Consider the following 71,160-nt stretch of genomic DNA (forward strand, 5'->3'; position numbering starts at 1 on the left):
CTTGTGCAAGGTTGCACAGATCGGCTGAGGTATCTGCCTTCAGCATGCAAAAAGGATGCTGAAGAACTTTCTTGTTCTCTGTACAATGCAGACTGGGGTGAAAATGCTCCTTGTCTTAGTGGCTTTGGCCAAGAACACAAATGGATCTGGCATGTTGAAGGTATTGTGGCCTGGAGCATCCCTGGGATGTTTGGAAGGAGCCTGGGCAGTGGTACACCAGGCCAAGACCTGGCCAGGAGCATCAGCAGGAATTTGGCTGTGAACTGGAGACCAACCACATGAGGGGAGGACAAGCAGCAAGAGCCAGCATGCAGTGATGTGGAAACAAAGAGGGAAAGAGGGAAAAAAAACTCGAACATGTGCATACGGTAGGAACTTTAGCTTGTGCCCTGTTACTGCTGTGGCCCCAAAATCTCCAGTTGCATGTGACACACACAATGCTTCCAGACATCGCATACTTACCAAACCAACATAAGACTTCTCTGTGTGTTTTCAGCGTCATCAAATACTTTTCAGGTTCAAACCTACCCCATCTGGTATTTTTTAGCAGCATTGGTCAACTCTCTGACTTTAAAATATTAGATGTGTATGCCAAGCTTTGCTTCCTACAAAGGCATCAAGATGTGGACTTGAGGGTTGTGTTTGGGTCTTTCACCACAACTTGCAAGCTTCCATCATTAAAATGGTCTTATCTAAAAAAGTGATTTTCAGTTTTAAAGCATGTAGGTTCTGCTGTCTTAGGGGTTAGATAGGTTTGTCCCATAGTCGTTCAGAATCCCAGGTGCCAACTAAAACGGCTCCATCAGGAAATTTCTGTCCAGCATTGTATTGCTGAAAGAGCATTTGCTGCAACGATGTATGGAGATAATGTTAATCTACCTGTCTTGTAGGAGAATCAGAAGAGTCCTAAAAATAAGTAACTCAATATGATAGGAGCACAGATGTAGAAATTAATAAATAGCATTTTCTGTCATGGCACTAAATCTGTTTTCTGTGTTGCAAGACCATGTCATAGGCAAAAGAGAGCAGGTGGGGAAGGGTGGAGGAGAGTGCAGCAAGGACTGACCTCAGCTGGCCTTGGTCCTCCTCTGCTTTTTGGCCCCGCTGGCTCATGGTGGGGGCTCTTGGGGCTGGGGGAGTTCAGGGGGAGCACAGCAAACACTTCCTCCCAGGGGAGAAGTGGCCACTGCGCTCAGTTGAATGCAGTAACTTCGGTTGTCCCCTGGGCAGACTTGGAGCTGTTTATTTTATCTTCAGGAGCTCCATGGTTTCATAACCTGAGCACCTTTTTCTTTGGTTTCTCAGCTCTGCAGCTGGGATCAGCCAGGACACCTTCGCAGGATTGGAGTACCTGAGGGCTGGGAGGAAGAACAATCCTTCAGCTCCTCAGTTTTCCTCCTGCTGTACTCAAGTGTGATCTCCTCATCCTGCTGCCAAGGAGGTTTCGTGGCTTCATGCAGACCCTCTCCTCCCACACAAACAGCCAGGGAAGTGCTAATCCTGGGTATTTTCCATCTCTGTGGGAATTATGAAGGGAGGTAATGTAATAAAAGTGGAAATTGTGTTTTTAAAGCTTTTGGAGGCAGCACATTGAGAGAAAATAAACATTTCATGACAAAGTCATTTTAAATAAGAACAGATCATATTTATGATGAAAGAAAACTAGATTGGTGGGGTGAGGAGGTGGGGGGCACAGCCTTTTCTCTCTGTGTCCTATTTTGAAGGTATTAAACAATTTGATATTCAGAAAGATTGAAGAAGTCTTGCGGCAGACAATGGGGCAAAGCTAGTTGTGAGGTGGGTGGAGATTGCCTCAAAGTGGGTCCTCAGCTTCCTTACTGATGTTTCACTATCAAACGGGGTGCATATAGTAACTGGAGGCCCCAAGAGGTTTCTCCTGGGTCTGGTAGCACTGAGAGATATTGAAGCAAGATGAAGAAATAGAAAGGCTTAACTCCATGCATTATAAACCAATGCTAGAGGCTGAATAGGGATAGACAATATGGATAAGGAAAATCAGAGAAATGGTCTGAAAAACGGGTCAATCTTTTTAAGGAGAAATGCAAGGTCCTACAGAAGGGCTGGGTTGGCCAGCAAGGTCACAGCTTTGAAGAAAAGACCCCGAGTGTGAGGCAGTTACATAGGATGGCTCCCACGGCACAGCCCCAGTACCTGAACTGTCATCACTGTAGAGGAGGGGACGTCCTGAGCTGGATTGGTGGGACAGCACTGTAGTAGTATGTGAGATACAAGTTATAGTGCAGAACACAGTGAAATCTGCCCCTGGCAGAAAGAAGAGAGGTCCCTAACCCATCACCATGATCCAAGAAAAGATCCTGGACTGATCCTGATCAATGACTGATTGGGTCAGACAAAACTTTGTGTTGGAGCTCCCACTTCCCTCAGAGCAGTCCTGCAGCCCTTCAATGCTACTTGTGCCTAAGGAAAATCTTCTTTAGGGTTTCTTGGTTAGGAAGTTGGACCTCTTCTGCACTGTCTAAGGGCATGCCAGCACTTGCAATAGCAGACTGCTGGGCCAGCAGATGAGCCAGTACGTGTGGGACACACACAGCGATCACAGGTGTTAGAAAATTGAAGGCAATATCTGATTCCCTTTGCCAGGATGAGAGGAAACTGTTAAAGATGCGCAGATCTGAATTCAGTTGCAGGAGGAAGTGGGTAAGTGGTCTGCGTGGTGCTTCTGGTTGCAAAAGGGGTTCGCAAGCAGCGGCTGCTTCTCTTTATCCCCTTTAATTTTGTGGATGCTGCTAGCGTGAGCAGGGACGGAGGACCCAGGGAGAGGTGATAGCTCATCATACCTGGCTTAACTGAGCTGTGGCTTCGCCTTCTGCCAGCCGTAAAACACCCTGGCCTCGATCTCCTTCCTCTGATGCCTCTTCTAGCAGAACAGGCCCATTATGGATGTGTCATTGCGGATAAGGGAAACTCCACGAGGCTGCTCGAAAGGAGAGCTTGTGTGACATATGAGGCCATCAACACATTCAGGACATGGAATTGTCTTCCATCAGTCTTGGGTTATGTACTATATCTGAGCACACTGCTCCTGCTCGGCTTGCAGGGACTAATCCCAGGTAACGCATAACACGTCTGCGTGCCGCGCGGTTGGGGAGGCATTAGCCTGTTGCTTGGCAAAATGAGCTGCAATAATTTTGTGCTTTAGCTTCATATCCTTGCTGTTTTGGGATGGCTCCTTGATGTAGACAAGCCCTTGTTTTTAACCTGGATACAGCCCTTTCCTGCATGACTGCGCAGATTTCTCTGGCTGGTAGGCAGAGAAGGAAGGTCAGAAATAGGGCTGGATGAACTCTTTGCCACTTAATAGCTCTCTCAGATTGTCCTAGGGTGCATATTTCAATGTTTTATTATATACATATATATATAATGCTCTGTTAGTAGGCAAATACTTGCATTATTGATCTGCTTCAGGCCCTTTATATATAGGCTCTGTGTGTATGGGTTCATGCTGCTGTAGTTTTCAGATCATGGGAAAATTTTGCATTTACAGTCATTTCATTAGCTGTTGGAGCGATGTTTGTAATATGACAAATCTCCTGCTGCCTGTGTTGGTTTAGCTAATTGTTCCGCTGTTGTAGGATAATTCAGAGGTCCTGGTCTCTAACACAGCAGAAATAGGGTGATTTTTTTCCCCTTGGGAGAAGGGAAGGCAGCTGCCTTTTCCTTGTACTAGAGGTCTGGTTGCTCTGGGCACCAAGGGGAGTCACTGGGAAGCTTCATGTTGGAGCAGCTTACCTTGAACATAGGAAAGTTAGAAAGTAGGGAAGGAGGTTTGGGACTCCATAGCTGCCCTCCATCAGGAGAGGTCCCTGAACCACAGTCCTGGACTGATGTCAGGACTCAAAAGGGAATGTCATGGGGATCCTTCATTTCCCCTAAACCTCAGCTCTGGGGGCTCACAGCTGGCTCATGGTGGCCCCAGCTCCAAATGACAGCAGAGAACTGGAGAAATGTGCACCCAGCTGCCTCCCATGTCTGTGCTGCCCACGGGGAGCTGTGCCTGTAGAAGAAAAGCCACCGACCTGGAAGAGCAGAGCAGGTCCCTGCTGCACATTTCTCTGTGGGGGATGCTGCTCTCCAACCTTCCCACATCACATCGACATGAATGGCAGCTGAAGGGAGATCTCAAGGGTTATGTTTAGGAAGGTTTGGAAGGATAGGAAATTGTTTTCCTGCTGTTCGGTCTCAACAGTCACCTCCACTTTGTGTCTCTAATCTACCTTGTTCTCCTCTGGAAGCAAGGAAACAAACGAACACCATGACAGCAGCTCTCTGTTAAAGTCCAGACAAGCAGGACTCACTTGTATAGGTTTATTTATTTATTTATTTTAACTTTATCAATGTTATTTTTGTCTTTAAATGCTCTTAGACATTTTTGGGTGCAAGGATTGCATTTGATTCAAAGCTTTCTGTAGCTCTCCCCAGGTAAAGGGTCCCAATGCATGGGGATGAAACCTTCTGAGTATGAATGTTGCTTATCCAGTGCTGCTTTCTGGGAGGTTCAGAGCTGGTCTTTACAGGGAAGAGGTTCCCCTAAGTGATGTATTAAGTGCTAAAGGCACAAACACTTGGCATGTTTTATTGCTTAAATAAAGCTTTGCCTGGCTGTGTGGAAGGAAAGCTAAATCTTCAGGTCCAGGGAATCCATTTTTCTTCTCCCTTCAAAAAGGATGGATTAATCTTCAGTATGGTCTTTAAAGAAGTCCCTCAAGAAGGGTTTTCTTTCCTTCTGCCATGTAGTGCTTGTACTAAGCAATCTCTTTGGTGCCTGAGGACCTAGTGCTTTGCACAGAGCTGGCTGAACAGGCATCCTGTCCCAAAGCAGATGTACACTCCCAAGCTTTGTAGCCCTTTTTTGCTTCACACTTGCATTCCTGGACACAAAACACAGCACGACATGCACTGCTGCTCTGAGATCCTGAGTTAGTGTCTCGGTGGCTAAGCCCAGTAAATCACACAACACTCAATGAATCTGGCTCAAAAGCACAAATGCGGGGGCTCTGAACCGCTGCATAAGATTGAAAGTGTGAAAAGTCTTTAAATTACCCACAGCATGGTAGTGACGTTGGAGCTTGGGCTCCAACCACTGGTTGCTGGCTGGATATGCTACACACTGCACGCACTTAATAACGCTGAGCAGCCCTCGTGTGCATTTGAATGACTTATTGCAGTGGTTTCCCAGGGTCCTTTCTGATCACAGAACTTCTGCATGCTCTTTTGTTTTTTTTGGAAACAGCTGCCTCACAGGTTTGATAACTTGCGTGTGCTCATTTGTTATTTGAAAGCAACTGCCAGCTACTTTTGATGAATAATTTTCCACCTACTGCTTGGTAGCCTGCTGCTTTTCTGTGCATAGCTGGTAATTTGGTCTTCTGGGTACGTTACTGAGCATGTGGGTCTTGTGCTCCTGAAAGGAGGTGCAAAATGGATTAAAGAGGAGAAGAACAAAGGACGAAAAACAAACCCATGTTTTCCCTGAACTTCTGCACTGCGGAGACTGTACAGTTGACTCCCCTTTGGAAAATGTGAAAACTAACTCCTGAATCGTGTGGGTTTGGACATCCCAATTTTGGGATGCATAAGTATGGGACAAAACTGGGGTGAAATAGGATCACAATGATTGCATTTGCCCTGGAACCTTCTGGAGCTGGGGAACGTGGGCTTGCAAGGTGTGTGACAGTGGGGTGCACTGCTGTGGGACGTGCTTGCCACGTGGGCAAGGTGTGGAGACTAGCGCCAGCCTCAGCATGCTGGCTTGCTCTTCAAATTTGCCTAAGTAATTAGTGTGTCACTTGAGCCATTTTAATAATAAGCATGAGTTTCCTGCAGCCGGTGGCTCGTGGGATGCTCGGCAGCAGCCCACTTGGCGCCACTGACAGAAATTCACCTTCATCACATCTCCAAACCCGTGTTCTCAGTGCTGAGCAACCTTTATTAAACAAATCGACCAGTTCAAGTACATAATTTAAAAGTTCTGTTCAAACATGATATTTTGATCCGATCACAGCTTCCCTGTAAAATTAAGGATTTAATGCTCCCATTCCAGCTAAATGGACTTTACGGCTTTCGGGCTGAAAAGACTGCATGGTGGATTAGAAAGCCATTGTGAAAAGTGTCATTGAAAACCTGTAATTTTCCTGTCTCTCCCTCTTACATCAACGATCCATTTTCATGCCAAATTTCAGGAGACAAATGCATTAGTTCAGCTGGGCTGGTAGTGCTTTGCTGTTGGTATGCATCTGCAGTCCTTGGGGGCAGCAGAGGAGCTTTGAGGTGGAAATGCACATTTGGGAATGTGTGAACAGGACAGTCATTGCCCCACATGTGATGGCGCTTTTAAATATTGGCAGTTTAGAGCTATTGTCAGAAGAAATATATATTTTTTCTTTTTTTCTTTCTTTCTTTCCTTTCTTTCTTTTTTTTTTTTTTTTGGTGCTATCATGTCTAATTGTGTATTACCCAAGGGTTTACATCTTACATAATCTATATGAAAGTTTAACTGACACTAAACATCCATCTTGTGCAGATGTAACAATCCACATGCTTTTGGCAGATCTTCCACTAGCTATAAAAAAAAAATAAAAAAATCTAATAATCCATTAACTAGCCAACCTGAAAGCCAGCCTGTGAGAATATTATTGAGTTCTTTCTTTATTACTAAATTTAATACGATGAATACTCATCTCGCATAATAAGATTTAAGTTTTTTCTCTGCTCCTGCCGAACCTCACCGTAAGACAACCATAAGCTCAGGGCAGCTTTTGTGTGGTCACTCACTTGGCATGCTCGCTAAGAGATATATCAAGCTATAGACACTTAAACTCAGATTAAAGACAGTGCTCTGACTCATGGTGCAGTGATTAAGGCTCCGTACAGTGTCCCTTTATAGCCCTGTTAAAATCACTGTGGCCTTATTCTGATTTGATTTTCCTCTTTTTATTCGGGAGCCCTGCTGAATGCCCTGCAAGAGGGGAGGTGCTGTCCTCTCCAGCATGATGTCTCTTTCGGCTGCGTGGTCTTACCTGTGTACCTGAGAGAAGGTTTGTGAAAGATTGGGAGTGCCCTTAAGTTAGCAAAGGCTGGGATTTTCCATAGGATATGTTCTAACAGTGGTTTATGGGGCTTGATAGCTGATAGACATCAGCTTTTGATACTGTTAAAGTTGGACAAAAGTGTTTTAGTGAAGCTGATAAAAATATTCAGGCTGAAAATGAAAACCTGAGACAGAATGTTAATCCCCCATCCCCAGTTTCTTCCCTTTCTGTGTTCTCAAGTGACTGTTATCTAATTCATGAGCAAAGGAAAAGTCAGCCCCCCCGGGAGTCAGTGCAGCCAGGAGTTGGTGCTGGTGTTCCTCCAGACTCTGCTTCACGCTGAGTGTGTTCACAACTGCACTGTGTCAGCTTCCCGTGAATAAACCGGGAATATTTATGCCACAAGGATTAAGAAGATGACACTGATAAATAGTGCTGAGGATGAAAAATGCTTGCAATTGCTAAATAATCACACCTCTCTGCATGTTGGCAGTAACCTCTGCTGAACTTACAGCAAAGAGGAGTTACACCCTTCGGGAAGCTGCTCAGGTATCTTTGAAGACTGCCCACCTCTGGGTGCAGGTCATTTCATTTTATATTGCTTTTCCAAGAGCAAAACCAACCCATGATCACCCAGGTCTTGCAGCACACAGCCACTATCCTCAGTGGATGTTTTCCTCCTGTAAGCTGTCATGACCACTCATAGCTGGTGAGGAACAGGCTTTTTGGGAAATGCGATAGGATCCTAGGGCATTTCTCAGGTATGTTGCGTGACTGTTGGAGAAGCATCTTTTTCTCATTGCTTGAATTCATCTTGAAATTCAGGCTCCAGAGTGACTTTGTGAATAGGTTAGTGAAAAATCTATATGTTAGAATAATGCTGAGTGTAATGAATGACTTCTTAAGAGCTAGGAAATAAAGCTATAGCTAGCTAAATAAAGCTCTGTGGCTCTGGACTGTTGCCTTACTCTACATGGGCTTTTAAAATAAACCATAAATTCCCCGAGTTTTACTATTGAGATATGTTACTATTCAAGTAGGAAAACTGAAATATATATTGCGTTGGAAGAAAGTAAATGCCTGAGTCCGCTTTACAGTTGAAGCAAGACTGACTGTGTCAGCAGGCTAAATTTCTGAAAAGTGGGGAAATATTAATTTGCTATTTAACTCAGTATCAGATGCATTATGAACAGCTTCTGTGGCTGTTGCCATAACTTCTCTTCCTCAAAGAGTGACAGGCAGGCTTTATATATAGCCAAGCCCCTTCTCAAACTTTTATTCAGCCAGTGCTGTAAAGTAACTTCATCCCCAAGCATCTCTTGGTTTTGCAGTACCTGGATTTAAAACAGGAGGATCCATTTACAGGGACTGTGTTACAGGGACTATGGTTTGGCTTTGAAGCCAAGATGATACTTACACGAGGTGAAGGATTATCTTCCTGTAACATTAATTTTTGAAAACTTCCCTGGCTGCTCCGAAACACTGGTCAATGCTGGAAGGGCTCCAGTGAGGCTGGGGGAAACTCAAGGGTTGCTGTGAGGGGTCCACCTTGGTTGTGCAGGCTAGGATCAGCCCCGTGACTCTGCTCCTGAGGAAAAGAGGTACGAGGCAAGGGTTAGGGTCAGAATATTTCATCCCTCCCACCCCCTTTTAGTGAAACTATACGTTTTTTTTTTTTTTTTTTTTGAAAATTTTGCACTTCTTTCCCAAAGTCTCTTTCTTAATTCCTAGGTTCACAGAGCTGACTTAGGGAGGGAAATGCGAAGGGAATTCAGATCTGATGCTTGGGTCTGGTTGGGATGACAGGGCTTTTTTTCTCTAGGATATACCAGAAAGGAAGGTGCTGATGATGGTGAGAGCTGAACTCACCCACTCTGGGGTGTGGGAGAGGGCACAGTCCCTGCGGACCTTGTGCATCAGCCAGTTTTAGTCTTTGGCTCCGATTCAGTCAGGGTCACTGTGACTATGGGACAGACAGCCATTTATTTCCTGGGGTTTTGGACTGGTTAATAGGTATGTTTAATCTCCTTATAACGTTCACATTTTATACTCTGCTATATGACTTTGTTTTCAGCTGAGGCATTGAGGGTAGATAGCTGTGGGGACCTACAGCTAACAGGGCTTCAGCATTTATAAGGTAGCCCCTTGATGGCCATAGTTCAGCAAACATGACCTTTTTTTGGTGGAAATTTGGACCAATCACTGCATTTTTGTTGGACTGAATTGCCCCTGTTTGGATAAGTGCACTAAATTTTGTCTATATTCAAATATTTTTCATATGTTTATGGGGTGCGTGTGCATGAATGGCACTGCAGCTTCAAGTGCTCATGTTTCCTTGCTGGGTACAAGGGCTTCCCGGTGCCATTGTGAAGGGAAATAATGTGGCAAAGTGTAAACAGCTTCATCAGCAGGGTTGTGAACTGGTGGCATTGTATTGCAGCTTCACATCTAACGAAGTTGCTCCTTCTTTTAGACAGGAGGGACGTGGCACACTCCAGTAGGCGGAGGCTGAAGATTATTGATAGATAAGGATAAAACGAACCTGATCATTGATAGATATAGATAAAATGAACCTGGCTTTAGGAGGCAACTGTTAAAAAGTAAGAGTAATTAATCAAACACCTCACTTTATAGGGGAAGTGATACAAGAATCATCGCCTGGAGCCTTAAAAATCAAATCGGGATGCACGCTGGCTCCCTGAAAGGTGCAGCTTGGCACAGCTGTAGGTCGAGGGACCTGGTGGTGGCTTCCCCAGGGCAGAAACCTCCCTGGTGGAGGACCTCGGGGAGCTGTCTGCGAGATGTCTGCCCCAGGCAAGGTGCTGGGGGGCTCTTGCCAGGTCCTGAGAGTCCATGAAAACTTACCAAGTGAACAAATTCCTGCTGGTTTCTAACTTTCCCTCTGCAAACAGTGTTTTCAAAACCACATGTTAGTTTAAGGACTACAAAAGGAGTTGAGCTCCCTCATTGTCTCCCCCTGACCCCAAACCCCAAGAACTGTTCAGAAAGCCTAAGCCACATGAAAGTGGGACAGCGAGAAACTCCAGAAGTCAGCCAACAGTTCTGAATAGTTCCTATGTTTGCTTGACCTGATTTTTTCCTTATCCTTATAAAAACATTTAATTAAACATATTTTGAGGCCCCCAGCTGCACCGCTTCTGTTGTTTAATTGCCTCAGATAACCCCCCCTTTTGTGTGTGCTGCTAACAAGCGATTTGCTCTGTGGCACTCGCAGCTCCGGCAGATGACTGCATTGGCTGGTAATATTTGCCTCTCCCTTTTTTGTTAATTGTTCCTCTCAAATGACTGTCACTGCTTGTATGGAGAACAGCCCAGACATATATGCACAGCGCCCGGGATCAGAGTTCCCAGCTGAACTATCGCTGTGCATTAAGAGCTGTGTAAACAGCTTTCTGGGTTTTACACCAAGGTAAATATTAATCTTTTTGCATGAACCGATGATGGAAAAATCCAGAGTAAATAGCAATATTAATACACCTTAACAGTTTGGAGCAGTTTGGAGTCCTTCCCCTCTGCTGTGGGGTTTTGTGTCGAGGAGGCTGGGGCATCGGCTGGGCATCCCTGCAGCGCGGTGCCACTGCTGGGAAGGGAAAGGCTGCTGGGCTTGGGATTTCTGCAAACATTTCATCCTTTTGTGATTTCTGCCAATCTTCTTTTAATGTGATTTGGGGCTGGAAGCAGTGGGATAGCAGTGGGCACAGGGCAGCCTGTGCTGGGCTCTGTGCAGGCATGCAGGGAGGAGGGTGCAGGGTCACCCTGTGTGTCCTCCAGGAAAGTTATCCCATCCCAGCCACTGGCCAGAGCCTGGCACAGCTCTTTATATGAAAATGAAGCATGTACTGCCTCATGGCAGGGCTGTGTTCATAACTCAAGTCGTGCTCCTCCATGTGGGACTGGGAAGTGAGAGAAGTTGGACGCGTGTCCTCTCATTACCCAGACTGGGAACTGCGAATTGGCTTTATTTGCTGTAGGCAAAGTGGTGAAAAGCTCATGAGAAGGCTCCCAGGTGAAGCTGGGAGCTGGGAGAAGTGTTTTCCAGCTGTTTTGCCACAGGTCTGCCTCCCTGCATCAAGCAGGTCCATGGTATGCCCAAGGACATTGTGGCACCACCTTAGCTCTCAGCTCCGGCTGGCAGCCAGCAATCCCCCTCCCAAATCATGGCTTCATTCAAGCTGAGTTAAAAAAATGCTAGGTGCGTGACAGAGAATTATGGGTTGCTTGGTGCCGTTTTGGTGAAATTCTTTATGCCATCAGTGTAAAAATGTCTCTGAGCTCCCACGATGTGCTGGTTTCCTCCCCCACCACGTCCCTCCATTTAGTGTTGGTGCGGAGCCGCGGCTGTTGGGGATTCATTTCTGGGTCAACCCTTTCTAACCTCCCCGTGCATTAACTGTGTTGTAGCTTCGTTTAAACTGCACAGTGTTCTCCTCCTAATTGAGCTTTACAAATTAATAAGTGGATGGCCAGTCGCACATCGTCCGGCACTGATTTGCTCCCGCTGCTCCTGGGGGGGGGGCGCAGGGTGACGGTGACTCCCTGTCTCAAGAGGATGGGGTGATGGGTGCTGTCCTGTGCCATGAGACCCCAAAGTGGCTTTGGCACCCTACATCTGAACGGCTCGCACACCACACAGCAGCAGTGAAAGCCCCCCGGCTCCACCACTTTTTAACAAGCTCCCTCCACAAACCACGGGCCGTTACTGGGAAGCATTTGAGGTGCTGATGTGTTTGCAATTGTGTCCCTTGTTTTAAATATGGACTTAACTGAGTTCCTCTTTATTCCCTGTGTTTTCCCAGCAACAACACATTTCTTTTTTAAAAAGGAAGTTAAAGCATTTACAAAGTCTGCTGGGAAGTCAATGCTGCTCCTGTTTGGTGGCAATGCAAAGCTCAGGATTGCTCCTTTATTTTTCAAGTGGAAAAAAGTCCCTTACAGAAGTACTCAGGATAAATTGTCTTTTCCTTAGGTATGGATGGAGAGGCTGGTCCTGCACCTCCCTTACCTGCAGTGCAAAGTGACTGATTTTAAATAGTATTTCCTTGATACAAGTGTATTTTTTCCTTTAAAAGCACAGCAATTCAAGGCTGTGGTCTAGGTTTGAAATGGAGACTGAGGTTTGGCAAAGAGGCTAAAATATTGCTTCCTAGAACATGGCAATACCGCCAGTGCTTGCAGAGCCCTGTTCCAGGAGCTATGAGAGAGATGGGAGACAGAAATGAAAGTTAATAACGGCTGAAGAGCACTAATTTACACCCCAGCTGAGACTGGGAGTCCTGGAGGAAGGAGATGAGGGCTTGGCGGAAAGTTTCTGTCTGGATCAGCAGCTTTCCTTCCGAGTCAGTGCCGATCAGCCTGCTAGGATGCTTAAAAGGATGTCCTATGATTATACGACTGGAAACATTTTAATTAAGTGATGCAGCCTGGATTGCTAAGTGAATTTAAAGTGTATGTAAATAATTGCCCAAGCCTCGTGCACGATGGGCAGAAAGGAGCTACAAAGAACTTGAGATCTCTGCTTGCTTTTCAGGTTTCAAATGCTTAAGTGAGAAAAGTGAGAACCTTTTTTTTTTTTTTTTTTTTCCTGTTAACAACAGTGACTGAAGGTGAGCCCGAGCGGCTCCCTCCTTGCTGGAACTTGATAACACGGGGGTATCAATCAGCCTTACCAAATTAGCATTTTACTGGTAGTGATGCACAAAGCCTTTTAATGAGGACTTTCAAGTCTCCCAGCTCAGGGTTTCTGCCTGCCTGTTCCTTAGCAACAGAGGGGATTGGCAGGCAGAAGGGTTTTGATGTATTCTTACATAAAGGATTTACAATGCTGGAAATTGCATGCAGAAATTAGGATAATTGTGTTTTGTTGTTTTGGCACAAAGTTCAAAGATAAACAAACAACCTTTGGGCTCCCAGAAGCTTCCTGTTCTGTTCCCGTTCCTGCCTCTGTTCTCCTGGAGAAGTTATCCACCAAGTCTGGAGTTTAAATTAAATGGACTTTTGTCTGTTTTCTAGAAATTAACACATCAGAGCAGCAAACAAAGTGCTCATTGATCTGCTGCGGGAGAAAGAACTAGATGAGCAGCATGCCGAGATGCGGGGAGAGGCAGCGCTCTGCTGTGCTTTGGCAGTGCCCCGGCTCCTTCGTGGTGGCAACGTCCTGGAAAGCCTCGGTCCCCATCCTCCCACGGCTCTCAGAGCCCTGCTGCTGGTGGCTGGGGAGCTTCCTTGGCTTGGCCTGATGTTAATTCACACTGTGGATCAGTCCCTCTCCTCCTGCTCTCCAGGCACTGACCGGGATCGGGGCTGAAGGGAGGATGTGCCGTAAGCAGATGCCCTTCACCAGGTTGCTGCCCTCCTCTCCATCCCTTGGCCAGCCTGGGCTCCTGTATAGCCACAGCCTGCTGCGTGGCCAGTGGTGCTGATCAGGCTTTTCTTTAATGAGATTTGGCGTGAGCAGAATTTAGGGTGAGGCAGGCCGTGGGAAAGGCCACCAGGCAGAGCCGTGACACCACCACGTCCGTGCTGCTTTGAGCAGCCTGGGATGGACTTTATCCACCGCTCTGCTCTGTTCACTACAAAGTTCCTGTATTTCACGGAAGTGGAAGTGCAAAGCACATCAAATTACAGGCAATAAGCTTTTCACCCCCACTATACACACCGAGCATCAGTTTTCACCTCGGCATTGCACGTCCGTGCGCCTGCTGCTCAGCTGGACATTGAGCACTTGGCCCAGAGCTGCTCTGCTGAGTCGTGGATCCGAGCCCTTGTTGCAGAAAATCCAACGCAAACCACAGGGAACTCACCCGGCTTGCTGCTGACGTGCGCTTGGTGCAATGTGCTCTGTGTTTTGGGGCGCTGAGTCAGCCTCCAAGCTCGATCCCTGCCTGGCTCCTGCTGGCACCCTCCTCACCCCTCCCAGACCTGCCTCGTGCAGCAGTCCAAATTCTGCCATTCACTAATAACCAACCCAAAGCAAGAACAGTAAGAAAACCCCTGCAAAAACTCCCTGGCGATTTTATAAGAGCTCAGATTTTATTTATAAGGCCTGCCTAGAGGAGGATGCCGATCCCTGGCACAGCAGCAGGCACTGGGTACCTGCTAACCCGCGGGCTTTGCAGACTCCATCCCGTCCCTCTACAAGGTTCAGGTTTCTCCCTGCGAGGCGCTCGTGCTCCTCCAGCAGGTGTTGCCCAGCTTAACTCTGTGCAGAATCATCTGCAATGCTAATTTAGAAGAACGGAGCCGTATGTGGTTATTGCAGACTGCTTGCTGGAGGCGTTTTGGCATGCTCTGGCACGGGTGAACCGATCAAACCCTGTTGCCCGTGCCAGTCTGCTCCGCACCCTCTGAAGGTGTGTCTGCAGCCAATATTTGGCTACCAAATCCCATCCCCTGCTGTCACTTGCAGCCCTGGCAGGCAGCACCTGGCTGCCTTTTGTCTGTCTGTCTTATGTCACCCACTAACTCAGGGCCCCATTTTGACCAGAATATTGACTTTCACTCCTTTAAAACTATTTTTTTTTTTTTTAATAGAAATGTGAGGGCATTTTATGTGTGCTATTTATTTTTTTCTCGAGGGCTTTAGTAACTACTTTTTATTTAAAGAGATCAAAAGTTAGAAGAGCAATAGCAATTTAAATAAAAGAGCTGTGAACTAGCCCCCGGTTTTATAGACAATTAGCTTGCTGAGATATTGCTGCACATTACACGTACGTATTCACATCAGGCTGTTCACTGGGGGTGCCTGAACAAAACACCTCTGGAGGCTCAATTTCTGCTGCCCGAGGCAGGGCTGTGGCCAGGGGAGGAGCACGTGGATGCCAGGACTGTGTGTGGCAAGAAGCTGTCCTCGTTGCAGGATGGCAATGCCCGCAGTGGGGTTTGCAGGGTTGGGTTGCAGGATGGCTTTACCCCTCGTGGGCAGTGAGCTGTGTCTGAGCAAAGGGTGGCCGTCAGCTGCTTCCTCCCCAAAACGTCGCCTGCTGAGAGAGTCCACGCGCACAGCCCTGCGGTGTCCCCATCCTTCTTCTCCTTTTTGCTTGTCCCTCTCTAAACACCACCGCCTGTTGTTTCTGAGGAGGTCTCTGGAGCTGGTGAGCTCTTGCTCGGAGAGGACATCAGTACACCCAGACGCTGCGAGGCTGAAATTTGGAAACCTGGCTGTGTCTTCTGGGCATCTGAACGGCAAGCTGCACGCGTTGTGTTCGATAAGGGAGGGATGTGATGCTGCTTGCCGTTTTTAATGCATCTAGATGAAACACACTCTCTGACATTTCCTTCGCTAAACTCTGTGCCTTAATATTCAGCAATCTACCCTTCATTATGTTAAAGGCCTTTTAAAAAGTAACCGGAGCGCTATTTGGAGAAGGCCCACTGGCATGCAGAATGGCTTCATCCCCATAAAAATGCAAATTAACGCTCTGGAAGTGTAGGTCTAGCTCATTTGTATAGAAAATAAAAAAGGGCTTCGAACAGAGCCCAGATGAACTCTGTTACCAACAAGGCGTTCGGTGTGATCTGCAGTTCTACACGCTCCCACAAAGATAATTTCTCATCTCTTTCCTGAAGTTTCCTTTTCATTTTTAAACCTGACTTCCCACCAGAACCTGCATGATTCCTGTCTTCTGACAGCTCCCAGCTTCCTTCTGCTTTCTGAGACCTGCATAACCAGGGCAATTCCTTGGAAAATGGGGCTTTTACGTGCAGTTGTTGCTCATCCTTCAGTGTGATTATCGTTTCTGGACAACACACGTCCATTCCCACGTGCAGGTTAAGAAAGAATCCAAAGCACACTGCACGGACCTGACCGTTTCCAAGGATCTCACCTGGGAAGCTCACAGATCTGGAGGGCTGATATTGAAATATGCAAAATTGCATTTTTTTATTATTATTTTTTTCACAGCATTGCAATGTTTTCCTTAGAAGCAGTGCTAGCAAAATAGAGAGCTGTGGTGAGACACTTTTTTTTTTTAAAAAAAATTAATTATTCATTTTTTTCCCATTTTCTTCCCAAATCAAACTTTTTCATCTTTTTTTGGAGGTGATGCGCTTATGCCAGACCTCCCCTGCAGGAACTTGGCTTTCCCAAGGAGGAGGACCTGAACTAGATTTCCCAAGCTGTCGTGCTGCAGGGACGTACCCCAGCTGTGGACATGGCTGCTCCAGGGGCAGTGTGAGGGGCCTGGAGTGCTTTGTCCCTCCTGGGATAGTTTGTAGCTGTGAAATGTGGCATGCAATCCAACACAGCTTGCCACAGAAATAATGACTGCATGAAAATCCACTGAAGTTGCATTCCTTTTATTTGCTTCCTTTCTTTCCCTATTATTATTATTATTATTATTTCTGTGGGGTTTTTACCCTGTATTACCAGTGCCTGGCCATATTCCAGTGCCACCATTTTCCCTCGGGTCTCTCCCTTTGCAGGGGTGACCATGTCACCGTCCCCGTCCACTCCAAAGGTGGAGGGAAACATCCTGCTGACCACAGCATCCCAGGGAACGCCGAACATCTACATTTTGGGAGCTTTCCTGCAGATAAGCTGCTGCCTGAATTCATTTGTTGAGTGTACGTATTTCCATGCACACACTTTGCTGATCTATTTCAGCATTCAGAATAAAATGTCTCTTCTGGTGCTAGGAAAATTGGGCTACCAGTGTGAAGAGACTTGTACACATTAACAACCTCAGGCCTGCAGATGCCACTTCCAGCATTCAGCTGGGATGTGTTATGGACGGGTCCAGCCTTCCTGCTATTTTCCCCTATTTATAGCTTTTTTTTTTTTTTTTTTTTTTTTTTTTTTTTTTTGGTGTCCTTTCTGCTAATATTCAACATCCTATGCCAGACTTTTCTCTCCGGTCGTAACTCTTTAACACACACACTTCTTTTTATTCTTGCTTATTTTGCACTCGGGCTCTGTCAGGCAGGTCTTCACGCCGAAGGTGTCTGCCCCAGTAATTACCTGGGCTGCGTTCCAGGTTTGGAGCGTAATTTTGGAAGCACTTCAGGAATCACAGTGCCCACAGAGGAGTTTTGTCGTGTCTTCACAGCCAGCGTGTGCCTGGGCTTTTGGGAACCATGCTCCTATCAGCTGCTTTTTGTTGCTTGAGGCAGGTATCACTGGGGTTTCAAACTGCTTTTTGAGTCACCGGCTCATTTCAGGGATGCTTGTATTACTTGGATGTGTTGAACGGTGCCATACGCAGCCTCCAACCCGATCCCTCCACACCATGTCCTGGTGATGCTGATGCAGAAGGCAGCACCCACCTGGGAGGTGGCCCAGGAAGGGAGGATGGGACAGGAAGGTGTCACGAGCAGGAGCATCCCCATTTATTCTATTTATGATGTAGACTATGAAAATCCTCTCTTGCTATCAGCCACAATACATCTGTAGCCTTCTATTTAGAGAATTATTTTGTTCCAGTCTTTGCTCCTGTTCCTTTTCATCAGCGCCAGGTGAAAAATATCCTTTTTTGGGTGTTCTTGAGATCCATGCATACGATAGAATTGCCCACTGCCTTTTGGCTTTCATCATAAATGAACCTGTGCAGCAAGTCCTTGTTCCATTATTTCAGCGCTATTTTCTGATGTTCGGTTCAACTCCTTTTTCAGACCTTTTATAATTTAATAAGTAACCAGAAGCCTTAGCACTCAGCAGGTTTCTGAGTCTGGCACCACAGCCGATAAAACTAATGCACTCCAAGAGGTTAGGCTGGGTCTGTTTTTTCCTGTATCCATTCACAATGCCAGCAGTGTTTTCTAAATACGTGTTTATTTCTGGTACTGCATCTCACATTGTTTTCACATCCGCCCTTATCTATAGAAACACAGAACACAAACCCAGAGCAAGAACAGCCCACTGCAGGTTTTCTAGCAGATGCAGCAAACCTGTAGGTGCGTCCTCCTGAAATCTGCAGTGATTATGGAAAACAAACCAAACGAAGAATTCAAAATGCAACACTGAACGTGCACTGAAGCTGCAGGGTGGGACAGTTTCCACATCCTGCTCTGCACTGCTGCAGTGATCGAGGTCCCAGCCCCACTGAACCCCATGGGCATATGTCTGCGCCCCACGTTTAGGATGGAGGTATCTGTGCAGGATGGAGGTATCCCAAGCTGACGTTAAGCACTCCAATTCAGCATCCAGAAATATGCTTTATATATAGAAATGTCTGTAACGGGTCAGATAAAAACCCAGCACCCCATTCCTGCTACCGCTGACCCCGTGCTACAGGACGTGGGGTGGTTGTGTTGCATGGGAAAGGCAGAGCCCAGGGGAAGCAGACCCGCTAGGCTTGCAAACCCTTCTCTTCTGTGCACTCCTTGTTCCCTCCACACACAACCCAGCTGCACACTTGTACCGGTCGGCAGCTCTGTAGTGTCACAGCAGAAAGGAGAAAAATTGACCCTTGCAAGACTTTTATGGAACAGCTCTTCCTGAGCCGTATATTTTCTGGTGCATTGAGTGAGGTTGGGGATGAAGCTCATCACATCTGCTGCTGTAGTTTTCCTGGGAGAAAACCGACCCTGAGAGAGGTTACGGCGCCTGCAAGCTCTGCAGGAAACATATCTCCTGCATGCTGTTCAGAACTGCTGAATTTCTCATCAGGGTAACATCTTTTGGGCCAGACGAGGCAGGAATATTAATTCCAGCCCCACTAGTCATTAAGAAAGTGGGGAATCGCACCAGGAGTCAAGAACAAAGTTTGTTGCATTGTCTTTACAAAACAGGAGCTTGATCTTCATGAAGAAATATGATCAGAGCCTATCAAGTTTTTTTTTCCAAGATACTTTGAACAAAATAATTGAGCAAGAAAACCTCTCGGGCCTTCATTTCTCAAAATATTAAAATTGTAATGTAAATTATCTTATGCCTGGAGCAAAAAAGCGTATAAAATGTCAGGGTTGTCATGGTTTTAAATATACAAGCAGTCAATCCTTTGTCAACTCATATTGGAATTTTAGTCATCCAGATAAATTGTTCCTTCACATAGACACACACATATAGACACAAACATAGGGCTTTTTTTAAAATAATGAACCTGCTCCTCAAAAGGTGTTATAGAGACCCGCAATTCCCGGCTTCCAGACACATCTGTGGAAGGAGCTGGCTGATATCTTCAGAGCAAATCCACCTGGGTGTGGGGAACGTGTTTATGTAAAGAGATTTGACTGTGTAAAATGATTTCTGCTACCGCATCCATTTATATTTTTGTCTTGGTGTAACTAATGGATACAGCAGCCGACCGTGGTGGAGAAACATTAAAGAAGCACCGAGTGGCTTGATCCAAATAATAGATCTTAAAAAAAAAAAAATCCAGTTGTGAGCAAATCTTTGAATACAAAACTTGTCTCGGGGTGGATTGTGATTCAAACGAGGCACCCCGTGCAGACAAATGAAACACGTCCGCCTCCTCCCGAGGACACGCCGGCTGCAGGCGCGAAGGCGGTGGTGCACGGAGCGGTGCCGGGGAGCCCTGGGCGGCCGGGTGGGCTGCTCAGCCCCACAGCACTCAGCACAGGGAGCCTCGCTGCTGCTGCACCCGCCTGCTGTGTCCCGAGGGAGAACGGGGACAACAAGAACTGCGTCTGGGTACGGCCGGGATGGGGCTTTCTTAATTCATTTGTATGATTTATAAATGTATTTCAGTATAATATATATTATATATATTATATGAATCGTATTATTAATATATAATATGTTATAACACAATGTAATATAAATTACATTATTTAATATATAAATACATATACACTATATAATATAAATTATATATTAAATACTATATATTATATAAATATATAATATATTTCCATATAATTCATATAAGGTAGACTTAAGGTCTGTACAAGTACTTTATCCCCACTGACAGAGTTTTCCTAGGATCTGATTTGTGTGCGTGCAGATAGACGTAATGGAAGTGAAGGCATCCTGTACACTGAGCGTGGGATGATTTGTAGTTTGTTCATTGTATTTGAGTCATTCTGGGGGGCTAAATATCTGTTTGAGTCTGAAGTGAAGATGCCTACAAGCAAATCAGTGTGCATGCAGAGTCAGTCTTGCATGGGTATGCAGTGCCTGGGCTTAGGAGGTGTGGGTAGAGAAAATTTTCTCAAAAATTTGCAAGAAGCTTCTTATAGCTCTGTTGGACATTAAGGCAAAGGTGGATGAGATCCCTGAGACTCCATCCTGGATAGAGCAATGGTGCAATTCATATCTAACAAAAACTGACATGGGGGCATCTTACAGCTCATCTGATTTTGCCAGTCAGGGGAACACTCCTTCGATGTTGTGTCTGCACTGGGATCTCCAGCTGGAGACGTTGCAATGACTCACACGAAGGTGGTTCCTTCCACCTCACTGCTGTACCAACAACTGTAGATGCATGCACAGAAAACCCTACTGGGAGCCCTGATCGTGTTGGCTATATGGGACACCGGTTTACAGCTGGATTAAGTCAAATTCACACAGAGCATAGCCAGCTCCTTGTCCCTGATCTCCTGGCTAGGCTCCCAGTTTCCAGACAAGGGGCATTCCTGCAGTGGCTGGGGGTGGTTTAGCTTGCTTGTGCTCAGCTTCTCATTCTGTTTTTCTTTTCTTTTTCCTTCCAAGCTGCAATATCAGTAACATCTTACTGACCACATGTAAATACCGTTATTGTATAGGGTTCCAATTAAAGCTGGTTTATGTTTCCTCTTCTGTTTAACTTCTCTGATGAAATTCTGCATCTGGATCTCCCGTGTCTCTTGCTTGGCAGCTTATGCATCACAGCAGTATTTGGCCCTGCTTTGTGGTTGTTTGTTTGCAGTATCCCATCCACAGTAATCAAAGGTCTGATTTAATCTACCTTTCTTTGTGTTGCTGATTAAATGGGAGAGTAAGAGAGAGAGACCGCAGCGCATGACCTTCTCATGCAAAAAGGAGTTGTTAAGCACAAAATGGTGTTATTTCAGTTGCACTCAAGCCCAGCAATATTAATATTTTCCTGTGCTAAGAGGCATCTTGGAAAAATCATATTTTTTTTGGAGGTATCTCAAAAGTTTGACCACGGAGGAAATGGACACAAGTGGTTTGGCTTAAAAGTCAGCCTTTAGATGCCTAAGGTAGCGTATGAGCAAACCCATCCCTGAAATGCTTCAGCAGCAGGTCGCCGTCCCCGCATCGTGTGCCCTGACCAACGCAGCCCCTGACCCAGGGGACCTGTCCCAGAGCAAACACAACCCGAACCATCCTGCCATGGCACTTTTCTGCCAGCATGGGCAGTTTGAGCCTTCAAAGCCACTAGGTAAATCTGCTCCTTAGCAAAGCAGTATGAGCAATGACAACAGAAAGCACCGGAGTTTTTCTAAACAGGATGAGCCTGAGCAGGGCAGTGTTGACCTGTGCTCAACACACCATTTGCTAGCCCGTGTTGATGCGTTATTGAACCAGCTGTAATTATCATGTCAAAGAAAGCCAATTTGTACCCTGACAGATTGACATCTGGTTCTAGATGGCAGCAGCCTTTCCGTCAGTAATTGAAATGATTGTTCTTAGTGTGCATTGTCAGAAGATGACATTCTTGCTGATATCCCTGAAGTGACTTATATTCACTCTCGAACTAAACAGATACTGTCAGGTCCAAGCTGGAAAGTCATTTTCCTCTTTTGGGAAGAAATCTCTTTACTCCAGCGATAACGGCTGGGTACTGCTGGAGGAGGCTCCCAGGTGAGGGTGTTTTGTTGTCCCCGGCTTCTGGCTTTGCCTGCATCTGCATGCGGCATCCAAAGAGCCTCTCATCCCTTTCCTGCGGCTCCATGGCTCTTTGAGAGCCCTCTTCTGGAGTCAGGTTTTCCCTGGCCTGTGAACCCAGTGCCATGGCCCCCTTCGGAGCCGTTGGGAGGGTCCTGGGAATGGTGGGACCACGTCTCTGTGTCCTTGGTTCATCCTTCCTCAGGCTTTATTGGTGAAGCAGGCTTTATTGGTGAAACCAATAGGTTTGCAATGTTTGTGAAATTTAAAGAATTTCAGATTTTTTGACTCTTTGCTGTTACAGGATATGTACCTATATACATATATACGGGCCATACATATATATGCCCATACATATATATGGGCTGAAATGGATATTTCTGAACGTGGTGCGGGCTTGTGAGTTTTTGAAAGCATCCAAAGCGCAAAGAATTACTTTAAATTGTAGCCAGCCTACTTGAGTTTCTCCCTAATCCAGTCTTATTTGCACTCCTTTTTCTATCATTGTGTCAGCCTGGTTTTAAGGAGGAGTATGCTGGATGGATGCAGTTGGCGCTCTTTTCTTAGGAAAGGCTAGGATATAATAATAAAAAATTAAACACATAGTTTCCTTTTCGCTTTAATTAGCCCCACCTCCAGGTTTTTAAACCTAAGCTATCTGCATGTCTTCCTGCAGTTGTCAGGAACACAGGGAGAGCTCTGCCTCTCTTTTATGAAGTTGGACATGCTAATTATTTAAATATAAGGTACGGGAATGATCCCCCTTTCTCAATGCAGATAAGTACTGACATACCTGCACCACGCAGCTGAGAAGTGCCAAGAGTTCATTATTGACACTTCGTATTTGTTCTAAATTATCAAAGCTTATTCTTGAGCTCACCACTGAAAGTACAGGGGAAAAATCTCATACCAGACAAAATAGTCAAAATGGTTCAATGATCTGCAGGACCTCCATGGTTTAACAAATCGAGAGGAGACAATGTGTCAGAAAGTGCCAGTTGCCACAGGGCAAATATCTATATTTCATTAGTTATCATTAAATGCTGGAGAAGAAAGTCAAGAAGTAGGAGAGTGATATAATTTGCCACCAATTACGACTTCTGTATTTTGATACCTGATGCATTTAAAACAACAGAGCTGCTTGGATGCTAAAATGTGCTATTTAAAACCAGCAGAATAATGTATGAGGACACAGCTAGTAGGAGTGAAGGGGCCACAAGGTGCAGAGAGCTTTCAGCATCATTACCAGCTTTTTTGCTTGAGCAGCAATAAATCCTGTAGTAATGCTTTTTTGGGCTGGAGTACTCATACTTCTTCACTATTTGCTGTTCTCTGAGACTCTTTAGATATAACAGGGAATTAAGCATGGGAAAGCAGGGAAAAGAGCATCATCAGAGCACAAAAATCATGTTTAGCACTTCGGTAAGAAAAGAGCAGCCTGTAAAGAGAGAAAATGACAGTGAATAAGCCTATGGAATAAACCAGTTATGTGTTGTGTCATGGCCTGGGAAGAGCCGAAGTGCAGGCTGTTAGCTCAGGCTGCTAGCTTTAGAAGCTGCTGTGCTTTTTTTTTTTTTATTATTTTTTTTTTATTTTTTATTATTAACTCATATTCTTTTACCCGGAACATGAACACCACACAGAAAAGCACACACGGGGGGAATCTGTATTCTTGTGATAAAAGACCAAAAAGAAACACAAGTGCTGTGTTACTCCAGTTCCTTGATATCTGTAGGTGATTGAGAACACAGGATATGATATAGCACACCCCTGATAAGCCCATAACACCACCTATTTGGTGATACCAGGGGAAAATGTCCTACAGGGCATTTGCAGCTATGATATGGGCTTGTAATGGCTCATAGCAGCCCCCTGGGAGAGTATAAATTGGTTTCAGGGCTTTCTTCTCTGATGGGGGTTTGTTGTGGTTGGAATGTGTCCTGCCAGGCTGCAGGTGGGGACTTTCCTTCCTGGGTTTCTTTGTGCCATCTTAGGGCAGGTGGGTGAGTTATCAGCTCCTGCAGATTGCTGGGAGTGGGAACATAGCCGGTGTTTGGGGGAAGTTAAGTCTGAGCAGGCTTTGTTACATCTTGGGGACCTGCAGAGATGGTGGGACCCAACCTACAAGCAAGAATCTCCTCTGCAGTGATGTGTGGTAGGAAAATGTGGATTTATAAACCCTTTGTGTGTGTGTTGTGGTTGATTCAGTGGCTTAGTGCTTCTTTGTTTTAAGTGATACTTATCAGTACTGATAAATCCAATTTGGGATTGTCTATTAAGGGGTGCTTGTAGCTTTGATGCTGCTGTTGTCCTGGAGTGCTGCTGTGGGCTCTGTGCGGAGATGTTGGATGCTGCACTGATGTGGATGGGATGCAGGGGTTATCCCTGCAGTGCTTGGTGATCCTCTGGGTGCTGTTCTGCCCTTGCAGAAAGGGCAAAAGTCTCCTTCTGTGACCATGGTTTTGTTGTGGGTGCTGTGTTGTACTTTCAGATTTTTGAACGCAGACCAGGGCCTGACTGTGATAATAACTTCATTGCATCTTTGAGCCTGTGAGTTGGGGGATAATGTTGTCTTGTGGCTCCGCACTGTAATGTCTTCTTTATTGGGAGCTGCTTGAATTCAAGCTTTTGCGAGTTGTCTGAAGGCTCCTCTTCAAGTGTTGTTTCAAGTGACTTGGTACAGAAGCACAAGCTACCAGTATATGGGTTAAATGTGGACAAGTGTAATATTGTGAGGAATATGAAGATGTCTTGTGAAAGAGGATTTGATAAGCACATTCAAGGGGATCTCTCTCTTTTTTTTTTTTTTTCCTAGCATATCTGTTCTATTTTGTCTTGTAACAGGGCTGCAATTGTAGGCTGGAATGAGAACATAGAATTCCTTGCCAAACAAGTCTCAGCAATTTTCTCAATATTGCTTTTTATCTGAGGACAAGATAAAATTAGATATTCGATCCCCATGTGAACTTGCTGTATCTTTTTAGCTATCTCTGGTATGACTGTGGGAATCATCAAAACCCCCAAATCCCTGGCATGGCAGGAGCTCCCCATCTGCTGGGAAGTGCTGCTTGGTGCTGAGAGCTGCCGTCCTTCCCTCTCAGCATTGTTTTAACTGCCAGAGCCCAGGTCTTGCCTAGCTATGAACACGTTCTGTTTTTGTCAGGGATGATTCCTGCCTAGTCCCTTCTCATCTGTCATTGCCTGAGCACTTGACAAAGGCTGCCAGCTTTATTATCCTTATTTACAACTGGGAAGACCTAGGCAGAGTGCTGGAACATAAGCAGCCACAAAACTTTTCCTGCTGCCAGAATAAGATACCAGCGTTTGGCTTCTGCTCTAATGCAATCCCATGCCAAGCATTCCTGAGAGCAGCCCTCTTGTTTCAGGGGAAAATGCATCGTGGTGTTCTTGTTGTTTATAAACTGTGGCCATCAGCAACATCTCTTGCCAGGATGTTTCTTTTTAGAGATTTTTTTTTTTTTTTTAAATATGTGGCAGGCTGACTCCAGCTGCTGTGGTTAAGGGCAAGTCCATGCCCTGCAGGTGGGCCTCAATTATTTAGAAGGATGCTGGCCTGTTCTGGGTGATGGTGAGTTATGGAGATGGATTGGTGACTCACAGGTATGCATTTGTTGCAGCTGGATCTTATTGCCAGGATAGTACTGGGTATATGAGGGAGAGGTGTACTGGAGGGCTGAAGATAGCAGAAGGGAGTTTATAGAAACCTACAGAAGGTAAGTGCTTGCTGCAGGAGAGAGATTTGTTTAAAGAGCAATGTGTCAAGTTCTCTGTTCTGTGATGGAGCAAAAATCAGCACAGCTTAAGCAAGGCAACCTTAAATCAGTGTAGGGGATGGCACTGAATTTCATCCCCTTCTTGATGTCTTTTCTGCACAGCTTGGTTGCAGATAGGTGTCTGGGCCAGTGTACTAGGAGAGGAAGAAGAGTCTTTTACTGGGCTGAGATGTGAAGCAGCCAGCTCTTGTCCCCAGTTCCTGCTTCTGGCAGGTATGGCTCTAGAAATACCCTTAGCATGTGGCTTCCCCTTTTCTCGAGATTACCTTCTTGTTTGCTTGGATAAGATTTGAGGCTATAAATGTGAGATTATAAAATTGCTTGGCTTTAGAGATATTTCCTAGCCAGAGTCATCAGCTTACTCAAATCCTCTTTTGAGCTCAGCTGTAACTCCTTTCCCTCCACCCCACCCACTCCACAATGGGTATTTGTGCAAGTCTTCATTTTGTGTGCGATAACAACCTCGTGGTGCAACCCCCCAGTGTTTTATCATCTGTGTTTCTCAAATGGATGTTTTTCATACAAAGGCTTTGGTATTTTGAGGGAGACATGAAGTGCTTTTCTTTTTCTTCCCATACCAAAGTTCCAGTAACGCAGCAGATCGCCACCAGCAGCAGGCTGCTCCGTTACACGTGGCAGCCTCCTACTCTCACAGCATGCTCACTGCAAAAGCACTCCTCAGCCCTATGAAACAAGGGCACTCAGCACTTTCTACAGCAGAGCCTTATAACTGTACCAGATACTCTTCTGAAACAGTTGCATGCTGTATCTAGGTGTGATTGGAGGTATTGCTGCTGTATTTCTTTATTACAGTCTGTGTTTTTAGCAAGCTGAACAGCTCTCGGGCTCAGTAAGGTGCCTTCCTCTGTGTTGCAGCCTCCTTGTGTCTCAGCTGCATGGCTTTGAATATTTTTTGAGGCAGGATGGGATGACTGGTGTGGCTTTATGACAGCTTTGGGTCTGTTGATTACCCTACACTCTTCCAGTTGCTTTCTCCCACCCTGTCTCAGCTTTGCCAGTTCTGCTCTAACCCGTTTGAGAGTAATCACTGAGATCTCTGGACTGAGCTAGAACCACCTGAGGTGTGACTTTAATTCCTAAACACAAGGCGTAGTTGTGGCTATCCTGATTTCCACTAGTTTTACATAGCAAAACATCAGTTCCTGAGAGCGAGCAGGGCTTCATAAGGGAAGCTTGGTGACCGCAGCTGTGCAGAGAGCGGAGGAGCAGCTTTGTGAATGAAAGGGAATCTTTTTTTTTTTTTTTTGGGGGGGGGGGGGGAGAACTCTGAAATCTTGCTTTGTTGTCAATGGAAAACTAAAATACAGGAAAAGAATACTGTTATTTCAGTGATAATACATTATCAGTGGAAAAAATGCTTGTATTAAAGTATATCTCTTATCATTGATCTATTTTTCAGTTCTTATTTTGAAATATTTATGCTGCCTAAAAGCAAGAAACCCCAGAAGAAGGCTTACTGGTTGTTCTGACAGTACTATTTTGTGTTTTCTTTGTACAACCAACTTTTTTAAAACATTTCTGCTGGGAAAAAGTTTCTGCAGGACTTTGTGCCCAGCAGCCCAGTAGAAGAAGGTCGGATCCCTCCTCTAGGGATGATGCTGATGGCTGGGCTGGCTGGAGCACAGCTGGAGATGGCACTGGAGGTGTCTGTGTCCCTACCCAGCAGCAGAGCTGGGGCTGATGTGGAAAGGTGTGTTGCATTTCTGCAGCACTCTTCAGAGATGCTGTTGGCCATGCGAACTGGAAAAGGTGCGTTTGGGGGATGCTGTTTCTGGGCTGCATAGTTCTGCTTTCATCCTGGGTGTGAGACAGTGGCCCTTGCTCTGCCTGGGGCTGTCTGCTCCTGCCTGCAGGGGTTGGTTCCCCCCAGAAGCTTTGGGAAGAAGTTTCTCACGCACCTCTGGTTTGCATCTGCTGTTTTGCTTAGGAATTGCCTTGGAAGGTGTGTGGGAAGACCCAAACAGAGGCAGAGGTAACTTTTCCTTAATGAGAAGCAGTCTGGGTTGCAGAGAAAAGAAACAAAAAAGAAAAATTAGATCATCTGGCAACCTAATTAGATGCTGTGCTCCCTGAGTATATCAGTGCCCTGTCGATGTCATTGACTATGTGGTGCCATCAGCAGCCTTAATTCTTCTGGTATTGAAATGATCTGGTACAGGATAGGAAGGAGAGGGCTCAGCTGCACTGCTGTCATTGGAGAAGCACAGTGAGAGCGGAGAAGGCAATAAATTACAGCCTTCTGCTGCCACCAGTGGCTGTGCACTATTAAGCTGCTAATTTTTGTCTGACTTAGGAGGAGAGCAGTGCTGCTGACTGCTGCGTTCCTGGATTTCAGGCTAAAGTACTTTCCATTAACAAAGATGAGGATATATTGAGTTGAACTGGAGGAATAATTGTCTCCTGTGCATTTAATTGGCTCCTCGCATTCACCCTTTGGTGAACTGATCTGCTGTGGGGAGATCATTGTCTCTTCTTGGTTCTTGATGACTTTCTGCTTCTTAATGGTCACCCTAATTGCAATGGATGGTGGAATGTCTTCTCTTTTTTTTTTTTTTTTTTTTTCCAAAGATGTGGCTAGACATCAGACTGCATTTTGCACACAGTCTTGTAGGGATGATTGCTAACTATTACCATACTCAGCTGTACGAATGGGTGTTTTGCTTTGTTCCATTGGAGAAGGAACTTAATTACAGAGCTGTGGATGTTGTGCTCACAAGTGCCAGCATGTCCTACATGACAATAGGAGATTCGTTAGGAAAGCTGCTTGGGAATACAGGCAATATTCCCCCTCTTCTGCCCATGTATTAAGTCATTGAGCAACATAAATTTTAACCTATTACGAAAATAAAAACTTAGAAATCAGCTCCAGTTTCACACACTTGCAGTGATGGCTCAAAATTCAGAAAACAAGCTCAGCCTTGGCAGGCTTATAATATGATACACGCTCTTTGTCAACCCATTTAATGTGTGTTTATGGTTATCAGCTCCAATAATAATGACTAAATAAGCAATTAATGATGATGAGTTGGAATGGGCTTAAGACAGAAATACAATGTGAGTATTCCAAATTGTTTCACTCTAATTTCAATAGTAGTAATAATGAAGTGCTTGAGAGGCTGTGTGTTGAGCTGGAATGCCATGAATGCCTCTACGGCTCACGTCACATCCATCAATGCAATTAAAGACTGGTATCAAACTGAAATGAAGAGTGGACCAGATATCTGTAGCTCCCTTGATTTTTTTTTTTTTTTTTTTGGAGGCAGCTTCAAATGGAGAACTGGTCATCAAAAGTTTGGACAAATTTCTGTTTATGGTACTTGGGGATGCAGACGGCAATAGGGTCTGTGCTGGGGGAACTGGAACTAGATTTTGGAAGGGTAGCAAACCTTGTGTTCTGTCACGAAGCTTTGGTATCTGTCCTTTGTGGCTTTTAAAGTTTATTTTAGGATGATTTATTTCACAAAATGGTTTATCAGAACACTTCCTGCATTCTTACCTCTTCCTTGATTCTTATCTGTACCTTGGCAGTATTAACAGTGCTGGCACAATGTGGCTGCAGCTGATTATGCCTATCAGCTGCATCTTGTTTACCCCAGATGTGCTCCCAACCCTGTGGTGGTGTCCAGGACCAGGCAGATCACTGGATTTACCCATCCTTTGGAAGTCCTGGGATTGTGAGAGCTTCCCCAGCCTCTTGGGGCACATCAGCCCCAACCAGAATCAGATGGAGAACTTCCACCTTGGCTGCAGAGAGAGTTGAGGGGGTTGTGACTTGAGCAAGAACTGCCACCAGCTTCTCCTCTGTTTGGCTGCATTTGATGCCCCAGCAGCCCAAACACCCTAGTCCCATCTGAACAGCAATGCCATACAGCTGGGTCCCATCAGATAACCCTCTGCAGCTTGGGTGATTAGTGAGGGCTTCAGCATCTGAAAGACTGGCCATTGCCCTATCCAGAACAGTTTCTCTGATATCTGCCACTTAGACCTGGGCCAAGAATATAATATAACATCAGGTGTCCACTTGTTGTTTGACATCTCCTGTTTCAGACCAGCCAGCATTTGGCACTACAGCAGTGAGCAGCTGGGTGCTGTCCCCCCTTCCCAGTGCTGCTGTGTTATCAGGTAATGGCCCAGAGAGAGGGCTTAATTGCAGAAATAAAAATGAGTAATAACAAATGCTGAACCACCACCAGCATTCTTTTGTAGCTGAACTCTGTGAAGACATGATGGTTAGAAAGCAAAGATGCCCTTTGCATGTTTGCAGCCAAGTCTATGCTCAGCATCTGCAATGGCAAGGCCAGGTTGGGTATGAACAAAAGCAGATCAAATCACACCAGTCTCCCATCAACCTCATATCAAAAAAGAGCTGAGAGATGCTGATGCTAAAATGGAACAAAAGGTGTGTGGATCCTCAGGCATGTTATTGACTCTAAGTTTGCTCTCATTAACACACACATCTAATTTATATATATTTTAAAGGAAGTCTTTTAAAGTGTTATTTGTGCTGCTTTTGGACTTGCCAGGGCCTGCTGAAAAGTGATGCATCCCTAAAATGACATATTCCAATAATTCATCAGGCCCAAATCGCATCCTGATGATGTATTACATTAATACATCATCAGAAAAGCAGCTTTCTGATCACTGGAGCTTTAATGATGTATTTGTGTGAACTCTGAGCAAAAGGCCATCCTTCTGCTGATATATTATTTAATGGCATAACCAGACCTGCTTGGCAGATGTGTGCTGTAGAAAGCGAAGAACCTGGATTTCCTAATGTGAGCTGGAGATGGGAGATGCAACTTTGGCTCCTATGTGTGCATGGTGAAGTTGGACAAACGTGAGAGTAAAGCTCCTCTGGAGTCTCTGTCTGCAAGCTGATTTAGGGCCTTGTACCAGCTCAGCTGAAATGCAGGCATTAAATGCTACTTGTGTTTGCTTGAGCTGGGTAAAAGACATGGGATAATAACTAGCTTAAAGGCTGTTTTTTCTTGTGGCCTGAAAAACAACAGAGGAAACTCTGTTAATCTTGCATTTATGTGCTCAGTGGTCTTTCAGCCAGATGGTGTGGAAGGTGCTCAGTACTGCAAAGTATTCAATTCAGCCTGATAAAATGTTTTTCCTCTATATTATTCCTGTGATGTTTCTTTTAGGGCAGTTGAATTGCATCTTCTGCATGTCTTCTGTGTTTTGCAGACCATGTTAACTATAGCATACAAGCTGGGACTAGTGTCTGTAACACTTTCATCCTCCTGCTGTTGTGTGCTTCTCCAGAAGGGTACTGCCCCTGGATGACTACTGCACTTTGCCAAAAGACAAATTTCTCTTGGTAGTATTCTTCTTCTAGGACTGCTCTATTATTTATAAATTTTTAGCAATTCTTCTCCAACTCTCAGAGTTCAGAGGAGGGTTTGTATGTCTTCCTGCTGTGCTCTGCTGAATTATACAGAGTAATGTTAATCCCAAGAGCAATTGGAAACTTCTGTCTAATACAGGAGTGACTCATGGGGTGGGGAGGAGGCTAACAAAATCTGTAACAGGACTGGTTTTGACAGATAATCCTGCTGTACTGGGCTTACATGGCAAGGGCCTGGTTGCATGGGGGGTGTAGGGATGGCATCTGTGAGCAGAGCCCAACACCTCCTGCTCAGTCAGCTCCAAAAGGGACCTGCTGCTGGCCAGAGCTGAGCTATGAGCAATGCTGGTTGTATCTCTGGGATGGTAGATGTCAGACGGGAAAAAACTGCTGTAATACAGCAGCTGGGAGAGAGGTGTGAGAAATGAGAGATACACAGCCCTGTAGCCCCCAAGGTCAGTGCAGCAGGAGGGCAGGAGGTGCTCCAGGCACGCAGCAGCAGTTCCCCTGTGGCCTGTGGAGAGGCCCCTGGTGGAGCAGGCTGTCCCCCTGCAGCCCATGGGTCCCACACGGAGCAGATCTCCACGCTGTAGCCCTCCCATGGAGGAGCCCCCGGTGGAGCAGGTGGATGTGGCCTGGAGGAGGCTGCGGCCCATGGAGAGCCCCCGCAGGAGCAGGCCCCGGGCCGGAGCTGCAGCCCGTGGAGAGGAGCCCACGCAGGAGCAGGGGGTCTGGGGGGAGCTGCCGCCCGTGGGGGACCCGTGCTGGAGCAGTTTGTTCCTGGGGGATGGATGGAGCCCGTGGGACGAAGCCGTGTGGGAGCAGCTCTTGAAGAGCTGCTGCCTGTGGGCGGCCCCTGCAGGCTCGGCTGGGGAAGGCCGGCATCTTGTGAGGGAGAGACCGCGTGGAGCAGGGGCAGAGAGGGCCCGAGGAGATGAAGTGTTCTGGACTGACTGCAGCCCCGCACTCTCCCTACACTGCACTTGTTTTGCTCATGACTGTAACTGGTGAATGATCTTCGTGTCCTTATCTCAACTCTTGAGCCCTTTTCCATCCTATTTTTTCCCACAATTTCTTTGAGGAGGGGGAATGAGACAGCAGTGTGGAGGAGTTTGGCTGCTAGGTCCAAACCACCACATCTACCCAGCCAGCAAGCTCTCCCTCCTTCAGGTTCCGCTCTGTCTCCTCGTCTCTGCTCGGGGTCACTCCTGAGATAAGCCATGATCCAACAGCTGTCTTCTTCAGCTGCCTCAGCAGAAAAAGGGCATCCCGTAGTGTGTGGTAGGCCAAGCCTCACGTGGGCTGTAAGGGGACCTCGGGGCCATCTCTTGTCAGCGCAGAGTGATGGGGAATATGGGGAGCATTTGTATTGGATTCAGCTGTTTTTCTACCAGACTTGCCACTTCAAAGTATGGCTAGTGACCATGCAAACCCTACTGGTTTTCCATTCCAGGAAAGCTTTTTAGTTTTTTTGGAGATAATCTTCTTTAACTCTTTGCTCCCTGGGAGCTCACAGCAGAGGGATTTTTCTTGTAGGCTCCAGGCCAGGTAGTAATGATGCTTTAAAATAGAAGTAACACCAGCAGCTGTGTGAAGTCTTTCTTAGTTGATTTTGATTGAGTTCACTGTTGGTGAGGCACTGCGATGCCCAGAATCAGGTCTATATTTTCAACATTTCTGGAGAGTTCATGCCCCTGCCTCCTGTTGCATGATGTAAATAACCTTGTCTGGAGCCACACTTCTTATTCTTTGCATCTTCCCCAGATGGGAATCTGCATATGACATGGAGCTGTGTGCTCTGCTGTGAGCTGATCCTGGAAGAAACTGTACAGAAAGGCTGTATTGTAGACACCCGAGTGGTGTCTTCTGCCTGGATCCCAGTAGTGGAGAGGTGATAACGAGCCCTGGTTGAACTCTTGGCAGGTGATTTTTTTTTTTTTTTTCCCTTGTCAACTGATGCAGTCACTCAGTCCCAAAAGGCCACCAGATTGGTCAGGCACGATTGCCCCTGGTGAAATCACAGTGGCTGTCTCAGATCACCTCCTTGTGGTGCATGTGCCTTGACATTGTTTCCAGGAGGATTTGTTCCATGACCTTTGCAGGCACAGAGGTGAAGCTCACTGGTTTGTAGTTCACCAGGTCTTTCTTTATAAAGATGGGAGTGATGTTTCCGTTGTTCCAGTCATCAGGGACTTTATCTGACTGCCAGGACTTCTCAAATATGATGGAGAGTGTCTTGGCAAGTACCTCAGCCAGTTCCCTCAGGACGCTGGGATGCATGTCATGTTCTCAGTGTATTAATGTAAGTGTTCTTAGTATACTGTAACCTGTCACCAAACATCAGCTGAGGTGTGATAGCAAGCTATGTACGTGCTCTCACTGTGCAGCAAAATCAAAATAATACCACTTAGTTCTTTGTCATTGCAGGATAAGCTCAACAGCATTGGCTTTCATGTAGTGTTAGTCAAGGTTGCTTATAAAGAAAACTCACACAAACTCAGTAGCTATATAATAACTTAGAATCATAGAATGTCTGGAGTTGGAAGGGATCCACAAGGATCACCGAGCACAGCTCCTGGTTCTACAGAGGACCACCTGGAACACCTAAAAATCAAACCATGTTTCTGAGGGTGCTGCCTAAATGCTTCTTGAACTCAGCCTAACAAGCTCAGGTCAGTTGTGCCTGAGCCTCATGAAATGGAATTGCTTTTTGCACAGGTGAACTCAGTTTTATTAGTATCTATTGTCCTTTCAGACAGATGAAGGACATACCATGTTTCTTGAGAGCTACCCTACAGTGCCCATTGAACAGCACTTCGAGTGTGTGCTTGGGGAGTGTGCTCCCCAGTCATGCAGTGGGAGGTGGCCTTTCTTCCAGCTCTGGAGCATGCTGGTGGGATGGAGTGCCCCAGATGTGTATTAACATCAACGCATGCTTATTTGCTGGGGTGGCCTGGGCTGGTTAGTCATGGCCAGGGCTGCATTGAGGCCCCAGTTAGCAGCAGACATGCCGTGTGGTCTGGCGGTGCTTTCTAGAGAGGCTTCAGATATGCTCTAGCAAGGGCAGTGACATCCACCTTGCATCTGGGCTCACTTAAATAAAAAGCAGAGGCTGAACACCCGAAGTAAAGAAGGGCTGAGTGTTGTTAAGGCAGCTGTGTCAATGTTAAGCATGGGCATTGGAGGACTTTGTATGAGCAAGCCTGGCTTCCCACTGCTGGGTGGCGATACCCTCTGAAAACCACCACAGTGGTCCATCTGGAGGTGGTGGTCTAATGGTTGCTGCATCCACATTCCATCATATTCCTATAGAAAGAATCACATTCCCTTTCTCCTAAAAGCACTTTTGAGGACAAAAATCATTGTGAATATTTTGGGAGCAGTGCAAGCTGACAAGCTTTCTTTAAAAGACTTTCTAAAATGTGTTCAGGTCTCTCTTCCTTGCTGACAGTTGTTTGAAATGATGAAAACCAGACTTAGATCCTGCCGCAAGGAACAGACGTGGCAATTTCTGTGCCCCTTTAGCAATAGGGGAAGGAGACAATGTGAAATGCAGTTATGTGAATGTGCAAATGAAATGTGTCTCCATACCTCAGTTGGATAGATTCATTTTAGAAGTTCATGATTGTCTGAGTGTGGACAAGAAAATGTCCTTACTCCTGAACCTCCTGATGCAATTTCTCTGTGAACAGAGTCAAATCCTTGTATGGAGTGGGATTCGTTCACCCTACCTTAGGTAAGTTTTGAGTCTCTCTGTGTAGGCTAGTCACCTTGGGTTCATTTACAGTCAATGGAGTAGAACAGTTGCCTTCAAAGAGTGATTCATCTCCTCTTCCAGCTGACGTCCAAGGTAAATCAGATAAATCACCCCTTGCTAGTGATTGGCTTTGAACTCCAAGAGTGAGGAAGAATAGCAAAATTAGAAATGTAACTGTTGGCCATGTGAAATTGAGATACGTCTTACCTGTTCTGTACGTTCCATAAATATCACGGATACCATGGCACTTCGTACCAACAGAGGTTTACAGCATTACTTTAAAAATGCATCAAAGCCTACCACATCCTTTTTTCTCTGAAGCTTTCCCCCTTCCCCTCTTACGTGTTCTCCCTAGACATTATCAGCAAAGTTTTTTTTCCTCTCTTATTAGAGGCTCATTTTTCTCACTAAATTGGGTCCATGAGCTGACTAGGATATAATTGAGCCAAGCAACAGTTAGTGTGAGTAACCTATGACTGAGCCCAGAGCAAAACAAGAAGGGAGAAGATTAGCTGCCACTGAGTAATTCAAGTGCCTGAACAAAACAGGAGATGAAGAAAAGAAGGTAACAGCTGGGTGATGAGTAAGTAGAGGCATTATCAGCCTCAAAGAACTGGGAACATAATTATAGGGGGTCCTTTGCTCAGAGCAAAGGAGAGCTGAACATACTCCTTCAGTGGAGGGTTCAGCTTCCCCCTATGTCAGGATATTGAGGCTGTGCTACCAGGGACTGTCTGTTGCTACTTACTCTGTCCAGCTCTGTGTCCCCCAGAGAGTGCATCTTAGAGGAGGACATCTCTTCCATGGAGTCTGCCTGATGCCCACTCAGCACTGTGACAACAGAGCTGAAAAAGAGAAGTGCATCTGATGCTCAGGTGGACTCTGAAGTTCCCTGTTCAGCTCAGAAGAGAGGCATTGAACATGTTTATTACACTACCCAGCCATTGCACACACTAACGGAATATTTTGTATATTTGTATATATTCCATTAATAAATCTAAGGAGCAGTAGAAAGTCCCACATCAAGCCAGCTGTTTAAAGTTGTTTTAATGCTAAGTCAGACATCTTAGTACAACTGCTTGTTTTCATAGGTGGTCAAAGAACCTCTTTACAGGAGACAAGAAGTCAGTCTTTGCACACCTTTAACAAAAGGACCAGGCTTGACCTGTGTGAAGCACAAGCTGTGAGTGAAGCACAGTCGGTGCGATCACACTTCCTTTTAAAGTACTGACAGAAAACCTTGGGACAGCAACGTTGCTCGTTGGTTTTGTTTTCTGAATGCTGGGAGGGATTATACAGGATGTAAGCCACTGCCTAGGCATCACAACCTCCAAAGAGGGGCTGACTTCCATTGCAGTGACAATACCTGGTGCTCTGGAAGTGCCTCCCACTGAAGGGCTGAGAATCATTTGAACAATCAGGGAATGATTTAGGTTGGAAAAGACCTTCAAGATCAAGTTCAACCATTGACCTCACCTACTGAGTCCTGGTGGGGACTTGTCCCTTAGTGCCACATCCACATGTCCCATAAATATCACGAAGGAGCGGACCCCATCAATTCCTTGGTGTCTCATTGCAATGCTTGACAACCCCCTCCATGAAGAAATTCTTCTTAATATCCAACATAAACCTCCCAGGCACAGCTTGAGACGGCTTCCTTACTCCCTACATCCCGACATGGCTGGAAGGTTGCCTCTGTCATGGGCTTGCACCCAAGGAGATACCAGAGCTGAGTGACTCTCCACAAAACAAGCTTGGCTGCTGCATGATATCAAAGACACTTCAGACAATGAAAGAATATTCCTTGTCTGGAAAGAAGAATACCAACTAGTCACGGCCAATGTGGGACCGAGGGAGGGTGGGCAAGGTCAGTGCTTTTGTCAAAGACAGTTGCTGGGCACTGTGTCTTGTTATTTCTGCTACTCACTGTGATGTGTTTCACCTGTGAACTGAATTCTTTAAAGCTCACACACAATACTGAACAAAAACCAGATGGGATATAAAGTTAAATGAAAAGCTTTTCTTTCTCTCTCTCTCTTTTTTTTTTCAGTATCTTTATTGTGATGACCAACAGAAGGGGGGGGGTGGAGATTAGGCAAGTTTTGTAACTTTAGTTTTGAGGTTACTCTTCAGCTTTTAAGGAGGAGATAACAGCTTGGCTCAAAATATTCTCCTCACAGTAGCATATACTGCAGTGTAATGCCATGACAGGCTAATTGCTGATAAACACTGAGCTAGCAGTGATGGATGGGGCAGAGAAAAAGGGTGGAGCAGATGACCTTGGAGCTTTCAAAGGTAAAAAGATGCAAGGGCTCAATTATTCCTTTCCCTGCACTCCCTCTGGTACCTCGATACTTGGTAGTACCCTTATAAATTAAGGCCCAACTTGGATCTGTTTCCCAAAGCAGATTTTCTGTACACGTTTTCTGGGAATGTCTTTAGGGAATGTCAATAGTAGGCACCAAGTGTCAGTAACCTACAGGTCGGCAGAATGATCTCATAACAAATCTGAGGAGCAAAGAACTGTGCCAATGGTCTTAAAACACAAAATACATCAATATTGAGTAAAATAGGAATATACAGTGGGTCAATCCGGATGTTCCTATACTAGCAAACTAGGCAACATCCTTTCTGAATGTGTGGAGGATATTCACTATTGTGTGTGTTACCTTGGCATAGATTTTTAGAGGACACTGAGCGTAATAGCAGGATTTTACCTGCTGTCCCTGTATTAAAAAACAAACACAAAATAAACAATAGACCCAACAAAAAAAAAACAAAACCAACCAAAAACAAAAACACACACACAAAAAGCAACCAACCAAACAAAAAAACCCCAACCCCTTGTTTTTTGGTGGGGACACCATCCTGAAAATTGGATTTTTGGCAGTAAAATATTGAAGGGATAAAAACTAATTTTATATATGTTTTTTAAATTTAGTAGTAATTAAGTAACCATGCAAAACTGATGCCCAGCATCTGTTCCAGTTTTCATCAGTACACGTGTGTGTTTCTCCTTGGAAACTTGTGCCAGGAAGGGTCCCGGGAATGTACTTGATCCAAAGCCTGTGAAATATGTCACTGAAAGCAACTGGGGCATTAACTTGCTTGAATGATTTGATGGAAGGAATCCTGTTGATAGGAATAGATAACACAACGGTTAAGACTCAGCATCTTGTCCTGCAAGTGATGTCTTTTAATTTCAAGAATTCAAGTTGACAAATGGATCTGTACCACGAGCTGTTGTGATTGCTTCTGAAATGCTTTCCCAGAGCCTAATGCACCTGCTCGGCGAGAGCCTCCTGGAGTACAGTTTTATCTAATTGTGACGAGGACGATTATGAAACACATCCATTACTTAGATTGCATGGGTCCTGTCAAAATTGGGATCTATTATGTGGGGAATGATACATGCAGCAGTTACTTCTTTTTTTAGCAAGCTTGTTGGGAAACCGTGGCAGATGAAAGGTAGGGGCTGGTAGGAGAGATATATAATGTGAGGGAATATAGGGCTCACAAACACTTTGCTTTTATGCTTCACAAACAATTTTATGCTTATAAGTCTCTGTTATATGATAAAACTTAAATAGTGCTTTAATTAAATCGAAGTCCCCAAGGCAGGACTTGAGTGAGAAATGTATTTATTAACGTTATACTGACTGTTCACCTAACTGATTCTGGAGTTTTAAAAAATGTTGCATACCAAGTTTCCTGGTAAAGACAACATGAACATTTATACGTTGCTTGTAGAAGCATATGTTATTTTACAGCTTCTACAATTGTATGATCCAGGTAGGAAAAATACCTTTCTAACTGAAAAAAAAAGGTTAAGATACTTGAAAAGCAATCCACAAAATGATTTTATTAATACAGATTAAAAGTCCTGTTTATGTTTTTTTTTTCAAGTGAGTGCTTACTCGTGGCGTTCTTGAAATCAAGAAGAGGTTAAAGCAGCGGAGTCACATACAGCATGCCATAATCATTATGGTCTCGATGGATAAGAAAGTTCTGTGTCTGAGTCGTGAATTGGGGAAACCTCAGCTGGTTTCAATGCAACATCGATGTGCAGGAAGGGAACAGCAGCAAAGTGTAGGTGTGAAACTTGGCCTGTGTCGTTGGTAATGACCTCAAATGGAGTGGAGGAGAGCGCTGACCCCACCTCGGGGATCATGCTGCTGCTTATCAGGCTCAACGTCAAATAAACGTTACGAAGATTTAAAGGCTTGGTGCTCATGGTCCAGCTGGAAATGCATTTCTGTTATGCATTTATAGCAATGCGATAGTGCCTGTTAACCAAATGGGATTTAAAACACTTGAGCCATTGTGAGATGCAGTTTTCATGGTCTAATACTAATTTTCATTGATCATTTTTATGACACAACGATTGTCTTTGTAAGACTCAGCTTTTGCTGCAGACTTGATGCCACCTTAATTAGGCAATCTAATAACCTGTGAATTACTAATGGGACAGCCTAAGGAGCTCTGCGTGGCCATCCTTTATCAGCCTCCTCAGCTCGCAGGAGTACCTGCTGCATTCGGAGTTCAGCTACAAAATATTTATGGAATCTAATACAGAGGTAAACTGCATTCACACCATCAGGATCAGTGCTTTCAAATGTGAACAGAGGTGGTGTGAACAGGGCTGTACCTGGAAGGGCATTATTTTCTCTCTCGCTGGAAGAGATTTAATGTGAACAGTAAACAACGATTGTATATCAAATGCCATAGAGGAAACGGAAGAGGTTTTAAATCCTAGAGTGCAGGCGACAGTTTTATTGGGACACACAGGTCAGGAAGCTGTCTGATATAAACTGTCTGGAATTGAGGAATTTATAGAAACACTGGCAGAAAATTCAGCCTCACCGGTAGCTTTGGAGGTGGTCGACTCCACGCACGTGACCGGTAGCACTTAATGTGCTCTCTCCATGTATATAGATAAAATTTGGGTGACAACTGCGGTGATATAGAAGTTAAATCTCATTAATGGACACTGCATTTTCTTCTAACAGTCGGAAGGTTTAAATGCTGTCAGTTCTGGCTGGTGCAAGGAGGACAAGAAATGCATGCATTAAGGTTTCTCTGCCGTCACCCTTCTAGGCATAAATATGTGATAGGAACCTTTACCAGCTGGAATGGCTCTTCTGACAAATCATTAAATCTTCTTTCTCCGGAGTTAAACATTTCCTCTCTCCTGGCCCCAGTGAATGAGTGACAACGTCTCCAGGATGCTACTCAGAGGGAAAGCAAAGGGCTGCATCCTCCCCTGGTGCTGGCAGAGCTTCGTGGGTGCTGCACCAATTTGCATCGATGGCTCCTGGCCCAGTGGCTATGAAATGCTCAACGTGAGCACTGGGTGAAAACAGCTGAATGGTTTTCAGGAAGGTGCCAGAGAGAAAAGCACGCGGTACATCCCAAACAGTCCTTCCCCTAATAAAACCGTCCTTCCCTTAATTAGTGCTTCAAGTGATGCCAGGCCGTACGATGCGTGTCCCATTCTTTAGGATTAATGAGCAGCTACCATTACATTTTTATCACTTACGGATTGGCAAATATGCAGCGAAATGAAAATGCTAAGGAAAAAATACAGCTTAAAACAAGTGCTATTTACTAAAGAGATAATTGGTTACATGCAGCCTCAGGTGGAGGCATTACAGTGGCTGCTTTTAATCAGTTGTTCCAACATATGTTTGCAATCCTGATGTATCTATGGGACTATCTCACTGTGACCATGACTAATTACACACACCAATCATGCGTTGCTTTTGGTTATAAACCAGCTACGGAGCTAGAAAGTGCAGATACAGAGTGAAGCCTGGAGTTTTGCAGGGCTCTCAGTCTGTCAAATTAGTGTGGCAGAAGTCTCTGTCCTGTGTTTAGAGCTGCGGAGCTTTAACTTCTCTGTAGCATCTTCCTCACTTCAGCAGGTGTCTCCATGGACCAGGTGCTTGCAGCTTCAGTTTCCACCTGCTCTGCTCCATCTTGCTTAGCTCTGGGTTCGCTGTTTGTCTCCTGTGCTTAGGTTTGGGCTGCTTCAGGCAGCTATTAAAATGTTGTCAGGGTCTGTGTGCACATATATATATTGGGTTGGACCCGATGATCTTTCAAGGTCCCTTCCAACCCCTACAGTTCTGTGTTATATATATTTTTTGTAAGATCAAGTCCTGAAGCACAACATTTCAGTGGTGTGGTAGTCATAGTTCACTTAATGCTTTTTTTTTTTTTTTTTTTTTAACAGCTCTGCTTTGTGGAAATAGGCCCAGGATTATGAGCAGTGTCTCGTGCACGTGTGCAGCACCCTCGATTGTAACACATGCAGTAAGCACAAATGAGAGCTTGCTGCTCGTGTACAGGTTTTTTAGTATCAAAACAGATGGAATCTATCATGATCAGCTTTAGGAACAAACTAATTTAGATCCTCTCTTTTCCTTTAACTAACTTGAGGGGAAAAAAAGAGGATTTATTTCACATAATCATTCCATACAAAAGATTTATACATATATATGTATAAGCTTTATTTTGTAAAGATTAAAAGCTATTAATAAAGGATCAAGAACATTGAAGTTAGCAAGTGGGCAAAGGAGAAATCCCTTCCCACAGTGTTTTAGCAGCAAAAGTTGCTCACCCAGATATTGGAGATGCTCGTCCAAGTCCCCCTGCCTGCACAGAGCTGAGCCCCTGCATCCAGGACGGGGATGACCATCACTGCTGCAAAAATACCTGCTGAGCTTGTGCATGCTTGGTCTCTTCTGGTGACCCGGAGTTAATAAGTGAAGAATCACATCTCAGCTGAGCATACGGCTGTGCATATTGCTTTGGGTTGTCTGTAGGGATCGAAATCTCTGATGGAAAAAGCAACACCTCAAGCAGAGGCTGCTTCCTGCAGGTAGGGTGGGAACCAACAGCACACCTGCACCCCGAGCTCCTGGTAGCTCAGGGAGGAGGGTAGCTCAGGGTTTCGGGTAGGAGAAGAAGTAGGCAACAGAAATTGCCACGAACAAAGCCTGGAATTAGGTTTTGTTTTCTTAATTTGGAGGAAACAGTTTAATGACTGACTCACTGGATCTAAGAGCAGGGGCTCTTGTGACTGTGGTCACCACCTTCATGTTGGAAGGAGCCAAGCCTCTGCTCTTCTTCCTCTCCCATTTCTCTTCTTTGACCTGAGAGTATTTAGCAAATTTTTACTGAGGTTTTAATAAATTTAAGTTCAATTCTCTAATAGTTTCAAAATACATCCTTTGGTGAATTTTCTCAAAAAAAAAAGAATAAAAAATCCTTCTTTTAGTTAGTAAGTGAGCATATAACAGTGATTTAATTTTGAGGAGCCAGTAGGCATAGCAAGATCATGTTCTGATTAATCTAAACTATTCAGTGCTGTGACAACTATTTTTCCCCCATGCTGAATGCAAAGCCTTGGTAACACAGAGCTGGGATGCTTGAATGGATCTAGAAATTACGAAATAAGAGCATGTGCAAGCAAAACAATTACACGCTTATGGACTGAAACCCCTTCCCTCCCTGATGAATAAACCACACAATCTAAAACAGAAGAGGGAAGGCACTACCAGGCTAGTTTTCCAGCTGCTCTAGCTATGTCTCTTTTATCAAGAAAGATGTTGATCTGTGCCACTTGAGGGCATGGAGGAAGGAGGGAAGGTGTATGAAATTTTTATAAGCTTTCCCATAAACACCACGGTTTGTCTCTATTCTTCATTTTGGAAGCACTAGGGATTCACGTTTGGGTTTTGTGTTTGGGGCTCTGCAGCTTGACACATCAGCTGCTCAGGGAAGGTGTCAGATGGATTTTATTTTAAAGGATGGTTGTGTGTATATAATCTTGGGCAGATTTATTCTTATATTAAATGATGACAGGTTAGATTATCTTTCAGCTTCTCTGCTGGCCAGGACTAGTGGGATCCTATAGAACAATGATTGGAAGCAGGGTCCAAGTGGGACATGCTGGATTTTCCAATGAAATGTGGAGGAAGATCTCTTTTCTGTGGAAGATCCAAGATTCAAGAAGAGCTCCCTGTTTGCTCTTTCTTTTCCCATCTGTGAAACAAATTACCTGAGAAACCTCTTAATTTAGACTGAAAGGCAATGCAGTAACTAATTTGAATAGATCTGCAACTCCAAAAGAACAAATACAGTGTTTAAGAGGAGGTTTCTCCCATAGTTTAAGTGGAACCCATTGAGGAGAGGATTGTGTGTGAACCAGTCAGGGGAACCCTTGGTGCATGCCACTTCAAAACAGGAAAAAAAAAAAAAAAGCCATGATGGCAAGTACAGGTAGGTGTTGAAGGGAAGATGCACTTTCCACCTAAAGTCTAGGTGCAAGCAATTTTTTTTTTATTGTTGAAGCACCCAAATTCATCTGTGGAACTGGAGTGCTGTGACTGTCCATCTGTTGTCACTCTTTCAAGATGTCTTTCTGCCTGTAGGTAGCAGCTTTAAGGAGTTAGAGGGAAAAATGTGGAAGTGAGTTCCCAATTCGATACAGGGCTGCACGTCCTGCACAGCTTCAGCAGCATGGAGTCATGGCTCTGCGCTGCTTTGCTTCCACAAGGAATTTTCATCATCTTCAGGCACGGGGCAATCCTAGGAGCTTGTGGATAATGTCTGAGAAAGGTGAAAGCCGTGCTTTCTGTGTGCCACTGCTGCAAAGCTTCCTTCTGATCTCCTGGGCTCTGGATCCGGCTTGTCGTGGATTGTCCCCTCTGTTTTCTGGGTTGTTCCACTTAGGTTAGCCTACTGCTTGGTTTTTTTTGAACATAACTGCATATAGTGCAAGATGTGAAGGGGTTGAACGGAGGAGTTTGTGTGTACACGTATATCTACACAGGGACTGGGAGATGGGGGGACTCCCCACCAGAGATAAGGGGCTGGAAAAGGATCCAGGTTCAGGGTGCAGCAAAGAAAGGGACAAACTAGAGATGTTATCAAGCAAGGGCAGGGAATAAAGGTTCAAAATATCATGTTGGCTAAAAGTGTGATGATAGAGCAGATGTGCTGTGTGTGAAACAAAGCTCACTCACTTCTGGCCTTGCTCGATCCCAGGAGCTCAGCCCCAGCGTGCGGCACTGCTGCTGCTCAGGCAGGACTGGCAGGTGGTGCTAATTAGGCTGGTGTGTTTTATGATGGTGCTATTAAGCAGGGTTATTTATACCATCATACCTCTCATTTTATCACTTGCTGACTTCAAAGCATTCTCCTTTTGGATAATGAAGCTCGGTGTTTTCGTACCTCGCGATGTCCCATTACTCTGTGAAGACACCGATGCCGGCAAGGTACGGCGAGCTGACAGCTTTATTCATTGACTACTGCTAAATACTCATAGTCTGTATGGAGCTATTATGTGTTGTACTTTAGATAATGGGCTGTAAATAATAACAAAATCGAGTTGCTGAATGCCCTTACAGGTGACATTAAGTTTCGTGAAGATATACGTTAAAGCCACGCAGAAATAATTTCCGCAAGCCAGCCTTAATTTTCAGCCTCGATTTCTAAATATTGCCTGTTACGTTCCATGGCCTCCGGAGATTTCATTTTTATTCAATGATGACAAATGATTTTTTTTAAAGAATATCTATTCACCCAATAGGCCCGCGTGGTATTTCTGTGTTGTCCTGGGACCCCGGAGCAGTGCCGGGGCTTTGTGCGGAGCAGCCCACCTGGCTGCCTCATCCCCCCGCAGCAGAAAAGCAGGAGCTTTTCACACTAACAGCTGAAGATTGGTGAAGGTTGCAGATCCGACCCAGGAACACCTTTTTTTTTTTTTTTTTTTTTTTTTTTTTTTTTTTTTTTTTTTTTTTTGCCTGCTAAATGCTGACGGACACTCATTACCAATTCTCAGTTGGAGTTATCAGCCTAATAGGTTTCATCCCTCTGGAGGTGCTTAAACAAAAGTTCGCTTCCATAGGTAGCTTCACAAAAAGATCCTAACAAGAAGGAAGCCCCCTTGAAGACTGCCAGGCCAGTGGAGACAGCTGCTCCTGCCTTCATCTGCTGAGTGGCTGGGCTGTTAGGAAATGCCATGTTGCCTGAAACTGTTTGTCCTTGCCTTCACGCTTGATCTTTCTTACTGTGCAACGTTAGAGAGAGATCTTCAAATTGTAGCTGGTAGCAGCTCTCTGAATGGGGCTGTTGCGTTGCAGTAAGCACAGAAAGTAAGTGAATAAGAGGAGGAGCCAAAAGAGCCGAGAGGGGAAAAGATGTGACCATGGCCAATGTGATCCTGCTGGCCTGGAGAAGGATGCGGGCAGAGTGTGCAGAGCCAGTGCCTCCAGGAACACAGCAAACCAGCAGGAGCAGAGGGGTGAAGGTGCACAGAAGGGCTGTGTGTGCTTGATGAAGGGCTGTTCTTGGGAACATGAGGCTGGAAGATCTTACCTGGTGCTGGCCTTCAGAGAAGTGTTGTCCCACAGGTCGTCTTTAGGTAGATGAATTCTCTTTTGGAGGTGCCCTGGAGAAGGAAACAATCTCATGTGTTACCCAGGTGAGGAAAATCCCGACCTTGCTGACTTGATTACAGAATTCCTCCCAGCTTCACTGGCTTCAAGGTTTTACATCTATAAAGTTTCTCATATATAGGCATACACACATGTATATACAGGCACACATATCTGTCTATTCATCTGTACACAAACAATAACGCATCACACTTTGCCCACTGTTTTCTCTCTAACCCTGTCCTTGAGGGAGCTCTGATCCCCCCATAACTAAGTTCTTGTGCCAAACACTTCTTTACTCACCTTTCCTTCGCGAACTCTGTTCTTACATCACACCCTGAGAGTGGCCTGGAAATGCCACCGAAGGGTGCACTGAGCTCAGCCAAATGTTGCATCCTGTTTTCCCCTTGCATTCCTCATTTGGTTTCTGACTTCATGTGCTCTTTCTTGCTTTCCCTTCCAGAAGATCCAGATCTGATCTCATCCCATCTTTCTCTTTTTTTTCCTTATCACTGTGCCCCTCCCCAGCCTGCTCCCCCCATGTCTTGGCTGCTCTGACGTGTTCCTCTCCTGCCTGACCCACTTCTTGTGAGGCCTTTGCCTATTCCCCGTGACAATGTTAATGAGTTCTGCTGCTGCAGCCTCTTTGCCTCACATTTCTGAACATCCCATCTTTATTTCCAAGTCACTTCAAAGCTTTTCTTCCTCCCTCCACTTCCTTGTCTTTATCTAGCGTGTTGCCCTCTCCCATTCTCCCTGCTGGTTTCCCACGCATACTTGTCTTTGTCCCGTGGGTCTCTCAGTTTCTTACGCGATGTCCTCATTTTCCATTTAATGTAGTAGTTGCTTGTCTCTCAACTCCTCCTCCAGCCATCTTCTGCCTTTGGTACCCATAAGAAGGCATCAGAAAACTGAATCTTGCTGATGAAAAGGAAACATCCAATAAGTCTTTTGTGAAATACAGCTTCTTGCAGCAGGTTTAGGTGCTGTTTCAAAGATGAATGGCTTTGTGCTGCTCCGGGAAGCAGGTGCTCAAATGTCTTTAAAAAGTTGAGAACTCAAAAAAAAAATAAATAAAAAAATAAAAAAATCTTAAACCTCTGAAGTTTTGTGGTAGGCTGAAAGGACTGATGGCTCTATGAAGCAGCTGAACAGCAAGAACAGCAGAAGAACAAAAGAACAGCAACTGCAGAGAAGTCAGAGTAGTCATCTCAATCAACAACCAACCTTTGCCTGTATTGAAATGGGATCTCTTATGAGAATGACATTTTGTGATTCCCAACTTTCTATCCACCTACCATACTTTGAAGCTAACACTTTTGACTTTTCTGGAACCAGGAACACACAGAAGTATCCCAGTACAGGAGAAGGCTTCTCCAGAACGTGGTTACTGGTCCGTGCCTGGCGGGTATGAGAAAGTGTCTGGAAATGGCCTCAGTTCTGGGCCATCTTCGGGAATTCCCAAGAGGCTGAGGACAGGGTGCTCCTCCTGTTCACCACACGTGTCAGTCTTAACTCTGCTGGAGGCCAAGCAGTGCAAACAGCAATTTGCTTTCCTGTGGCTGGTGAACTTCAGTGCCTCCATGTAAAATCCATGCACGTAATGACTTCATACGCATTTCCAGAAGCTAACGCCTGAGATTTGGCTCATTAAAATCCAAATGGCGCGCTAGTAAAATGAAGTCTACCGACGTACCAGATCTGTGTGCTGGAAAGTGGGATTCAGTCACATCTCCCAGTTTTTTATGAGCAATAAATACCCAGTAGCTCAGAAGACAAGCTTTCCCACTTTGTGCAGGTTCTGGAGCAAAAACCTTCTCTTGCACTCAAGGACAGCTCTTGCTAATGCTGAGGACGCTCTTGTGGGCAGCGTTTGGTGCAAGTGGCGTTAGATGTGCAGCGCTGGCCTGCAGCAGCCCTGGGGTTTGATGCACCACTCTTCTATGCTAACTTCCTTAAAAGCAGCTGGGACAATCCACGTGCATCGTCTTGCTTGCACGTTTGTGTCCTGAGAGTGCTTCCTGCAGCTCAGCTGAATGCGCAGAGCCTCTCGGCGGAGAGGGGAGCACCACCAGGGAATAGCAGGGAACAGCTTTTCTGCGGTGGAGCCGCCAAAGTGGCTTTGTTCTGAGTGCTTTGTTTCAGTGCTCCCTGAATAGGGATGATATTACTCACAGGCTGAAGAGCTTTGTCATTTGGAGCGTAAGATGGTTTAGAATTGGGCCCGATTTATATGGAATGAGTTTATTTCTGCAGTAATGGCTTCTTCTAGGATAAGAGTGTTTATAGCCCTTCCCTTTGGAATCGTTGTCGCTCCGACTAGGCTGTCTAGACAGCTCGGTTTTCAGGCATATTCACCACGCCGTGCCTCTAGAGTGGGTAATAATATGTCAAAGCCATAATATTGCCAGCTAAGGCAGGCTCCGAAGGGGGAAGTGATTCCGGCTCTTCTCTTGAGAGGGAGAAACAGAAGAATTCCAGCTCCTGTTACTGCTGTGCAGGAGGGGAAGGTCCATGGTCTGCTGCTCTTGCGGTCTGCAGATGGGGCTCTCAGATCCATCACCCCCTTAAATACATGCTCCTTTCCTCTGGAGCACTGCAGGAAGGAAAAGAGGGAAGCGTTTAGTTGTCTACTTCAAATAATACATTATTTAGAATATGTTTCCTTCTTGAGGAAATAGCTGGCGATTATGCTATGAGAACAGTTGCCCTCAAGGAAACAGAATAAGCTTTTCCTACCACTTTTGGATTCCAGGTTGAACAGAAGCTCTTGACAAGCCTGGCCTTGTTTTATGCGCCCTTTCCTTCAAGGACACTTAAGAAGCATGGAGTGATTTGCTGTGCGTGACCTGGCCGAGCTGAACACTGCTGTGAGGTGGTGGGCAAAGTTTTCCCATGCCTTTGAGTTCTTGTTTTTACTCTTTTGACAGCTTGGTGAGAAAGAAGAATATTGTAGAAGCATAATTATTTCCAAGTAGGTGCCCACTGTGCCCTTCTGCACAGCCTTTGCTATTTTTGGGAGTGTTCAAATAACTTTTTAGCTCATATTAAAGACATCTGGAATTGAAGCACAGAAGACACAGTGCAAATGGATTTTGGAAGAAGGCTCCCATTTTCTAGACTAACAAAAATTCATTGCACAGCCCTATTCACTTAATCATGGATCCAAACTTTTAACACCTGCCTCAGGATTTCTGCACTTCCCATGAAAAAGACCAGTTGAACTTAGCATTTGCAGTCCTGTGACCTGCAAACCCCTTGGGGAGCACAGAAATGCCCCCAAAGCCTTTGGATACCAGGAATGGACTCTTGGCTGAAGAGGAGACTGCAGCTTGGAGTGCACACAGGGGCTGGGTTCCCAGTGCTCCCTCAATACATAGCAGGGGAAAAAGTAGGTACCGCTGAGATATATCCCCGTTTTTAGGCACTGGGAAAGTGGATGGTAATATTGGACGTGATCCAGTGATCCATCTATTCTGGATCACTGACTCCAGTATCTCTGCCAAGGAGACTGTGGCACATAATCCCTTTCAGAAAAACATCAGACTGTAGTTTAAGACTCTGCCACTCTTTGCAGAGGCTGTTGCAGCATCTCTGCTTTGGTGGCTAAAAACTTAAATTTCCAGATTAACTATATTTACAGGCACTTTCAGACCATTTGTTCTTTTGCCAAAATCACTCTGTTTTAAATGCATTTTTTTTTTCTATTAGTATTATTTTGAGGTTGCTGATGCTTTGTTTTTTAATGAAAAGCAAAAGAAGCACTTGTGGTGGTTTATAGCTAAAATGAGGTGGGGGTGAGACTTCAGGGCATCTCAGTATTTTGTCAGGAACCAAGTCAGGTATTCAGCTAAAACGTAGCACTTCCTTTGATCTGGGACGCGTGGACTTGAGTGGCTGAGGTCCTCTCTGATGGTCTCTCCTGGCCAGCTCTCCTGTATGCAAGGCAGAAGCAGAGGGAATGAGTTGTAGCTGAATGATGCAGCCAAAATCTCTGAGGTTTTGTTAAATTTCAAGCACTTCTCAAACAAATATCTAGTGTTTGATTTTGGTTACCGGCAGAGATGATGCTGTTGCCCAGCCTCTGCCTCTTTAAGGAGTACATTAACTGAAGGATATACATAAATCCCTTTTGAACAGAATCAAACCCACAGTGATTACACAAACCCAGTCATCCGCTCCCTCACATCCCCTGGGAGCACCAGCATCTGGCGTCAGTGCCTGCTCTGAGCAGAGATGCTCTCACAGCCTACAAACCGTCGTCCTGTGCTACCTCTCTGAGTAATACCAGGGCTAAGGATTGATCTGGCCCCTCCTTAATGTTCTCTTAGTGAAAGTAATTAAAAATTTCCAAAAGTAAACCAAATCAAGCCAATTAAACTGTAATGTGATCAAGGCTTGACTGAGATTTATCATCTTTTCTGTGGCTTGAAATGCTGGCAGCTGGATGAGTGCAGCAGCAGTGATGTGTGCACGTGTTAGATGGGACTTGACTTAAAGCACAGATCTGTGTGAGCAACCCAAAGCAAAAAAAAAAAACATGTGTGAGGTCTCTTCATTTCTTTTCAGCTTGTCAGGGGCTGTGAAGTCCAGGACAGTTTGTGGCTGTGGTCCAGGACGGCTTTCAGACCTACAGCCCTTGAAGCAGGGGCTCTGTCCGTCTCAGGGAGGGTATTAGTAGTAGTCATAGTGGTTTGGGCAACAAGGATTTTTTTTTTCCAGGTCATGTAACTGTATACCACATGTCCAAAACGAGCTGCTATGGAGTTCTGTATGGATGGAGTGAGTCTGAAGCAGGAAGCCTTCTGTACCTTGATAAGAAATGGTTGCGCCTTCCCTTGCTGCAGGATGCCCGCAGCCAGGTGCCAAGCTGGACGGGCGGTGGTGCGGGCAGCCAACACAACACACCTCGGCAAACAGCATGCATTGTTTCTTCTGCTTTTCTCGTGCCTTCAGGGGTGAGGAGGGGAGAGAAGGTATTTCAGAAGCTTCCCTGAAATTAGGGAATTCCTTCCCCTTAGCGTTTTATGTTGTAGATGGAGATGTTTTAATTTTCATTCTGAGGGTGCCTTTAAAAAGGAGAGGTAGCGGGCAGTTTTTATCAGCATAAGGAGGCTGAGATCCCTCACAATGCAAAATCCAAATGTTTTTTTGTTTGAGCCTGAGTAAGGCTACAGCTCGTGATGTCCCAGAGACGTGCAGAAGTCACCTGGCAGCTGGTGCCCCTTCCAGGACAGCGGTGGCTGTGCCCAGAACTGTGCAGATACGAGGAATTGCTGGCTCTGAGCACAGTCATTGTGTCGGATTGGTGTCAGGGGTGAGACAAGCCCAAGGTGATGGTATTGAGTCCATACGCAGCGTGGGATAGCTGTGTGTAGGGTCTGTCCTACAAACACCCACCAAAGCCTGCTGAGGACGCTGCGTACATTGGTGTTGATGTGCAGCCTCTGTCCCCTCCCTCCCATCTGGTACCTCGCCGAGCTTCTGGGGCATCTTCCATCTGTGTTGGGCACCTCACTTATGGCTGCTCATGTCTACAATTAGCTCTGTGTTGGAGGAGGGTTGGCTTTCAGCTCCTAGTTCCTTAAATACCCTCCAGAGCTATGGCTGTGAGACATTAACAGAAATTAGACCTGTCAACTGCAGACAGGCTGAGCGTTACCAGGAGTCCAATCACTTGGATTAACATTTATCTGCCAGAGATGCTCTGGGTCGTCTGAGTGCCTTCCCTCCCTCGTACTCATCTTGGTGCCCACAAGATGTAGGAGGCAGCTTTGCCCTTCACGGGTGGTGACCTGAGGTGCAGAAGGGCCTGTTCGTCCTTTCCCAGTCCTGTTACCCTGGGGAATTCGGTGCCTTGAATGAGGCACTGACGGAAGGAATTGTTTAAACTTACTATGTTAATTTCTTCAGTGTTTATTGTTATAGAAACTAGAGTGAGGGTCTCCTTCTGCCCAGACGGCCACCCAAAACACGGGGTTGGATGCTTGGTGTAAGGCTTCCAAATTAACTAGGTGATGCAGAAGGGGTTGAGTGGCTCTAAAAGGCTGGGGGAAAGTCCAGCCCCAGGAAGACCTTGTGCAAACGATGTTCAGGTGGTGATGTGGAAGAGGCAAATTACAGGAAACAAATCCGTATTGCTGACATCCTTGGATAGAGCTCTGGCTCTGGGCTTTGGGTTAAACATGGGCAGCTCAGGAAAGAAGAAGATGCTGCAGCTTTCTCCAGCTGTGCATTGCTCGGGGATATGTGGAACTGTTCAGTCCTGCCCAAGTTGTGGTAACCCTAGGTGTGCTCAGGGCAAATCTTTAAGAGCCAAGAAGTCTTTATTGATGAAAACACAGCCAGCAGAAGGTCGTTGCTCCTTTTTGGCTGTGTGGTGGATGTATGAGCATTATGAAGATCTCTCCGCATGTTGGACTTCTCTCCTGTTATGCAAGCAGAAATCTATCCTAGCCCAAATTTACTGGAGTGAGACTGCTCTCTTAGCTTGGTACTTGTTGTTCTTCAGTCCTATTCAATCTTCAGTCCTATTCAACTGCCCCGTGTTTCTGTATTAACTGTATTTTGTAAACTATGTTTCTACATTTAACGCCTCAGAACTTGTAGTGAGCATGCAGAGCAGGGAGCTTTGCCACATAAAATATCAGCAAATTGCTGAATGCTCTTGAATGGAGGCTGGGATCAATTTGCAGCGTGGTTCTTGAGATCTGATGGCTCTTGGAAGCTTGCAATAGCCAGATGCACTCGTAGAGCACAGCTCCAGCGTGTGCTACTGCTACTGACTGATCATCTCAGCATGCCCTCGTCCCTTGCAATGCACTTGACAGGTATTCTGGTTCCTCCCAGTGAGTGATTAATGTCTTGTCTCATGCAGCCCACCACAGGTGTTTGCTTCATGAAGCTTCACAGGGATAACAAGGTCTTAGACACCTAGAGAGGATTGTTCTGGGATGGAGCAGGGGAGCTCTGGGTAAGTCCTTGGGTCTGCCCTGTGCAGAAGGAAAGGAGACAGTGTCCTGTCCTGGCTGGCAGCTCAGGGGCAGTTCTTGCTGCCCAGCTGCTTCCTTATCCATCTGAATGAATATCTGAGGGCTTTATGGCCATAGCTGCCAAACTGTGTTGGGCAGGAGACTGTTGTCAGCAGTCCTGTGAGTTGTGAGCAGTCCTGTGTCACCCAAGTTGTAAATGGAAAGCATTGGAAGAGCCGAGATTGAAGTTGTTGCTGGTGCTTTACAGCCAGTCCTCCCGCTTGGTTCTCTGCGGAGAAAACCATTAGTGCAAGGCAGGTTATTGCCCTGCAGGGATAACGAAGTCTGGGCCAGGTAGGTGCATCGGCTTTCTGCTGCAGTCCCCGTGCATTTGAAGATATTTTAGTTCTGGAAAGTATCCAGCTGTGCTCTAGGCAGCAAGATTCTCTTGCTGATCCGCTGCCTTGTGCAGGTCCCCGAGAGGCAGCTGGGGCGGAGGTGGAAGGGTCAGAGGGTTAAGGGCTGTCCCAGGCTAGGTGGCACTTGAAGTGTCCCTCTTAGTACTGAGCTGACACCAGCTGGAATTGCAGGAAGCCTCGCGACTTCTCAGCAGTGCAGACACAGTCCCCCAGTTCCCCAGGTGCATCTTGCTGCTTGATTTTTTAAGGCTGATTGAAAACGTTGCTGGTGGGAGTTGTTTCCATCCATTTACCAGGGGTATCCTCCATGGGGAGAGCTGATTTTGGGGAGTGCTCAGTGTAGATGGAAGGAGCTAATTAACTGGAATTAACTGGGATGCTCATAGAAGTGTCTAGGAGCTATTTTTGAAAAGATGAATGCTGCACTGGGGGAAGTTAAGGTCAGAAGTACAGGAAAAAGTTGTTTTGAGAAGAACTGATAAATCTGCTCTTGGTGAGGGCTTGCAGTAACCCATCCACTCACTGAAAAACAGGCTCCTCTTTGAGTCCAATAGCCAGGACCGCGAGCTCGCTCGCTGCTGAGAAGCACTTCACCAAAATGCTGCCTGGATCATGGCACGGTGAGCATGGGCAGTGGTGTGTCCGAGCCTCTGTTCTACGGTGGAGGTTAACAGTTCCCTGTTCGAGCTGAACGGAAGGGAAGAAATAAATTGGTCCTGTCCACAGACGGCCAGAGCCTGCCGGGGGGGCCCTCCATCACCTTAGCATTGGGAAGGGGACTTGCTCCTTTCCCGTGCCAAGAGGTGACACAAACGGACCCCGAGCCTTGGCCTTGGTGTGCTGGGGCTGAGGGAGGGTGAGGACTGTGGCTGGTTGGGAACACGAAGAAGCCTTTTCTGTGCTGACTTCATCAATGATCTCTCCACAGGAATCCCAGGGCTGTACCTACCCCAAAACCTCATCCACGTGTTGAAGGCAGCAAGGAGGATTGTCACACCGACGTTGCTGCTCTTTGTGGGGCAGGCAGCCGTGCTCTGGGGACAGCCACAGCGTCGTACAGTGACCTGAGAGCCTCCTGGAAGGCAGTGGGTGTGATGTGAAGGAGTGCTGGAAGAGTGACCGTCGTGATGGAGAGCAGCCCTGACATGCTGAGCTCTCAGGATATGTTTGGGTAGTCCTAAAAGACTGCTTGGAGAAGCGGAAAGACACAGGGAGATGAAGAAACCAGGAGGCTGGCACAGCTGGCTGTGGAAATGATCAGAGGTAAAAAGCTCTTACAGAGGAAAAGCAGATTCTTGAGGGGAGAGGAATGTAGAAGAGCAAACTAGACATAGTGAGGAGGAAAAAAAAGAAATGTGCTCTCTGATGTCAGTTTTGGAAGACTCTGGGTTTTGCTGGTACTTGCAGGCTTTCAAAACTTGCTTTGCTGTCTCTCTGCAGCAAGGGATTTGCTGAAGTGACAATCACACTGGCTGCAGAACACACAGTTAAAGCTCTGTGTGGCCCTAACAAGCTGTGGCTGCCAGGACGTGAAAACGTCCTATTTTCTGGCCATGTTTGGGGTATTTCAGAAGGCTGATGCCTACTGTGGATTATTAAAGCTAGTGAATACAACGTCCCAATTTATATGACCAGAGTTTTGGTAGAAATTAGGGAATGGATAACCCATGCCACTGTAGCCATAGGAAAGATGCTGGGGAATATTATCGTTTTCTAAGCAAAATCACCCAGAACGGCAGTAGAGATGCCAGCAGATGTAAGGAATGACACAGGCAAAGGCTGGCATGATCAGAAATCCTCAAGAAATGTTGAGGAGAGGCAGGACCAAAGCAGAGACAGCTGTGCCATTCAAGAACATTATCTCTAATGGGGCTCGGAGCAGATAGCTGAAATGAGGAGATTTGGGTTCTGGCTGCTGCGGGCAGTTGTCTAATCCCTCTATTCCTGGGCTACAGCTATGGCAGTTTAGGTCAGCAATACTTTTCCACCTCTTTTTCAAAGCATTTTTCCAATCCCTGGCTGCGATGTGATGCAAGACTAAAGGTAGGGGGATAATTATTCAGCTGCCTATCCAATCTGTTTGATCTCCCTCATCTAATCTCCATTATCTTCAAAAACAGGCAATAGGTGCTTTTGAGGCAGCCCGTGATCAGAAGCCACGCGCAGAAAGCAGGAAAGTAGGGCACCTGGCCATTTTCAAAGTGAAGCCGCAGTCTGTTCCTCGACTGCATCCTGATCAGAAGCAGGCTTTTTCCATCTACAAATGGACTTTCATCTCCCTTTCTCCCTACCCGTCATAACAAACAGCTTTTCTTTTTTTTTGGTGAAGCTGTCATGGCTGTTCAAAAGGCTTCTGTATCAGAAGTCCTGGGATGAAGAGGCAGTATCTGGGGATTGCCTACGAGAGCTGTGTTTAGTGTGGACTTGAGAGGTTTTGCTCTTGCGCTGCAGTTTTTAAAATGCTTGTGGGGTAAAACATTTTGATCAATTATTACGATAATGACACGAGAGTGTGGAATTATGAGCATAATTATAATTACCATTTTTATGCACAGTTAATTAATCATAAAATGCTGCATTATAGAATTTTTGTGTTTAATGAAATTCATTATAGAGGCCCCTGAAGCCCTAAATTTAATGTTAAACAAATTAAACCTGTGTCCGGGGTTAGGGCTATTAGCACAAATGTGGCCTTGGATTAGTTGCTCCAACAGGATTTGGTGAGCCATTAGCCAAAGAAGCAACCCTTCCTGACCACAGGTACCTGCTCCAGAGGGAGGTGAGCTGTTTTTTTTGCCTACCCTGGTGTTAGGGTAGCTCATGTGCTAGTTAGTCGTTGAAAAGGGTGAGTTGGTGAGCCTCGAGCCCAAGGGTTTGGAGGAGAGCTTGTGCTTGCAGCAGGAGGCTGCTTTCCTCAAGGTACTGGAGCTAAGGGGGCTGGAGGGAAACCTTCCCTCATCTTACTGGGGATAACTTCTTGTCCGTGGTCCGGGTTTCAGCTCTCCCATCACAATGTCATGCAAAGAGAGCAGAGTGTGGAGGCATGGTTAGCTTGCCTTGCAGAAACACTGTTACTACTAGATAATGAATTTCACCAGTTGTGTTTTTTTTCTTTTTTTTCCCCTCCAGGCACTAGTGCCATATTGCACCTCTGCACATGGCCGTGTTGGTCTGTTACAGCTCTTTGCTGGAAGGCAGCTGGCATCCAGGGAGCTCCGTTGGAGGTGTCTGCGGTGAGCCAAGCAGCAAAAGGGCCACAAAGCGGTGAGTTTCTGAGCAGGGAACTTAATTTCTGATTTGGGAACTAAACCAAGCAGAAGGACAAGTGTCATCTTCCCTTGTGTTTAGGCATGGGTAACGTTGTGTCTGAACCTCGGCTAGTTTCTAGATGCCTTTGTCACTTGGCCTGTCCTCCCCGTTACAGGGCACAGGGGGGGCAGCCCCGTTTCCAGATCCCTTTGGTTGTTCTCATCCCTGCGTGCTGCAAAAAAGCTCCGAAGTGAGCACATTTGGAGATGCTGTTTGGTTTTGTTTTTACCGGTGTCTTTTTAATGGAAAGAGCTCTTTGGAGGTACTAAATTATCAATTTTCTCACAGGTACCCAGAGTGCTGATTGTTACGGTTGTTTTTATCGATGTCTGGTCTGGAAACAGATTGCAGGTTTGGTTGTTTTTAATATAATGTGACATGTCTCAGCATGCAGCCACAGTAATGTAATATAACAGGAAAAGTACAGCCGGGGGTTATTGCCCTTTGCCTGGAAACAGGCTTCATTTTTTTCTTCTCTGCAGTTCTCAATCAAGGAAGATAACTCAAACCTTTGGCAAATTCTGTGTATGAAATTGCATCATTGTAACACACATCAGTACCATACTAATTCATGTCTGTGGGTATCCAAAGCCCAGCTCGTTCCTGTTCTGGCAGTCTGATGGTATACGATACAATATCTGGTAGGATGTTTAGAGTCAGCTCAAACTTTCCTCCCTGCCTCAGGAAATTCGGTATTGTCCACTTAAGGATTTTTGGGCAGCAAAGCTAAACTTATGAAGGTGGCAAAAGAGATTTTGAGGTGGAAGCGGGGATGTTTTGGGGCTGGGAAGTGCCGGTGGTTATTGGGGTGGCTGCAAGGTGTCTGGGGGGGAGCAAATGTGATGGTGGTCAGCAGCAAGGGAATGCTGGAGGAAGAGAGCTGGCAGCAGCCAATCTGGACAAGATGAGGGCAGGGAGAGACCTGGAAAAGCATCTGTGGAGCTTTGGCCCAGCAGGATGGGAGCAGGTACTCGGGGCACTCAGCTTTGCCACCCGCTGCCTCTGAGAGGGGGGAAGAGCGCTGTGGGTACGGCTCGGTGCAGTGCTTGGCTGTCTCGAAGCTAGCACATAGAATTGCTGATCTTGTGCTGGCTTTTGCGAGCTGCAAAAGAAAATAACTTGTTAGCATCTGTCCTTTCACAGTTTTACTGAACCCTTCTTCCTTGTTTTTTTATTATCCCTTGCACCAGAAGGGCCGCACCGATTCCTTGTTGGAAAGGTGAGGGAAATGCTGAGTGTTTTCCAGCCGGTGTCAAGGCAGAGGCTGTGGAGAAGGATTGCTGGCACCTCCTCAGGGCAATGCAGTCTGTCTGTCCCTCCTGCCCCCAGCTGGATGGGCTCAGCCCGGATCCCGTTGGTGCGAGAGGATGGGGTGAGCAGGCAGAGAGTGCTAACAGCGCTGCCATGTGCTTAGAAGCACAGGTGTGCTGGGGACGCAGGTGGCACATGCCTGAGGCTGGCTTTGCCTGCATGAACCTGGTATTTGTTGTCTTTTTAACCCAGGGTTACCAACGAAGCAAAGATTAAGTGACTGTTTGCTCTTGCTGTGCTCCTGCCTGTCTCTCTGTCCCTGCTGGTAGCTGCTGTGCTGTTTGGCCCTAAGATACGATGTCGTTAATTCTGAGAAACAGCACCTGAATGGGAGAACAGGATCCTAGCAGATTGCTCGTTTGTGAAGCTCCCATTTTATTGGGCAGCAGGACATGGTTTGCTGAGATGCTGTAGGAAATGTGCCTAAGTAATGCATCTTTCGATGGGGATGGTGGGGGAACCGAGTCCTGGCTGTGCATGCAGAAGCAGTCGCTTACATGTTGCATCAACCTCCTTGTTTTTAAAGTAATGAAGTGCTGTCAAAAAGCATAAGGATGGCTTCTCTACAAGACAGCCCTGCTCTCCAGGGGTAGGGTATCCATGGTCTATCCAGGGAGTAGATGCTGTTGGAGTAGAAGGAGCAGCTGCTGCTGCTGACTACGTTCAGGGAGAACTCCGCACTGCTCTTAAGGAGCAGAGCATCCCTCGCAGGGCTGGACCGCAGCCCGCTCCGTGCTGCCTGGGTGACAGGAGGAGTGCTGGCTGTGAAGAGGATCCTCCTTCAAAAATGTTTACGGTGAGCCTGCTCCTTTATGATGAAAACGTTTTTGTTTCATATTCTGGGTTTTATTTTTAGCTGCTCTGCTGTGAAATCCGTCTCACTTAAATAGACCCCGTTCTCTGTTTGCGGTGGTGCTTCTGGCATAAAGTCAATAAACTTATTAAAGGGGAATCTCTGGAGGATTTCACAGAACTTTCTGAGATTGACAACAGGTGGAACAAATGCATTGTAGGTTATATTTAAACGGCACTGATTTGAGGCAAGTGTTCATGTAGGAAACAAACTCATGGCTATTCCCAGCTGAGCACTTATGCCCACAGACGGGGGGCACTGGAAGGGGCAAGGAGCCCCCTGCTCTGTGCTCCTGCACCACGGTGTGGCCAGCTGGGTTCCTGTTGTTCCCAGCGGTTGCTGAGAGACTTGGTTCAGTGCAGTGCTGGAATATGGTGTGATAGAAGCTGAAGTAAACCTCCCGATGACCCCAGTCCAGTGGGAATACCTACAGGAGAAAGACAAACACTTGAACTTACAACATATTCCTCAAAGTAGAGCTATAAAACCTTCTAAAAGCATCTGGAGAGGTAAAAACTTATAGCTCTGAATATAAAACATCCTAAATTCAAGTGAGATACTGACTTCAAGACACACAGTTTTTTTTCCCCACTGTGAGCTTCTTCAGCATCACATATGCTAACTTCTTGCCTTTCCCTGTACTGCAGAAAGGGTGCTCACCATTTCTCTACTCTGTTACAGGTGCATTTTCCCCTTAAATTGCCTAATTGGTTTATATAATTAACTTAAACCTGGAGCAATTGTTCCTAATCTGTGCTTAGCTTGAGGTTTTCAGCCTGTGTCACACTTGCAAAGAAGCTTCTGGGCCTGTGAGTGTACTCATTATACTTCCAGCTGCATCCAGTTGATTAAATGCTAGGTGCTGCTTCCTTCTGAAAACCTTGTCTCTCTAATAAATCTTCAGAGGCATAAAGCAGAGATTCTGCACGTCCTAATATATATGCAAGGAGCAGGGATTCTGAGGCTGTAACGTTGGTTGGGTTAGGAGCTGGTAATAGGGTTTGATGGACCTGCGCTGACAACATTGAGGAGCTAAAGGAAACAAACTGTGCTGGCAGCTTGCATTTTTCTCTTAGAGGGGACTACAGTGATTTTCCTGATGTTGCTGCACTGGCATGTGAAGCAAAGCTGTCTGTTATCACTCACGCTTCAAGTGCTGAGAGAAACTTTGGAGACTGCGATCATTCTATTCAGGAGCAGAGGTAGTTCTTGCTGTGGGAAAGCTCCCTGGGAAATCAGTCTGAGATCTCCCAGCTCCTCTGCCAGAGGTGTTCTGCCAATTTGAGGGAGAAGAATCGTTCTTATAAATAAATCCTGCGGCAAGCATCTGAGGAGAGGGACGCCTGGGAAAAAGGTGTGTTCTTGGAAAAGTGAAAAAAGTGTGGTGTGATGGGGTGGGGGAAAGCATATCGAGCCATCCTATTTGTGAGGCAAGCCTAAGGCTCTTCTTTTAGGGTACGGGCTGCTCCTGGCCTAAGGGTGGGAAGGGAGCTTCTTTGTCAACACCCTTTTATTTGCTTCTGGGGACAGAGATGGCTCTGTTTTGGGGAGTGAGGTAAGGCACGTCCACTTGTTCACCCCGTGTAGCACCTGCATGGTCCCAGTATGTGATGTCCAACATGGGTGGGTGCCTCTCTTTGAGGCACGGTTGTGTTTTGCAGTAGTCGCAGCACTTTGTGCCAGCACTTTGATAGCGAGTGGGCTGTGCTGGGGTCTGCTGCAGGGTGAAGGTTGCTGGGTGCGTAGGAGCTGTAGATACATGCAGGGGCCTCCTCTGGTGATGTGAACACTTCCAGCTCCCTGCTGCTGCCAGGTTTCTTTGTGGCGTGGTGCTCCTCCACAGGTTGTGAGGCTGGCAAATAGGGTTGGCCAAGCTGGGGTTCACAGATGTTTCACTGCAGTTTATGGACAGAATTCCTTTGACATCTTCTGTTCAAAAGAGCTTCGGGTCCTTCTTGCAATGGCTGGTGGCAGAAGTTGGTCCCAGGCTGGGACTGGGCAGCCCACAGGGGTTAGAGCAGCCCTGCGGCCCCACAAGGTGTGCAATAAAGTTGTTCTAAATGTACCACAAGGAAACATCTTTTTACCTGAACTCCCTTCCAAGCAGAAAAATGCCTTGATAAACATCGTTGTTCTTCACCAAAACTGTCAGCACATTTTTCAACCTTCCCCAAATCTATTTTGGCACTGAAGATGCATGCAAATAATTTCCATGTATAACATTTTTATTTTCTGGGGGAAACAAACATAGCTTCTGCAAAGGGAAGCCTAACTTGAAATCGCCTCTTTGTATACACTGAGCATGAAGGCCAGTACTTCATAATACAGTATTGGTAACTTGGCAACTTTTAAATCATGAAAGATTTACATAAGTGCTGCAGAGTTGGAAATGTTTTATGACATGTTCATTCACACTAAATCAGGCTCTGCCTTTTTAGAGTTTTCTTTCTAGACAGTTATGCAAATGCAAAAAGACAGGAATGGATTTAAAATGATTTTCAGCACTGGAAGATTAGCAGAAAGTGACAGACTGCCACAAAACACTGCCATCTCTGCTCCTGCGGACTTCCAGCCCTGGTAGGGATAGGATGGGCAGCAAAGAGAAGAAGGAGGAAGAGATTAAGGGTTTTAGTTTTCTTGTCATTACTGGGTCTGTTTTTGCAAAGTGGCTGTTATGAAGCCAGAAGGGTTATAGAGGAACCAAGCTCACACCTTGACTGAGCCTGGTGTGTAACTTCTCAGGCTGAGGGAGCTGGGGGTGTTCAACCTGGAGAAGAAAAGGCTCCAGGGAGACCTCACAGCATCCTGCCAGTGCCTAAAGGGGGCTGCAGGAAAGCTGGGGAGGGACTCGGTGTCAGGGGGTGGGGTGGCCGGACAAGGGGTGATGGCTTTAGGTTGAAAAAGGGTAGGTTCAGATTAGATATAAGGAGGAATTTCTTTACTCTGAGGGTGTTGAGGCTGTCCAGAGAAGCTGGGGATGCCCTATCCCTGTGGGTGTTCAAGGCCAGGTTGGGTTGGGCTTTGAGCAACCTGTTCTTGTGGGCCCATGACAAGGGGCTGGAATTGGGTGGTCTTTAATGTTCCTTCCAACCCAAATCATTCTATGATGACTCTTTACCCACGCTTAACTGAAGATGAACTAGGAAACTTCTTGTGGTCATATCCAAGGGCTGGATCCTGCAAAGCATCTAAACTGATAACTTTCTTGTTTAAGTGGCTACACGTATTTTCTGCCCTGGATATAGGGGAGTTGAGCTAGCTTCTACCATGTGATGGGCAGAATTATCCCGTCCTGTTGCTGTCCCACCCCAAATCCCCCAAATTGGAAGTGCGGTGTTGAATACCCCTCATCAAAAAAGGCATTTCTCAGAGCCCTGAAAAGCTCAGCTCTCCCTCTGGTCTTTTAAAGGCTGCCCATTGTACTTTCTGTGTGCTTTCAACTTGCATGCATCTGCAGTTCTTAATGGATGATTAATTGGCTTAATGTAAAAGATAAATTCATGGAAATAACCTCCTGTGTCAGAGCCCTGCACCCTGCTGAGGTAGGCTACTCATCATCCAATCCCCTAGGATATCTGATATAATTTGCAAAGAATAATGCCTAAAAGGACTCGAGTTGATAGGGTCTGGTCTCTGTCACCAGCCTGGCTGTCCATGACTCAGGTGACATGCTGAGGACAGAGGTATTTGTACTTGCAACCTTCGCTTTGATTTATGAGTCCTTTGCTGTACATTCTCTGAAGGCCAAAGAAACTGAAGAAATCCAGGATAGCCCCACAGATAATTGGATTTTGAATTAAATTCTTTGTCAAATTTTCATTTGGGACCTGCTCTGGCCAACTGAGTCACTGTTTTGCTTTGAAAACCATGATCTCTCTATATATACATATATATATGTGTGTATATATATATATTAAAAGTCACCAAATAACAGATGTCAGAGCATTCCTGTTTTCTTTGCAGTACACTTATAGCTTTTCCAGGGCTCCTTTGGCAATGGTCAGTCAGTGTGTGTGTCCATTAGCCTAGCTCAGCAGGGATTTTTGAGGAAACCCTAAAAGCGCAAGAATTTTGTCTTGTGTTCCCACAGCAGCCAGCACTGAGAGATCCTGGCTGGCCACAAGGCCTGGGGATTGTCGTGCTTCTTGAGAAGTTCTCCTCACCTTCAGGACACTTTCTTCTCCCGGTCTGCTTTCTACCTCATACGCCTCAGAATCTGCAAGTTTTCTTCCATGTTTTCAGAGAGTTGTGTTGCCGATCTCCAGTCATGACTTCCTGAATTATCCACTCCTCCAGTACAAGTTAAATCTCTTCACGGAGAACTCTGCACCGACCTACTGCAGGCCAGGCTGGTCTCTCTGTTCCTATCAAGTCCTTGCCTGTCTCTTCGGTATCTCCTCATGGGCATCCAGCTCTTGGCTCGAGCTCACCCCATGTGACACCAGCTCCTCATCCACCCCTCCAAGCCACCTCTGTCACCTCCTTAGTCCCCAGGCTGTGCTACAGTGGCCTGAGCAAATACACTCTGGGGAGGTGAGGCTTTCTGCCGCAGAAGGCAAAAGCCCTTTCAGTAACACAGGGGGTGTCACACAGAGCGTGCTTTTATGGCTATTTTTACAGCTCTTATTATACCTTAGATCTAGAACAGATCCTTACAATTGCTCATAATTGCCGGTCTTTGGCACTTCATAAATCCTCTTCCTCAAAATATGCAGCCGGGGAAGAATAACCTGCCCACCGAGTGACACTCTTACAGGAGGGAAAATAATGAGGAACGTGGAGTGTGGGAACAACAGGCTTTCTGGACAATTGTAAACAGCAATCACGCTTAAAAGCATCATCATCTGATGGCAGAGCATTCAGCAGCAGAAAGAGAAACGCTGTGTTTAATGAATTAAATTGTTCATTGAAAATAATGGACCATTTCTGACTTGCAGGTACTTAGTGACTTGTTGTGATGTTGTAGCCCTTCATCAGCGCAGGGAGCGAGCAGCTCCTGCACCTGCTTTCTCCGAAGCTGACTGCTTTTGTGCCTGCTATGCCTAATTCCGTGCCACGGAGTTGTCTCAGTTAATTCTATTGTGAAATAACTGCTGTGCATGTGCCAACAACAGAAATGCATGTGGAAAACAAGTATCTTTTAAATATTTCTGCCTCAGTTCTCTCAGGTAGCTCCTTGTCGCAAACTTTAAGAAGGCCTTGGATTAATGGATGAGACTCGGGCAGCGCACTCGTGGTTCCAGCGGGAGGTGGGTCAGCGTGTCCCGTAACTTGGTTGTGTTTCTACTCCAGTGCAGCAAGCAGGAGCACCACGTTCCCCTATCCTTTTCCTAAGACCATGTTCCCCTATACTTTTATTTAACACAAGCCAACTCTTCAAAGCACTGAGGAAATTTTAAGCCTGGGAACTGGTTGAGAATACATAATAGAAGATGAGGTTCTCCCTGGTGAGAAGAAAAGACACGTACAGGCTATGGCCCCTTGCTGGGGGCTAACCCCAGCAGCCAGCCAGGTACCAAGAAGAAGTTGTCATCTCCTTTGGATGGCTTATCCTTAGCATGGGCCTCCTTGGGTCGTTGTCTTTGCGAGGCTTTCATGGATTCAAACGGAAGCACCTGAAATTCCAGGCTTTAGGGGTTTTGTGGTGTAGGAAAGTCTTCATCCAATACCCCATGTCCCAGGAAAGGAGCTGGGGTTGGTGTGTGAAGGCAGACGTGGGTGGACATTTAACCAAGGCGCTGCTGATGGTGATGGATCTCCATCTGCCGTGCTGCGTTTTTCACCCCAAAAGTCTCTATGGAGAGTGGTGTGATGGCTTGCTCTGTGCCTGCAGCGCCTGGGGGAGTCCCTTCTGCATCAGCAGTGATTAAAGCACCCTTCGTGGGAGCTGCTGAGGTGGAAAGCGCTGCGATTACCAAGCTGATAGCCTGGGATTGCTATTGACAGTCAAATTGGGCGATTCTCCTCTGGCTGATTAGACCAGATGTGCAGGACATTTTTAATAAACTGCAAAACAATTGAGATGATTTGATAACAAACCTGGAGAGAATGGATTAATAATTTAAGCATCAAGCAAATATGGTCTTTGACAGCCGTGTATTGCAGCAGGCAGGCTAATGCTCCCTGAGGGCAGCCGTGCTGCCCTCCTACCCCAAATGAAACCTGGCAGACCTCATCAGCCCTGTGCCTGGCACTCCAGTTAAAATATATATTAAAAGAAAAATTAATCTGGTGCTCAGACGCTGGATTAAGCTCCTTGATTTGCTTGGTGAATGAAATATTTGTTTGGATGTGCTGAGGGGTGCAAAGGAGCTCGCTGATGCAGGGGTTGGTGAGGCATTGATGGAGATGCAGAGGAGATGCTCATCACAGCCAGGTAGAGAAACTTAATTAATGCAGCGTGTGGTCATCAATGCCATCATTGTGCCTACTGCAGACTGAATCTGTTAGGGTAGACGGGGTGAGCTTGGGAATGGCTGGGAAAAGGCGGTTCTGCTGTGGTGGAGAAGGGCTTTGCTCTTGCTCAAAACTGGACCTGTTCCGATATGGCATTCTCATAGACTCGCTCCAACCCATTTCCATCATGGTTGTATTTGTGTTTGAACATCACTGTTGCTTTTCTTGGGTGTTTCTCTTTTAAAATAAGAGTGGGCATTCTAAAAAATGCTGAGACAGAGCCAAGTGTCGGACTGTCCAACTCCCTCAGATCAGAGAAAAGCATTAAAGAAATTAAATTTCATGAAGGCTCATCACAAGGGACAATTAGTGGGAACCAGAATCCTGATCAGGTGGCAGCTGTGTCTTCAAAATAGAAGGGAGCACTGACTTGGGTCATTAGACCGGAGGCTGTGAGGCAGGCACCATGAAATTTATTTATTCCAGAGCTTGCGATGAGAGGGGAGGTGGTAATGTCTCAGAAACCCCATAATTATAGTGGCCATTCTCTGCAAATCATCTTGTACACTTTTAAGGGATTCTCTGTCTCTTGTCACGTTGAGTCTGTATCTGGTGCAAGATGGTTCCCTACGTGAGCTCCCTGAGGAGATGTTCTCCTCCTGCTTGGATTGCTTCAGATCTCACCAGGACCATGTGTTTAAAGCACCCCGGTGTAGTCCAATTAGAGGCACTTTGCCTTTGATGGCCTTGAATGGTGTTTAAGAGAAATAATTTAATAGCACCGGTGGACATTCAGCCGTGTGCGGTGCCAGTCCCTTCAGAGGTCTGGAGAACAGCAGGAGGCTGTTGCCGAGTTCAAGTAGCTTATTATCTATCTGTACATGAGAGCTGTATTTCATTGCTGTGCTTAAGAAGAGGCAAAAAGGCATGTGCTTGGCTTCTGCTTGTGAATTTAAGGACAAGAGGCAGGCAGCAAGCTTCTCTAGACTGATATGTGTTATTTGAGCAAGAATGTTTGTTACTCTTTGAAGTTCTTCTTACATGCAAGAAGTTGAAGTTACTCACACAGGCAGTTCAGGAGGGGAGGTGAAATGGGTTGTGTGTTTCTCCAGAACAGTCATTCCGAGGGCTTTTGGTATCTTTGTTCAGAAAATTTATTGTGTTGGTCTGACCACCGCTGGCCATCCGCGGATCCCTTCTAACTAAGGGCTTTGGTAGCGGTAGCTTGCTTGAACCATGCAGTGTGGGTGGCAAATGTGTTGGCTGCCCATTTCTGCGTTTTATCAGTAGATTGATTTCATAATACAGCACAAAAGCAGGAGATTGATCACGTTTGATTGGGGTTGGTGGTTTCATTGTTTTGGGCAGTGTTCAACGGCAGAGTCCAGGGAACAAGAGAATAAGACAAACAGGTGTTGTGTCCTCAAAGTACTATTTTGAACTCCAGGGATTTGCTTTTGGGCATTTACTCACCCAAGATTGGTGTCTTGGCGTTCAATCACAATCCAGGTCATTTCGCTGACAGCCTCCCCCTCCCAGTCTTGCCCTTGAAGTGGTATAAACTTTTAGCATCCCCAGAATCATTTAGCAAGTTCTACTGTTTATCGATGTTTGCAAATAAATATATATTATATATTTATATAATTTTAAACCTACTGCCTGCCTGATAACTGCCTTTTCCCTCTGGATCCCTGGAATTTCTGGGTGTTTCTGTGCTCACCGAGGGCTTGGTGTGGCAGCACGTGGTGGTGTAATGACGGACTAGGAGCTGGGGATCCCTTGCTTTGGGCTATTGCTACCAACTTGTGTAGTTATTGGGACCCAAAGGATGCATAAGCCCAACCAGGTTCATGGCATGACGTTAGCCAGGCAGCCCTGTTGTCTTGTCCCAGGGTTTCTATGAGTTTTTTCTCATGCAGTGGGTGCAGGGGAGAAAATTAGCCATGAAGCCAGCTTGCTTTTAGCTTATGATTAGTTTGATTTTTTTTTTTTTTTTTTAAAGTTATCTCTGCTCAGTTGCTCTCCTGGGAATCTCTGCATTAAAACCCAAATTGTTTTTAAGAATCTGAAGTTAAGAAGTCCTCCAGGTGCTTTTCAGTAATGGTGTGTGCACACACAGGATTACGCAGGAAATTACGATTTGCAGATGGCAAGGCTTAGCTGACACAATGCAGTTCACGAAAGGACAACATGAATTAACGGGATTATTAGATGAGATATCTCCAAGTACCACACGAGTGTCCTTTGGGGAGCACTCTGGCAATTGAGAAGTGCAGGAGAGCCCTCCCTGCAGGGCTCCGTGCCTGGGCTGGGCTCTCCTGTGTCCTCAGCACCTGAGCACCCCCCAGGTTGGATCTATGATCCCAAATGAGCAGGGATAAAAAGTTCCCCATCCTGTACTTGCCTGTACAGCAGAGAACAGTTATTTCTGAAGTGTTTTTATAGTGATTTGAAGAGCTGCCTCGGTTCTCTACCTCGCACATCGCTGCCTGTTAAAGCCAGTTGCCTTAATTATCCCAAGTCCAACTCTTCAGGATTGAGAGGGTATTAAAACTAATAAATGTAAAACATCTCTTTGTATCTTCCTCTATGTATCTATAGTGCCAGGCCTATGGATGAAACAGTTAACCTCTATACCTCATTTTCCTCATCCATAAAATGAGACTAATAATCGCTTGCATCACAAGAAGAACTGAGGATTAATGTGCTTGGAAGGTGAGAAGTGGGCTATGAATAGTGATCGTGGTGAAAGAGTAAAAGGAGAAAACCTGCCTCAAACAAGAATTTTGGTTTTGCTATCTCTTTTAATGGAAGTGCTGGCATGAATTCCTCCTCACTAGGTTATGGAAATTTAGGACTGGAGAAAGTTTCTAAAGGAGCCATTTAGCTCGTTTGCATTTGCCTTGATTTATTAGCTGTGTTTTATGCTTCCAGCGTCTCCGTGCATCTGTGCAAGGGATCAGTCCCATGGTTTTAATATTTTTGGAAGCAGAAACTATGAGGTCTGAGCATCAGGCCGTACACAGGAGGGGGTTTCCAAGGGTGCCTGTTGGTTTCAGTCACCACGGAGCTGAGCAGTGATTGTGATGTGAGCAGCATGACTGCACCGCTATAAATTGGGGCAGGATGGGTCTGTGCAGTGCAGGTCTGCTGTACGCCTGCACCTCACCATCCACCTTCTCCTAACTGTAAGTACCTGACTTGCCCCCGTGGAAATTTCTGAGTTTTTAGGAGTTTTTATGGCAGTCACAAAAGAACTTTGTTGTTTTTATCACACATATAGCTATATGGGGAAGTGTCTAGAACAGATGTCACAGATGTTGAGAATCTGAAGTGTATTTTGATTTTGAGTATTAAGCAATGTAAGGTCATTAAATGCACAGAGTACACAGTTTGAGGTGAAGCTGCTGCCATGCCCACAGGTTTCATGCTCGTGCCATTTCCAGCCCACCACGGGAGGAGCAGTGGGCAGGGCTGAAGCCGTCAGAGAACAAAACTCTTCCGTCTGTCTTTCCAAATGCGACGTGTAGAAGTACAGGCGCAAATAGGTTAAGAGCACTGAACAAATGTCTCTAAGAGAAAGGGTGACTCATGGTATTTGTTCTCTTACTGTGTAAGTTTATATCCCTCCGTCCAACAGCAACATCAGAAATGTGAATCATTTCTGCATCAGCAGCAGCTGAACTTGGGCGCTGCTGGCAGCACGCTCAGCCGTGTCCGAGTGAATCACCGTCACGGAGCTGTTGCTGCCAGCCCAGAAAAGCCATACCCAGGAATTCCAGGCACTCGGCACTCGATGTGAATATTAATTCACGATTAAAAAGCACTTGCCTAGCTTTGTAAGCAGAAAGAAGAATAATTGGGGCCAGCTTTGTGGCTGGTGATGGAAAGCAAAGCTGGGGGTGAAGGTCCATGAGGAGGCTCCCGAGGAAGCTCCATGCTATGTAAGCATGACTGCTCTGTGCCACTTTTTCTTAAAGATGATCTTGGAGCTTTGCAAGCCTTGAAAAGGCTCTCTGTTCCTGCTGAGGCAGCACAATGCTGTGCTCAACTGGATTGTCAGAGGCACAAAGCAAGGTAAAGGTTTTCAGAAGCACTGAGCCTCCGCAAGTCTCCCAGTCTCCGTGTGGACACTCAGAAACTAGACACAAATGTCTTGGTTAGGGCACACCCCAAATTTCTGTGAAAGCTGGAAACAGAAATCCAGGAGCCCTGACCCCTATTCTTGATGGTAAACCATGGCCATGTTTGTTCTTGCTACACGTAGTAAAATGACCTTCAACTCAGGGAGACCTTATGAGGCTACCAGCCCATCCACACGTAAATTGGCACATTACATGCTTCATTGGGATACAAGATCAGGGCAGGGAACTGCACTGACAACTATATGGTCCAGGTGTCAGCACTGAAGCTAGAAAATGGCTGATGGTGATCCCCTAAATGATGGTGAGCATGTACCACCTACATCTGCAGTTAATTCTGGCCAAGTACTGGAAATTAATTATGTAACCACCTAGTTTTGTATTGGGAAAGAAATAGCTCTTTGTGGCATGTATTGCCCTGGGCCTTTGATTTCTCTATGGGCTGATGCTGCCTGGAGGTTCAGGTGGCAGCAGGAGGTGCAGGATGTCTGATCTGGGGTGAGTGGAGTGGAGAGGCTGCAGAGGTGCTTCATCAGTGGCAGTCTCATCTCCAAGCTGGATTTCCTTGACCTGCTTGCAAACTGGAAGCAGGGTTTTGGAGACTGGACTGGAGGTCCAAATTTTGGAGATTTGGAGATTTTTTTGGAGAGAGGCAGCCCTCCGTGGTCCATGACGCCTGGTGTGCAGCCGATGCCCATGGCATAGCTGGACCTGAAGCTCCTGCAGATGCTTGTGAGCTAGCTCGGCGTGGCTTGGGCACATCCCACGAGCTGCGAGGATGGAGCTCAATTTATCCTAGGGATTTTGTGCCAAGTATGAAGCTAGCTCAGTCCCTCACAAGTTGCATACTGGCAGCAGCAGGGATATAACCATGATCGCGCCGAGCAGTGTTTCCTCATATGGTGTCCCTGTCTTGGTGCAAATCCGTGAGGGTTTTTGCAAGGTTTCCTGCATGCTGCAAGAGGAAGCTGACTCTTCTATTTAAAGTTGAAATATCATCCTGCTTCCTGTCTTCCTAACATTCCCTGGGAAGAAATAAGGAAAGGAAGAACTGCCTGTGCCATCAGCTGGTGCAAAGCCCTGACAATCTGCTTGGCTTTGGTGCTCCATGCTGAGGTGATGGCTTGCACAACTAGTCCCCCATTTCAGCCCTTAGGTGTGGACGGAGCTGAGTGAGGCAGTTGTAAGTCTGGGGTTTGGGGAGTCCCATAGCTAATCCCAGGGGGCCTGCACCTCCCAGGGGTTAATTCTGTTGGCAAGGGGGGAATTTTGTACCTTCCCCAGGGGAAGGAGAGCTGACAGTCTGTGATTTTGGGGCTGCTGGAAGGAGGGGTGGGAACTGGTGAGCTGCAGAGACCCTGACACAAAGAAGATCCAAGTGCCCACAGAGGAAACTTAAGATCCAAGTGCTCACTTGTGGAAACTTATTTAACATGGCTTTGAGTTGCAGAAAGCATTGCAAAACCCTGGACCCTTCACGTCTTTAAGTGATAAGCTATTTTCCTGCCAACGTTCCATATCCAAAAAGGAAAAAAGAAATCAGAGGTACAATTATTGTGATTACAGATAATGCCCAACATCAGAAATGGATTTAGTAGAGCAAAAGGGAATGAAAGGTGTAAATTAAAACTCGATAACGATGAAGGATTTGCATGATATAAAATGCTGGGATACCCTATTAGCCAATAAATAACCCTTGTGCTGGTTACCTCTGGGAGCCACGGTTGCATTTTATGATAATTATTTATTTTCTTGAGGCATTTACTAAGGAAAGACCAGGAAGTTAACAATAAATTTTTATAATTAAACTTCAAGACGAATTGAGACTTTGTAGGCATAAATCTTTTAATCTGTGCCAATCTGTAATGTTTTGTTAGCACAATATCAACTAATTTATGGAAATATGTCAATTATGGACAGTTTTCATACAATTAAACAAACAAAACTGACAATAATGGAGCGAGTAGCATGTTTTGATACTCCATGGATGTGACTGTGTTGTTATGGAACACAACTTCAGTTAGCTTAAAAATGAAAAAAATGCCAGAACCTTTTTTCAGGAGAGGAAATCTCATGTGAAATAGATACGAAAGCTTAAGAATTAATACAACCATCACTATTCCCCTCCCCCTGAAAAGCATTGCGTGCTCTGGATCCTCTATATTTAGGTGTTCTTAGAGTGGGCATGGGAGAGCAAAAGCCCTAATCCCAGTGCTTGCACCAATTTGCTACACGATCTCACGTGGATTATTTGATCTATCTGGGTTGGTTTATCCTGTCTCTATATTATGCTGTGCTAAAGGCACAATGGCAAACAGCAGGAATTGCTGAGCTCTCATATAGAAGTCATCAGTGAGGAGGTGTGGGAGGATGTTTCTGGCCCCTTCACCCAAATGAGGACATCTTTACCCATGGGAGGTAAATATTACTGCAAGAGGTGAGGATGGATGTACTGACAGAGACCCATGTTACCACATTGCTCATTAATGCCACCTTCAGCTTTCTAAATTGTTTGGAAGCTGTTATGCAGCCTACACATCAGTACAGGTTCCCTATCTACTCATTCCATAATC

The 71,160-nt window shown here is 45.8% G+C and overlaps 3 long non-coding RNA genes across 6 annotated transcripts; 2 read left to right on the forward strand and 1 right to left on the reverse strand.

The window, feature by feature from the left end:
* Nucleotides 1-23,036: 23,036 nt before the first annotated feature.
* LOC118167853 lies at nucleotides 23,037-23,529 on the reverse strand. The gene is made up of 2 exons (XR_004751267.1): nucleotides 23,438-23,529; nucleotides 23,037-23,254 (listed from the first exon to the last, which is right to left on the reverse strand). It is a non-coding gene; the product is annotated as an uncharacterized LOC118167853 (long non-coding RNA).
* Nucleotides 23,530-23,728: 199 nt separating this feature from the next.
* On the forward strand, nucleotides 23,729-49,725 carry LOC118168513. 2 transcript variants are annotated; one of them, XR_004751613.1, is made up of 2 exons: nucleotides 23,729-23,770; nucleotides 46,304-49,725. It is a non-coding gene; the product is annotated as an uncharacterized LOC118168513 (long non-coding RNA). The 2 variants fall into 2 exon arrangements; XR_004751612.1 differs by lacking the exon at nucleotides 23,729-23,770 and adding an exon at nucleotides 23,787-23,971.
* Nucleotides 49,726-53,598: 3,873 nt separating this feature from the next.
* LOC118168514 lies at nucleotides 53,599-70,122 on the forward strand. 3 transcript variants are annotated; one of them, XR_004751616.1, is made up of 3 exons: nucleotides 53,599-53,839; nucleotides 55,706-55,840; nucleotides 69,872-70,122. It is a non-coding gene; the product is annotated as an uncharacterized LOC118168514 (long non-coding RNA). The 3 variants fall into 3 exon arrangements; XR_004751614.1 differs by lacking the exon at nucleotides 69,872-70,122 and adding an exon at nucleotides 62,987-63,119; XR_004751615.1 differs by lacking the exon at nucleotides 69,872-70,122 and adding an exon at nucleotides 57,076-57,120.
* The last annotated feature ends 1,038 nt before the right edge of the window (nucleotides 70,123-71,160 follow it).

Source organism: Oxyura jamaicensis, chromosome 5 (assembly GCF_011077185.1).
Source record: "Oxyura jamaicensis isolate SHBP4307 breed ruddy duck chromosome 5, BPBGC_Ojam_1.0, whole genome shotgun sequence".
In the NCBI taxonomy this organism is placed as follows: Eukaryota; Metazoa; Chordata; class Aves; order Anseriformes; family Anatidae; genus Oxyura; species Oxyura jamaicensis.